Source organism: Bactrocera oleae, chromosome 2 (assembly GCF_042242935.1).
Source record: "Bactrocera oleae isolate idBacOlea1 chromosome 2, idBacOlea1, whole genome shotgun sequence".
Classification (NCBI taxonomy): Eukaryota; Metazoa; Arthropoda; class Insecta; order Diptera; family Tephritidae; genus Bactrocera; species Bactrocera oleae.
Genome location: NC_091536.1, coordinates 57,795,404 through 57,867,492, shown reverse-complemented (window position 1 = coordinate 57,867,492; position 72,089 = coordinate 57,795,404). Strand labels below are relative to the sequence as shown.

Here is a 72,089-nt window from a genome sequence, read left to right as displayed (position 1 = left end):
TCGGTTTTTGTTAGGCATATTTCTGTGGGTCCTTTCTTTATCAACAATGTATACATATCAAAGATATTGGCAGCTCGACGCTGACGTTCTGCATCAGGAGAAAGTTCACGACGTCTTCTTATATTCCTCCTGATTTGCCTCTCGCTTTCTGACTGACGATTTGCGGGATCCGATCTATGCAATTGTACTCTTTCCAATGTTGATTCTTGCTCCTTTGCAAGTTGTTGCCTGATTTGCTAGCGGGTCACTCTTCTTTGAGAAGAATTTAAAATTTGCTCACTACGTCTTCTTATTGGATCTTCTCGACGACTTCTCCTTAATGCTGCATCAGGCAACAAGATTCTCTTATTATTGGATTCTGGCGCCGAACAAACGTTCCATTGTGTCGCGCTCCTGCTCCGTGGTTCTAAATTCAGGATTCATTCGTCTGTTTTAGTGTTCCGTTCGTGCTCCGCAGGAAATAATAATATAATTAAAATAATGCTTATTATTTAAATAGGATTTTTTTCGTTGTTGAAAATTGTTTGCCTCATTGCAAGTTCAAGTTGAATATTTTAGAACCCGACTTTACATCTGTAAACTATTTTGCCCTTCTTGGTATCATTAAGCAATTTTCGAAAGAATATTAATGGGTTAACTACTACAGTATATGGTATAGGTTTTTTTTACCTAGGTTATACTTTCTACCTGCTCTTTGAACTATGTTTATTTCCTACCTACTCTTCTACCTAGGTTTTGTTTTGTACCTACCCAGCAGTTAATTAAGGTTTTAAAACTGGATAGTTATGTTTACATAGTTAGTCCTCTATTATTATTAATAAATAAGAATATATCTTGAAAAATTAGTGATTTATTTATTTTATGGGTAATTAAAAAGTATTTTTCTTCCTTACCCTTATGTATATATTCTTAACATAATTTTCTACTTACCTCCATACAAAAATTTATTTAGATCGGTCAGTTTATATGACAAACTATATACTATAGTGTCCCATCTGAGCAATTTTTTCGGAAATTGCATTATTACCTTAGACAATAACCCATGCCAAATTTTGTAAACATACCTCGTCAAATGAAAAAGTTTTCCATGCTGGCTAAATGAGCCTACGTCGTCCCGAAAACTTACACCAACACACCTCACACATCACTGACACGCAACATTCACCACATCACCTCTCGCAACATTCACCACCTCACCTCACGCAACATACACCTCACACAACGACCCTACCACCCAGGATACACAACACACCGGGCGATCACCCCACCAACCATCAACAAAACCACGGACACTAGAATCGGCTTGGCTCTTCTTCGTTTTGAACTCGCAGCGAAAGCACCGTCATCCGTGGATTCGTCACATCAGCGGATCTGATCCGAACCAGTTAAATTGCTATCAAAGGCATTTATATACATTTGTTTTCCTCTTCTCTGCGCTGCGTCGCAAGTGATTGTGGTATTTAGGGAGTGTATAAAACCCATACTTTCAATTACAAAATAAAATTACAATTGTATTAAAGGCGAAAGGTGGTGAGTGTTTTTCTTTGAAAACTTTGGAAAGAATTATATATGGTCCTTCGAGCCCTAGTGGACGGCACTATGGGTGTTTAAAAAACATTTATAAAAAAAAAAACCTTAAGTGATATACATATACATATAGAAATACAGTGCAGTTACCAAAAAGAAGTTACAGTAATGTAACAGTACGTGCAGTTAAGAAAAAAAAAAAAGGAAAAAAATGCTTTAGTTTAAAACAAAGTGCGGTTACAAACGAAAAATACATATGTACATATATAAGTGCAGTGCAGTGCATATAGCCACATTACTGGAATACTGTTAAACAATAAAAAAAAAAAATTAATTACAAAGTATAATTACTCATATGTACATATAAGTGCAAAATAAGTGCAGTGCAGTGCATATACACTAGAATGCTGGTAAACAATATAAAAAAAAAAAAAAAAAAAAAAGTTCAATAAATATTAAAAACACATAAAACAATAAAAATAACAAAACGGGCGCGAAGCTTAATACAAAACATAAATCAAAAAAGCGGGCGCGATACAAAATACATATAACCCAACAGCGGGCGCGATACAAAAAAAAACATATAATCCAACAGCTGGGACAACTACACCTTATAACGTCCACTTATATCTCCCACAACCCCTGCAGGAAATCAGAGTGAGTTGTATCGCTTCCTCTAAATGAGTATATTTACATGTATATATGTATGGCAAATTACGTTTTTTTTCCATATAAAAAACGAAATTAATATTTAAATATAACGGACACCAAACTGTCTCAATTTACGGTTTAATTTACGGAAAGAGCCGAAAACAGTTTGGTACATATTATATATATATCTCTACATATATATACATATATATATAGATATATATACGGGTATCGAAAATAGCCATATTACATAGGGTGATTTCCTTGTATGCTTACATTTGTGTATTAAAAACACACTTTACGTTTCCAACAACACACCAAAATATTCAAGTATTCACTTGCAAACTTTTCCAGCAATACCCCTTACGCTTAACAAAGCAATAAGCAGGATTGCGTCAAACCAAGTAAGCTAAGGCAAATTCAGAACCTAACCGAAAACATAAAAAAAAAACAAGCAGAAATTTACATACATACATATATGCAATTTAGTTACAAAATATATACATACGTACATACAATATAGCACATATTCATATGCACATATACATTTTTACATATATATACTTAATCTAACAACAACCATATACATATATATATTAAAATACATTTTATATAATTGCCAAGAGCAATACATACCTATATGTACATACATAAATTCAATTTTATCTTTTAACATACGTGTACAAGATCATAATTTGATACATATATATATACATTTTACGAGAATACCTGCGGTCTATTATTCTCCTTTTCGCGGTCTTTTCATATATACACGCGCATTTACATACATACCGGCACAGGTTTACAAACATACGTACTTCGCTTCAAAGTCCACATTGGCAAATATTCCGCAATACCCCTTGTTCTTTGTTAAACAAAAACAAGTAGGATTGCGCAAAACATAATATAATACATATGTACAAAGCGCATTGATCTCTAAGACGAGCTCTCAATTGCGCATAACGACAAGTACATATGTATCAGCTGATCCGCTTATAGGTATACCCTATAGGAATTGCGGACGAATAATACATACACATCAAATTAAAAATAAAATCATTCGCGTTTTATAATAATCAATTAAATAAATAAATAAAAAAAATTATTGCGAGTGAATACGAACGGTACAAACTAAATACGCGAAATTTTGCTTACTTAATCAAATTAAAAACTCTTACTCTCTTAAAAGAGTTCAGTTATTCATACGAGTTAATACGAAGATTAAAAACGTCTTTGATTCACTTGGTTTATTCATAAAAAAAAAAATATATATATAAGAAAACAAAAAAAAAAACTTCTTTTCTTAAAAGATAGATAGAAGAAAATATTTATTACACTGAAAATATTTTAATTTATTTCGGCATACCTTTTTAAATGAGCTCAGACTCAAAAGAATCAAAAATATCTCAATTGTTAAAAGTACCAAAGATGATTTCAGATGGTAAAAGTCCATGTACACCTGCAGAAGCTACACGCTCGAAGCAAGGTGCTACAAAGCAAAAGAGGGGTAAAGACATTTTTTACAATAAATTCATTGCTGAGAGTGACAGTCTAATACGATACTGCACTCGATTTTCATCTTCGCCGATTCAAGAAAATTCTGAATCGGTATTAGAAATTAAAAAAGACAATCTTGACAATTTTTGGAAACGTCTCCAAGCTGCATATGACGCAATTGTAGAATCTGACGATTTAGATCTACCAGAAAATTTCAAATCTTCGGCTTACGCCAAATACGAAAACTGCTTAGACCAATTCGAAGAAACTAAAGCAATGATTTTCGATCAACTTAAGCTAATAAAAGCAATTGCACCTACTCCACATCAGCGAGTAGAGCTGCCACAAGTACAAAGTCATGAGGCAAGTTCAGGCATCCATCTCAAGGTGCCCACATGTGATACAGAAATATTTCATGGTGGTTATGAACAATGGCCGTCCTTCCGGGACATGTTTACAGCCGTTTACATAAACCACCCAAAATTAACAAACGCACAAAAATTGTATCACCTCCGAAACAAAACAAAAGGTCAAGCAGGCGTCATAGTCAAACAGTTCGCACTAAATGACGATAATTTCAATCTGGCTTGGGAAGCTCTTAAATCAAGATTCGAAAACGAAAGAATATTGGTCGATAAACAAATATCGATATTAATGAACTTGCCAAAAATTCAAAGGGAAACTAGTGAAGAATTTATCAAACTTCAATCCACTGTTTCAAATTGTTTGTCGGTTTTATCGACACAAAATATTCCCACAGACAGCTGGGATCCAATACTGGTAAACATATGCACTGCCGCATTACCAGAAAAATCATTACTTCTATGGGAACAATCGCTCTCATCACGAAGAAAATGCCCCACGTGGCAACAAATGAAAGATTTCCTAACTACCCAATATGAAATCGCAGAAAGGGTAGATAAAAAAATGGTCAGAACGAAACCCGTTCAACATGACCTAAATAGAAGCTTCCACAGACCCCAAGCCAGTACCAACAACAACTTAAATAGAAGCTTCTTCAAAAATCAAACGTTCACATCCGAACAGTACAAGCAAACGTCATGCGAACTATGTACAGGGGGGCATAAGCTCAAATCTTGCGAGAGATTCAAAAAGATGAATATTTTCGATCGAAACAATTTTATAAAAACGAAAAGACTTTGTACAAATTGCCTATCACATGCACATACACTTAAAGAGTGCGAAAGCAAATTTAATTGCGTTTATTGTCATAAACGCCATCATTCAATGCTGCATTACAGCACATTTTCCAGCTCACCCCCAAACAACGCAAATACAAAAAGAGCCACGGGTTTAGTTGCAACAGCAAATCCCGAAGTGCGAAATCCCGATAATTGCCAAGAAGCACCATGCTGCTCAAAGGCATTAAAAACCCAAACGCTACACAGCAAAAATCAAAGTAGAGTACTACTACCAACAGCAGTCGTCTCCATCGAATATCGAGGAGAGCTGTTTAAACTTAGAGCCTTAATAGACCAAGGATCACAACGATCTTTCATAGCGTCTATGGCTCAAAATAGGCTACAACTGCCAACAAGACTAGCCAATTTTGAAATTACAGTAATGGGCGGAAGAGTAGTTCAAAACTCTAATAAAATCTGCCCCATTACCTTAATTTCCCCCCAAGCGGATAAGCACATACAAGCAGAAGCTATAGTCTTACCGCAACTTACAAATATGCTTCCAAGCTATCACATAAATAGCAAGCATTGGCAAAAGGTTTCACACCTAAAGCTAGCAGATCCCAACTGCAACACTCCCGCTCAAATAGACCTTCTATTAGGCAGCGATCTCATACCACAGATAATACTCGAAGGTATTGAGAAAATTTCAAATACACTTCTGGCACAAAACACTATTTTTGGGTGGATCCTAAGTGGACTAGTTTCGGAACCAGTTACCACCATGACCACTCAGGTTGAGGAAATCTCAAACGAATACCTCAATTCACAATTAAAAAAATTTTGGGAGTTAGAAGAACTCCCCCCATATCAATCACAACCCCTGAAGATCAGTATTGTGAAGACTTTTACAAAGCCACAACTACTAGATCAGATAATGGTCGGTACGTCGTACGACTACCACTAAAAAAACAATTTCTTAACACACTCGCCTTAGGTCACTCTCGCACCGCTGCAATACAGCAGTTTTTAAGTATGGAAAAGAACTTACTTAAAAAAGGTGAGCTTAAGCCAGAATACGATGGCGTGTTAGAAGAATACCTCCATTTAGACCACATGGAGGAAGTAAGCCCATGCGAAAAAATCATAAATGGCAAATATTACTCATTTTACTTGCCTCATCACGCAGTAGTAAAGCCAGACAAAAAAACAACTAAAGTAAGAGTTGTTTTTAATGCATCAAGATTTAGGGGGGAATTCCCTAAATGATATTCTATTTACGGGACCCACGCTCCAACCAGATTTAATGCTACTAATTTTAAATTGGCGTATATTCAAATACGTATTTAACGGAGACGTCGAAAAAATGTATAGGCAAATAGTCGTACATAAAGACGATCAAGATTTTCAGCGAATTATTTTCCGAAAATCTCCCAATAGTCCACTCCGCGACTATAAATTAAAAACAGTTACCTTTGGCGTCAACTGTGCTCCATATCTAGCCATTCGCACACTGCACGAATTGGCAGAAAACACCAAGTCAGAATTTCCTCTGGCAACCCAGGTGTTAAAAACACAAACATATGTAGACGATATCTTGTCTGGAAGTCACAGTCTTCCACAAGCATACGAGTCACTATCACAAGTGATACAAGCCCTAAATACCGCAGGGTTTCCGTTGAAAAAGATAACGGCGAACCACCCTAATATTCTAAAAAATATACCACATGAAAATTTGTTAGATACTAATTTCCTTAAATTCGAAAAGGAAAGTACAACAAAAACTCTGGGTGAATAAATCAGACACTTGCACAAACCACCGTAAATAAAAATGTCCGAGTAACGAGTACAAACTTTAAATTATTTATTAATATATTAAAATATTAAATTGACGCTACAAATGTTCGTGCCGAAAACTGGAGGCGGTGAAGATCCAAAACTACGTTCGCGAAACGAGTTTGGGTTTGCGAAAAGTATGGTATGCGCGCAGGATCGCTATTACTTCGAATGTGTTGAATTGATGATCCAATTCCTCTTTTTGTTGATTGTGTGGGGAGTCATCGTGTATGGTGGTAACTTCTGTGGTGACTTCGTGTGCAGTGTGGTCGTGTATGTTGTGAGTGCGAGTTGTGTTCCAAGGTGGGGTGTGTTGTATTAGGGTGTGACATTATTTACCCTGATGAAGCGGTGTAGTTGGAAGGGGAGTTTATAGTCATTTAAACATCCTGGGCCCCCTAGGCGAATATTTTGCCTAGTAGTACAGATATGCTGTGAATGTCCCAGGTATCACGGCGTACTGCAGTTGGAGTAGCCGAGGGCGCGGTATGCATGATAATGCAGTAGTGGTAGATCCATATTTACCTGTACGTGTAGGATGGAATCTTGATTTTGAAATGGGTATTATGTTTTTTGATTTGGAAGTTAGTGCGTTAAGCAAGCAACGTTGTTTTGCATTTATTCGATTTGTTTGTTTAAAACTTCTTTACCATCGGTTTATTACGGTTAGCGACTCCACGCCTGGCTCAGATATGGCCAGAATGGGTGCTCCTTTGAAACCTTTGAAGAGGGATCTTGCGAGAGTGAGATTTAAGATTTTCGCCCACTTTTTAAAGTGAGGTTTACAACTTTTACAAGTGTTTCCCATAAACTACCCGTTTGATTGGCGCTTAGATATTTGGGATAAGTGCGACCTTTTCTTTGTGTAAATCTAGGTGCGTCACTGTTTCACATTGGGAGTATGGTGCTCCCTTAACTTGATTTTTGAATTATTTATAATTATGAAAATTGAGGCAACTATGAGCCACTATAGTAAGATAGGTGTCGATATTTCGACTTTCAACTATACTGCGAACGATATTATGTATGGGCGTGGGCGATTGCGGCCAAGAATCGGGAGATTCGAATATCGTTTAGATTATTTGAGAATTGTGATTAGGATTTTCGCTTGTATCATAATTGGCGAAAGCCATCCTGCGGGGTCGAAATTATTATTGCGAATAATGCGGATATTGACTCAGTACGATATGAAAACTAGTCAGATATTGCATTCTAGTGGATCCCCTGTATTTTTATATTGTTGGAAATTATTTTCTTTTGGTATATTTAGTTATATATTTGGATGATTTAGTTGTTTTATAAATATTTGTGTTGTTAACACTAGGGGTGTCAGAAGAAGCTCTGACTTGGTTTCTTGTGCCAATTTGTGGAGTGTTGGAAAGTTGTGGCTTTAGTGGTAGTACGACGTACCGGCCATTATTTGATCTAGTAGTTGTGGCTTTGTAAAAGTCTTCACAATACTGATCTTCAGGGGTTGTAATTGATATGAGGTGGCATTTTTCTAACTCCCAAAATTTTTTCAATTGTGAATTGAGGTATTCGTTTGAGATTTCCTCAACTTGAGTGGTCATGGTGGTAACTGGTTCCGAAACTAGTCCATTTAGGATCCACCCAAAAATAGTGTTTTGTGCCAGAAGTGTATTTGAAATTTTCTCAATACCTTCGAGTATTATCTGTGGTATGAGATCGCTGCCTAATAGAAGGTCTATTTGAGCGGGAGTGTTGCAGTTGGGATCTGCTAGCTTTAGGTGTGAAACCTTTTGCCAATGCTTGCTATTTATGTGATAGCTTGGAAGCATATTTGTAAGTTGCGGTAAGACTATAGCTTCTGCTTGTATGTGCTTATCCGCTTGGGGGGAAATTAAGGTAATGGGGCAGATTTTATTAGAGTTTTGAACTACTCTTCCGCCCATTCCTGTAATTTCAAAGTTGGCTTGTTTTGTTGGCAGTTGTAGCCTATTTTGAGCCCTAGACGCTATGAAAGATCGTTGTGATCCTTGGTCTATTAAGGCCCTAAGTTTAAACAATTCTCCTCGGTGTTCGATGGAGATAACTGCTGTGGGTAGTAATACCCTATTTTGTATTTCGCTGTGTAGCGTTTGAGTTTTTTGTGCCTTTGAGCAACATGGTGTCTTTTGGCAATTTTTGGGATTTCGGTTTTTGGGAGTTGTTGTTACCACTAAACCTGTGGTTCTTTTTGTATAAGCGCTTCTTTGGGGTGATATGGGAAATTTGCTGTAATGAAGCATTGAGTGGTGTCTTTTGTGACAATATAGGCAATTGAATTTGCTTTTGCAATTTTTATATGTATGCGCATGTGACAAGCAATTTGTACATAATTTTTTTGATCTCACGAAATAGTTTCTTTCTATAATTTTTAATTTTTTGAATTTCTCGCACGATTGTAGTTTATGCCCTCTCGTGCATAGTTCGCATGACGTATGATTATTTTGTTCGGATGTGAACAATTGAGATTTGTAAAAGCTTCTGTTTAATTTATTTTTGCTACTAGCTTGGGGTCTATTGAAGCTTCTTTTTTGGTCGTGTTGTACATTTTTTGTTTTAATTAGCTTTTTGTCTACCCTTTCAGCGATTTCGTACTGGGTAGTAAGAAAGTCTTTAATTTGTTGCCACGTGGGGCATTTCTTTCGTGATGAGAGCGATTGCTCCCATAAAAGTAACGATTTTTTTGGTAATGCGGCGGTGCATATGTTTACCAGTATAGGGTCCCAGCTGTCTGTGGGAATATTTTGTGTCGATAAAACCGACAAACAGTTTGAAACAGTGGATTGTAGTCTTATAAACTCTTCACTGATTTCCTTTTGAATTTTTGGCAAGTTTATTAGTGTCGTTACTTGGTTATCGACCAATACTCTTTCATTTTCATATCTTGCTTTTAGAGCTTCTCAAGCCAAATTGAAATTGTCGTCATTAAGTGCGAACTGTTTGACTATTATGCCTGCTTGACCTTTTGTTTTGTATCGGAGGTGATACAATTTTTGCGCTTTTGATAATTTTGGATGGTTGATGTATACGGCAGTGAACATGTCCCGAAAGGACGGCCATTCTTCATAACCTCCATAAAATATTTCTGTGTCACATGCGGGCACCTCGAGATGGATGCCTGAACTTGCCTCTTGATTTTGTACTCGTGGCAGCTCTACTCGCTGATGTGGAGTAGGTGCAATTGCTTTTATTAGCTTTAGTTGATCGGAGATCATAGCTTTTGTAGCTTCGTACTGGTCTAAGCAGTTTTCGTATAGTGCGTAAGCCGATGATTTAAAATCGTGTGGTAGATCTGAATTGTCATAATCTACTATGGCGTCATGAGCCGTTTGGACACGAGTCCAAAAATTGTCAATATTTTGTTTTTTTATTTCCAATAACGATTCAGAGATGTCTTGAATCGGTGAAGATGAAAATCGAGTGCAGTATCGTGTTAATCTGTCACTCTCGGAAATGAATTTGGCAACACAAATATTTTTGCCTTTTATGTGCTTTGTGGTAACCTGTCTTGCGCGTATAGCTTCTACAGGTGTAATTTGATTTTTATCGTCATTAACCATTTTTGTTTTGTTATTTATTACTATATGTGTCAAAGTTAATTAAAATTTTCTCAGTGTAAACTGATTTAAATGCAGCAATAAATGATAATTAATACCGAATACTATTTTACGTATATACGATTTTTTTTCGGACTAGATAAATATTTACTTGCGAAATTATTTTTTAATTTGTATTTTATTTTAAATATATATTTGTGAGCGTAATTTAAATTTTCTTAATTTAGTTATTAAGAATGGCACTTTTAATTTAAGAATACTTATTATGTCCTTATGTTGATGTATTTAGGTACACCATAATACACGGACTTGTATGTATATATTTATGTGCTTGTGAAATTGAGAGCTCGTTGAAGAGATCAATGTGCTTTTAGTTTTTTATGTACGCAATCCTGCTTGTTTGTTACAAGGGGTATTGCGGGATGTATGCCAATGTGGACTTAGAAAATATGTACAACTACAATTGTATATGTTTTAATGTATTAAGTACAAATTTATTTATTTATTTTTTATTTCTGATAGTGTTAATTTTACTACAACGTTTATTATTTTATTTTATTTTTTGTAATTTTACAACTTTTTATATAATTTTCTAAATTTTCATAGTGTAATTGACCCAATGTATGTAAGGTATATAAGCATAGGCATAGATTCTATGCCGTATGTATAAATATGGTAAATATGTATTATTTTCGCGGTACGAATAAAGCGAAAACAGAGAATTGATAATGCGCAGGTAGTTTACCGTCTTGGCTATAGGTAAATATTTTATTGCAGTTTCTAAATTTCAGTTGTGAATATATCTGAAATGTATATAAGTACATATATGGTATATATTGCGCTTGGCAATTATATGTATAAAGAATATATGTACGGATTATGAATAAGTACATATATTTTTGCAGTAAAGTATGCATATATGTTTGTATGTTTACTTGTATTTATATATTTTTTTGTTGTTGAATTTTGTGTGGTTAAATATACGAAGGTAAGCGTATATTAACAAAAAATTATTATTTATTGTTATTAATGTTTCAGAATATGTATGTGGATACATATACATATAATATAAAAGTTTATATAAAGATAAACTGTATCCTTTCAATAAACATATGTGCAAAAATAAATAAAAGTGAAATGAATACGCTCACTTTGATTCTGTAGGGTATTTTGTGGAGCGCTTATGTATATATATATGCTGCTTTATGCCTTCTGCGTTTTGTTCCAGTGTCTGTCCTCTTCGGCATCCAGCTGGCTAGCTCCTTATGCGTGTTAAATTGTTGTTTTTATGATCGCGTCCGATTATTTTAGTTTCGCGACCTCCTTAAGTTGTTATTGTTCATTAAAATCGCTTTATAATTGTTTGTATTTTGTTTTTGATGCACACACTTTGTGCCGTTTCACATTGGGACGCAAAAGAGTCTCATACCAGTTTATTGTGGGTGAGGGGACGACGAGGAAAGACGAAGGGACCGTGCCACTCGTGTTCGGGTGGCACGCTTTGTGTTCTTGTTCGTAACAGCTCGCTGCTACCCTTTTCATCATTCCTTTTCACTTTCAAATTCTTTGAATGGTTGCAAGAGCGCTCGGTTTCAAATGAATTCGATCGCAAATTTGAGTTCTGTTATCTATTTTTTTATGTAATATGCAAATACGTATGCATAGAATAATAGAAATATTATGACAAATTGTAAATAAGGAGAAAATTAAGATATAGATTATGGAGTAAAGAAATTATGAATTTTTAATACGGAGTAAAGAAATTATGAGTTTTTAATACTTAAAGATTAGGAAATTCCTATTATAAATTTGGCCTTGAAAATATTAGTAGCGGATATTCAATACATTCTTGTGGATTAGGGAATTCCCGTCTTTAGTATTTCTTTGAAACTATTTAACTTGTATTATGCATATTGTTCTACCATATTCATGGTAATTCATTGCAAGCAAAATGTGTGACCATCATCTCAACATACAAACGAAATACGCAGCACGCAGTGTTGCGCAGTCGAACCGCACAAATATTTACGAACATTTTGTGAAAAGGAATGCAGAAAAACTAGACTCGAGTTGCTGGACTCTTTTTGACCGTGTGAATGCCCAGAGCGACACCAAAAGAAAATTTGAAAAACATCAGACTCTTTTGCATCCCAATGTGAAACGGCACTTTCATGTATATATGTTTGAGGGATCGCGCCCGTTTAAGTTGTTTTTATTTATGTTTTGTGTTTAGGTGCTTTTAGGTTTCGCGCCCGATCTGTGTTTTAGTTGTTTTTTGTTTTTTGCTTATATATATTTTGTTTTTCACATGCACTTTGGTTTTGTCTCTTCACCCTTTTTTAACTATGTATGTATATTTGTCAATATGTAACTATTATTTTGCACCGCTTTTTTGTATTATTTTTGTTATATATATGCTTGTTTACTTATCTGTATGTATGTTGTTTGTACCACTATATATAATATTATATAGTTTTGGGTCACCGAACTTTATAACCGCACTGTTTATACATATATGTGGATTTTTTTTTTTTTTTAATCCATAGTGCCGCTCACTATGGCTCGAAGGACCTTGAATAAATCAGACACTTGCACAAACCACCGTAAATAAAAATGTCCGAGTAACGAGTACAAACTTTAAATTATTTATTAATATATTAAAATATTAAATTGATGCTACAAATGTTCGTGCCGAAAACTGGAGGCGGTGAAGATCCAAAACTACGTTCGCGAAACGAGTTTGGGTTTGCGAAAAGTATGGTATGCGCGCAGGATCGCTATTACTTCGAATGTGTTGAATTGATGATCCAATTCCTCTTTTTGTTGATTGTGTGGGGAGTCATCGTGTATGGTGGTAACTTCTGTGGTGACTTCGTGTGCAGTGTGGTCGTGTATGTTGTGAGTGCGAGTTGTGTTCCAAGGTGTGGTGTGTTGTATTAGGGTGTGACATTATTTACCCTGATGAAGCGGTGTAGTTGGAAGGGGAGTTTATAGTCATTTAAACACTGGGGATCCAATGGAATGCAATATCTGACCCGTTTTCATACACTACAGAGTCAATATCTGCATTATCCGCCATAACAAAGCGGCAAATTCTATCCTCGGTGGCGAAACTTTTCGACCCCGCAGGATGGCTTTCGCCAGTTATGATACAAGCCAAAATTCTAATACAAGAATTATGGTTAGATGGAACCGGCTGGGACGAACAAGTAAAACCACTGCGTTTAGAAAAGTGGTCCCAGTTTGCGAGCAATCTAAATGATATCTCACAGATACAAATCCCACGTTGGGTAAATTATGCCCCAGAGCACAAAGTCGAACTACACGGCTTCTGTGACGCCTCTGAAAAGGCATATTGCGCAACTATATATGTTCGCACACAAAGCGACAATGCGACCACATGCCACTTACTAGTAGCAAAAGCAAAAGTGGCTTCTTTAAAAACAATAAGTCTACCACGACTTGAATTATGTGGAGCGCTACTACTAGCCAAACTCGTGTCCATCGTACAAACGCATTTAAACATGGCACAATACAAACTATATCTGTGGTCCGATTCTGAAATCGTACTCGCCTGGTTAGAAAAACCACCACATGCATGGAAGACGTATATTTCCAATCGAACGTCTCAAATCCTTGACCTAGTAGGATCAGCCACTTGGCGACATGTAGCCAGTGCTGACAATCCTGCTGATCTAGGTACAAGAGGATGCAAACCCCTGCATCTTGCCACCACCACCCTCTGGTGGAATGGCCCCCGATGGTTAACAGAATCTCCCGATTCTTGGTCACAATCGCCCATGCGCAATATAATTGCCCCAGAAAGTCGAAAAATCGACTCCTTTCATGCAACATCGGATGATACTGATATCCTTGAGCGATTCTCATCCTACCCCCGAGCCCTCAGAGTAGTTGCATACATGATCAAATTTATAGAGCAGCTCAAAACTAAAGTTAACGGAACACCTCCAATATACCCCCAATGCGATACATTAACGCACCTACACTTACAAAAAGCAAAAGGCGCTCTTATCGCATCTACTCAAACTCGCTACTTCAGCCGAGAAATATCATTGCTAAAAGATTCGAAGCCAATCGATAAAAAGAGCTCACTTTTAGTACTAAATCCATTTCTGGACACAAAGGGTTTGCTTCGTGCGAATGGTCGGCTTGTAAACTCCAGCCTGACATACAACGAACGACATCCTATAATCATACCAGAAAAAGCACGGCTTGCCACATTATATCTGCATTATGTCCACATACTGATGCTACACGCCGAGCACCACCTCATGCAACAAATAGTCCGCCAAGAGTTTTATATTCCCCGTCTTAAGCCTCAAATAAAGAAGTGCATTTACATGTGCAAAGTTTGCACAACGTACAAGCAAAAAATGCGAACGCAGATAATGGCAGCACTTCCACCTGAACGCAGCAACTTTGCTCTGCCCTTCACAACAACAGGTGTCGATTTTGCTGGGCCTTTCCAGATAAAGGCTTCAATGTTAAGATCTCCCACTTTAATGAAAGGCTATGTGGCAGTTTTTGTTTGTTTTACGACAAAAGCTGTTCACCTTGAGCTATGTACAAATCTGACGACAGAGGCTTTTCTCGCGGCATTCGCTCGCTTCGTCGGACGGCGTGGTTTTCCTTCAAAAATTATGAGTGACAACGGCAAAACGTTTATTGGAGCCAAAAGAGCAGTTTGTTTGAGAAACAGTTTGTGGACTTTATCCAACAAGTCTCACCTGAGCTTGTACAGAAGTACGCACCCCAAGGCATTAATTGGCAGTTTATGCCCCCAAGCGCTCCTCATATGGGTGGTTTATGGGAATCAGCTGTAAAAAGCTTCAAATCCCACTTCAAAAAAGTAGCTGGAAACTACAAGTTTAATTATGAAGAATTCTCGACCTTATTAGTTCGAATTGAAGCCGTACTCAATTCACGGCCAATCACAATCCTCTCGCAAGATCCCTCCGATTTCACCGCCCTAACTCCTGGGCATTTTCTCAAAGGAGCACCCATTCTGGCCATACCTGAGCCAGACGTGGAGTCGCTATCCTTATTAAACCGATGGGAAAGAATCAAAATTCTCCATCACAATTTTAGTCGCCGCTGGAAAGAAGATTATCTAAAGGACCTCCACAAGAGGTACCGCTGGAAAGCTCCAGAAAAGGCGCCGAAGCTTGGAGATTGCGTGCTAGTACACGATGATTGTCTCCCCCCTACTGAATGGCGGCTTGGCCGCATAGAAAACCTTCACCATGGTTCCGATGGTCACATCCGAGTAGTCGATCTCCGTACGCAAACCGGAACATTAACGAGACCGCTCGTAAAACTATGCTTTTTACTCACCGCCGATAATACCGAACAAACGTAAATAATAACCCGATAAGAACCAAAAACCGCTAAAATTAATAAATCAAAAAAAAAAAACCTAAATCCGGTAAAAGGTCGATCGACAAAACGACCCATTTATGCCACTTAACGTGGCCCAAATTTCCAACTCAATCATGCGACAATCTTATAATCTAAATAACTTTTTCCGTCTGCTAGGCTAATATTCGCCTAGGGGGGCCGGGATGGCTAAATGAGCCTACGTCGTCCCGAAAACTTACACCAACACAACTCACACATCACTGACACGCAACATTCACCACATCACCTCTCGCAACATTCACCACCTCACCTCACGCAACATACACCTCACACAACGACCCTACCACCCAGGATACACAACACACCGGGCGATCACCCCACCAACCATCAACAAAACCACGGACACTAGAATCGGCTTGGCTCTTCTTCGTTTTGAACTCGCAGCGAAAGCACCGTCATCCGTGGATTCGTCACATCAGCGGATCTGATCCGAACCAGTTAAATTGCTATCAAAGGCATTTATATACATTTTTTTTCCTCTTCTCTGCGCTGCGTCGCAAGTGATTGTGGTATTTAGGGAGTGTATAAAACCCATACTTTCAATTACAAAATAAAATTACAATTGTATTAAAGGCGAAAGGTGGTGAGTGTTTTTCTTTGAAAACTTTGGAAATAATTATATACATGCAATCACTTGATACCGATCGTTCAGTTTGTGTGGCAGCTATATACTATAGTGATCCCATCTGAACAAATTCTACGGACATTGCATTATTGCCTTAGATAATAATCCATGCCAAATTTCGTGCAGATATTACGTCAAATCAAAAAGTTTCCAATACAAGTACTTGATTCCGATTGTTCAGTTTGTGTGGCAGCTATATGCTATAGTGTTCCGATATCGGCCGTTCCGACAAATGAGCAGCTTCTTAGTGAGAAAGGGAGAGGTGCAAAATTTCAGATCGATAGCTTAAAAACTAAGGGACTAGTTGGTATATATGCAGCCAGACGGACAGAGAGACGGACATGGCTAAATCAACTCAGCTCATCATGCTGATCATTTATGTATATATTTTATAGGGTTTCCTATGGCTCCTAATGCAAGCACATAAAAACAAAATATCGATAATCGAATGTACACAGGCCTCGAAAAATCAAAACATTTCCCTTGAATACACCTCGTATTGTGTTGTTTTTTGCTTTAAAATTTATTTGATGCAAATATCCAGCTGTGCGCCCTGGATGCTTTACCATGAAGTTATGCATAATATATTTTAGCAATAAAGTTACGATAACCACTATAAATTCTGGCATAACATGGCTGAGATTTCGCTTCCTTATAGTGTAGCTATTTTAACTATTGTAACGTCATAAACAGAGCTAAAAATCATCACACTAAACTACGAAACGCTGTTTCTGATGTACACACAGTGAGTGAATTTCTGTTAAAGTTTATATTATTATACTCTCGCACAACAATGCTCGGAATAATGTGAGGATGAACATATATGTATCTAGCAGTTTTAGCTATAACTAACAATCGTTAGGAGAATAACACTAATGATCACATACAAAATGTAGTATAGAACGTCATTTGGAATGCCCTAGATTATCTTTATTTTATAAACAAATAAAGCATTAATAAAAGAATGAAAAAACTTTAAGTTATATTTTCAGGCATTGGTTATGGTACAAAAAATTAACACCCGCCATGAATTGGTTTCTTTTTCATATACCAAATTAAATTATAAAGGTTCATCCATTTCGAGGTTGTCTACTTAAAAAAAAGCACCTTTAGACTTTACATATCCGCACAGGCTCGAAAACGTCGGATCTTCTTGCAACTTTTTAAGAACCCATAGAGCGAAGCGATGTCACTGGGGAAGGTCGCGCGGCTTTTGTTCTTGGCACAATCTGTATTTTGTACGCTTTCAATTTAAGATCTCGACGTAAAATGCGCCAAGTCGTTCCATAAGTCAGTCCGAGATGCTGCGAATGGCGCCGTATTGACTTTCCACGGTCTTTGTGTACACTTTCATCTACGGCCGATATATTCTTCACTGCGTGCTATTCGGTCGCATATTATTGATGGTGTTGCGAATAGTACGCTCGAAACACATTCTTTACAGAACGTGAATTTTTGTAATAAAGTTGAACGCTTTTTAAACGGTGTTCAGGCGTAAGTCTTTCCATGATGTAATGATAAACAATACTGAAGAAAAATAACATGACAGCTTGACGTGACTCAAGCACAATCTGTTAAAAAAGGGCTATTGAAAAAAGCACTCTACTTGAATCACCCGTTATATAGAATGGGAAAATAGCCGTGCTTCTGATTGATATTCCCCTTCGAAAAACCTGGAACCTGGCCTTTTGTTATTATAGTATGCAAGGGTTATATTTAACAGTACTAATTTTTTAACGGTAGATATATGTACATTGCCTGTAAGGTTTTTTGCGTTCTAGTACCATCCATTTCAAGTTATAATTATTATAATATTATATATAAAAATTAATAACATTTCCAGGTTACTACTTTGTTACTTACTACGTTCAATAATCTGATATATTAATTGTAGGAATTATGTATATGTAGGATAGGCGTTCTTATAATTGCTGCTCATTGATCAATTATATTCTAAATGTTTTTAATGACACCATAAAAATTAGTACTAACAAGGTTTCTTAGCTCGCAGTTTCTGAAATAGAGTAACGGACGGTCACACCAATATCTAATCTCATTCTTTCTGAAGACATTTGAACAAATTCTAGACGCCTATATTAGAGTCAAGCTTCTATGAGATAATATTTCAAAAGGCCAGCACGCCTATACGAAGGTTAGATATACAGAAACTGCACTTCATTCACTAACCGTAAATATAGAAAGGGATCTATAAATGAAATGCTCTGTCGGAGCGGATACAGCGACTAGCTTTTCTCTGCATAACGGGAGCGCTAAGAACCACTACATGCATAAGAAAGGCTACTCAACCTGCCTGGAGCGAAGGTCACGCTAAAAGAGGGTGAATAGCGCGGGATCATGTAACTCGCCAGCGGAACTTACAGCATCTCTAAAGCGGCTAAGATAGCCAGCAACGCAGGAAACAACATAAAGAAAAATATACGTCGATAACCAGGTGGCAATTAAGGCAAACATCTCATTACGTCAGAGAATATCCTTAAAAGTAGGGAGGCAGTGGATGTAGTGGCTGCCGGAAATCGGTGATGGAATAACTCAAGGACATGCAGTAGATCGCCAAGATCATGAGCATAAGTTACAACGAAACATGCAGAAAGTGCAGTGAAGTAGGCGTAAGAGCGACGATAGAACACCTCCGACACCGTTTTACTTATAAATAAGTTTCTATTTAATAATTCTCTGTATCCAGTTTTTTACAGTATTCCTATATTCACTTGCCATTACTAGTAGTTATCTTGCCATGTCCATGTCCACACAAACATGTAATCTCGGATCATATAATTATACCTAATTTCTCTGTATTTTCATCAGTATTTATCATCAATTGAGTTGTAAAAGTATTTAGCTTTATTGGTACAGTGTTTGTAAATTTATACAACAGTTGAGTAAAATTACATCTATTGCAAAATGAATTATAAATAATGTGAAGTATTTCGTGTTAAAAGTTTATTTTGAACTTGTACCTTTGAGTGAAGGTAAGTGGAGTTTGGTGTGCCAGCAATTGTTTTCATGTATGAGTATTAAAGTTAAATACATAAGTTTAACTTCTTTCCGGTTTTTAAGTCTCGTATAAAGAATTTAAAATAACTTTAGAATATATGATTAACAAGTGGCATTTGATAAACTTCTTCATATGGAAATGCATTAGATATGGTAGTAACCCCACATACGTATGTACTATATCGAAATAAAATACATAAACTTATATTGGACAAAGGACGGTAACGTGATCAAGGTAGATTGTGGATGTGAAGATCATCAAGAGACTCTTTCAGAATATTTGACGATAAACACGAAAATAAGGAAGAATGAAAATAATATTAACCTTGCAACCCCTGAAAATTTATTTTAATAAATATTAGCCTACTTAAATGGCAAATGCATTTTCCTTTATCACCCTTTTTTCTCGTTGTCATATGTGTTTGATGAACAGACAAATAAATGCAAATGTTCAACGGTGTTAGCTCTGAGTTTCGTTGGTTTATGTCATATTGTTATATCTACTAAAATAAACACAAATATTGGTTAGTACTCCACCTGATAATCAAATCCTGTCTGCGTTGGACAAAATATTAGTGAGGCTAAAAAGCGATTGATATTAACTTATAACTTATAACTTTTTTCCTTTTTTCGAATAATTGTAAGATTTTGAACTTCTGAGTTTCTCATTTATTAGTGTACAATAGAGTATTGAAGAGACATACTGACATTGCTCTGATATATTTTTATTGCAATAGTAAATTGACTTCTTACAAAACTTCACTTTTCCTACAAATACAATTCAGTAAATTATTAACAGATGGCTGAACTTTTTATACCCTCGCTTGTTGCAACAGAGGGTATGATAGTTTTGTTCACCGTTCTTTGTATCATATACAATGTATATAATATATAAATTTTTTATATATATAAAATATATATATGTGTATATATATATATTTATATAAATTATGTATATATATCTATAATGATCAGGATGATGGGATGAGTGGAAATCCGATTGACTGTCTGTCTGTTCGTCCGTGCAGGCAATAACTTGGTAGTGGTGGTGGCAGCTGGTATTGCAAATGGGCGGACTACGGACGGACGGAGACTATTGATAAAAAACCTATAATGTGACTTAACTACCACATAAAGGTTGAAAACTGTTGTTTGTTACAACGAAACACATTAGGCAGTGGCATCTTTGGTTTGAAATTTGAAAGTGGTCATGGTCCCGCCCTCTAATTAGTTTAATGTGCATATCTCACAAGCCCCAGTCATCCGAGTTTTCTAAAAAAATAAACGGATAAAATCAGATGATAACCGCGCTCACTCTCCATATAACGATTATGTTTGAAGCTACTAATAGCGCGATCACTCAATAAGTTTCACTGAGGCATTAGATTCCACACATATTAGAACCCAGTAACAAAATGGAACCATGGGCAAGGCACTGTCCCCTCTTTGTGGAAATTCAATATTTTAGGAACTACTTGACCAATATTAAACAAATTTTGTCTGAAACTTAACTTCGACATTCTCATGGTACAATGTGGAAACAGGCCAGGTGCACAATTTTAAATTCTATATGATTCTTTTTCTTTACAGTACACTTATATAAATCGAGAGCCAATAATTTCAACCAAATAAAACTGTGCACAAAAAGTGCACTTAGGGTATGTCACCCAACGTCCACAAATAGTCGAAATCGGATATTAACTAATAACAACTTATTCGGTATCTGAAGACTTGAAACCAGATACCGGATAAGTTAATCACAGCACCTAGGGCTGACTTTGAACCCAAAATATCTGTGAGGTATCTCAATGAAAGTCAGAGAGCATACTTTTCTGTAAAAATCATGCCCTTTTGCTAAAATGGGATGAAATCAGGTCAAAACTTTTGCTAGCCTAAATATGTATGTATAACTGATATATAATAAAATCTTCGAACTTCAGGTTGAGTTTGTACTGTACATATCAATCAATATGTGAGTAATTTTCACGAAACTCAGAAAACTTCTCTTTCTCGATATATATAATTTATTTATATTATATGTATTTTCAAACATCCAGTTGACATTATGTTTTATATTTGTATTGGTCAATATTTTGGGTATCGTATTGAAAATCAGTTTCAGGGTTGCAAGTTTTTTAATTCAAATATTTTGGACCAAAAATTAGATTTTGAACTTTTAATCCCAACAAAATGAAAATTTATTTTTAACCCAAGATTTTGGGGATTAAATTTTAATTTTTTAATTTGAATGTGTAGAGCACTGGTCGGGCGCTAGAGTATTGAAGATTATTGATCTGTGCGACCTCTAGTTACAGTCTACACCTAATTTAATGATTTTTCACTTTCCAACTGACTTTAAACCGTTTATGTTGGTATGTGATATTTCAAAGTTATGAAATGTTTTTGCATTTTGAAACATAATGTGATGTTAACAGTGGTGGATACACTTGCGCTCGGGGAAAGGGAAAGAAAAATTCGACAGTTATTTTCATATATTTCTCGATTACATTTATTAAGCACATGTTCTCGAGGTAAAAGACGTACAATTGAAGCAGTTAATTTAAATAGTTGCCCTACGAAGCTACTATATATGCATGTAATTACTACCTTTTAGGTAGAAAATAAGCGAGATTCAATGGAGATTTACACAATACGAAAAGCGCGTAATACTGTCGTAAGACTTTCAGCCCTTAAATTTTCTAAGTTTTTTAAAAAATTCATTAAGGGTTTCATCTTCTGTTTAATGTATATTTTTTTGAATGTTCAAGGAAGCAACAACCTAACTTACCGGTAATACATCAAGTGCTTTTGGATATTTCAACCATTGATTCGTTTTGTTCACGTTCTGTCTTCATGAAATTCAATGGAAATTGAAAATTGAATCGTGCACTTATATCCACCGCTTTTAATTTAAGCAGTTTACAATTTATTTTGCAAATTGAATACTAAAAACCACCGCCAAATATATGATTGTAGTGAATATAAACTGGATAACTTATTGACAACTGGATAACTTATGCAAATTGATTTCTATTGTTCTTTTCCAACTACTCTATGGATTAAATTTTTGGAACCCTCTGTTGGTTTTATAGCACGATCAAACAAGCATTATCCTGTAGAAAGTTTCTGGACACCAATTGTAAAAGTTTTTCATTATAAAATAAATGAATAATATTGATATAAATCAATTTCCAGTTGTTCTGACTGAGGGAATAACTATTCATAAAAGTCAGGGTGCCACATACAATATAATAAAGTTGTAGTTCATACTCGACCCCAGAATGCCTAGAGCTTCGATACAAAAATTTCATGATAAAAAATTTTATTCCTCCTAACGAATTTTCTGAATCGGATCCTGTATTTAGGGAGCTGATGGAATTGAACATAACTACAAGCAACCGCAAAAAAAATATATCCAAGACCTGGTATTGCTAACTCTATAGAATCAATAGTTATAAAGAAAATGTATTCAGGCCGCAAGGTTTGAGAAGCAGTTTTTTTTAGATGTTTCAATATTAATATTCGGGTTCTATACAAATATTCTGCTTTTTCTATCAGACATTTAATTGCAAAATTTCAGGAAGTCCTTACATCTGACTTGTGCAATTAAAATGTCCTAATTGTTGGAGATTGCAACATTTGTCTAGATTGCACAGGTACTATGTATAATTTTAAACTTTCTCCAAGTAAAAAACTTTAGTTCCTGCTTGGTGTAGAATATTCAACTACACCTGCGGGTTCACAGATTGGTTGGGCATTTTCAAATATGGATCCTTCCCATGGTAATGCGGTTACTTATAAGACAGTTCATGGCTATCATGATAGTATTTGTGTCTCAATTTCGAGCTACAGTTTTCAGACTTAGTGCAACATTTCTTTCTCTTTATGAAACATACTAACATAAGAATGGCTTAGCAATTCTGACAGCAATTTTTATTAAAAATGTACTAAAATAAAATATATTAATATGTCAATACTCTAATTAAGAAAATTTAAATTATACCTATTATTTGTAATTATATAAAGCATTATTGTGAAAATATAAGATAGAAATTAAGACAAATGAAATGTAATTTGATTAAATGTTGTTTAGTAAATATATACCTAAGAATAAGAATCTCTATAAATTAATATAAATATGTAATTTTTAAAGTTGTTAATCTTTTTTTATTTTTAAGCTAACCTTATATTATATTATAATATAAATATCATTTGAAATTAATCCATGTGCAAGTTTCATACTCGAGCGACCAATACAATAACAATATTTTTGTATAGTGAGAATTTTCCGACTTTTAAAATCACGATAGAGAACAAACATTTTACGTTAGTGATATATAATATAGAAAACTAATTACATAGTAATTGTATCTATAATATATTTATTACGTAATTCTATAAGATCAGTATTGAAAAAATACCGACCACAATAAGCTTTTTTGACAGTTCATAATTTTTTTTGTAATATTCATAACATTCTTACCATTATTTACTATCATATTTTGTGCTTTTTATGTCAAAATAAACTGGTTGATATTTGTAAAAATGTTCACTTAACGGAAGTCTAAAACTTGTTTTTTGAAAAATTCAAAATTCTTCCACATTAAAACAAGAGCCCAAACTCGTCAACAGACTTTTTATGCATTTTATGGGAAGAACCCCAAGACCACATTTATATGATAGGTTACAAATATGTTGTGTTTAGAAAATATTGTTTGCAGTACCAAAATTTGTGCATAGCTGAACAAAGCCACCAACTGAGTCTCATGTTCCTTTTGCATCTGAAGAGCAGCCAATATTTATTTGAGTTATAAGTAAACTCATCTTGCTCAGCGGCGCGCCTGTAACAGTTTATGAACTTTTAAAGTGCGCACATTGTTCATGCCTCATTTAAAAGCCGTAAAACGCAAAATAGCTTAGCTCATAAATACCTTCTTCATACATAGATACTTATATGTAGAAAATGGCTTAGCTGGAAGTAACAAGTTTTAATGATATAGGCACACGGTATGTGGTCGTAGCCTGCCACTTTGTCACACAGTTGGCTGGAATGATTACACACGTAAAAACGACAACTTTCCAAGTAACTAAAATGCTGTTAAGTAAGGTCAAACTTCAGTAGAACATAGATACATACATATAAACAAAATATCTTTTTATTTAACATGTTTACATGCGTGTAATATATTACTGCTTGTTAATGTATGCATATATTTAGGTATAAATAAATCAGGAGCTCAGACTGTATTGATAAAGTTTTTTCATTCCCTCGGTTGGTCACAGCTTTATAAACTGTAATTTTCTGCGATATGGATTTATATTACGGACTGAAATGTTATGTGAATCCGAAACATTGATTTGGGGAATTGTTACTGTTAACGAATTTTATTCTAGATCAGTTTAATACTTATAGAAGGTGAACTAACACAAGCATATATGTATTTTTTAATTAACATATAAAAATACAATATAAGAATGTACACTTCAAATGCTTAACATAAGAAGTCACCTGTATTCTGTTTTTGCATATTTTTTTAGTATAACCCCTTAAGAATATGTCCCTAAAAATATTTTTTGAAATTTCAATTATTTTACAGCTCATTTTGTGATGTGCCGACAAAATCGACTGGCAGCTCTCTGACTCCGACTACCAGAAGCTCTGTCTCAAGGTCTTTTGTATTCGATCTGTACCATTGAAATTGCGAATTTTATTGCGGTATGTCTATTTAATGAAGGGTTTTTACAAGTTTTAAAGATGCAGTTTGAAATGGGAATAACTATTGGGCCGAAGCCCCACGCGTTAGTGACCAAGTCAGAATCAGTAGGTCCGAGGTACGAGCTGCTGAGGCTTCCAAGGAAGCTAGAACTGCAAAATCATCTGCAATGGCTTCACTAAACATAACATTTGAAGTGAAAGAAGGTGCTTTGTATGAAACCGAGATTGCAGATTAAAAACAAGTGAGTATGACACGCCGCTAAACGGTTCCTTTGACGCGCGGCTTGTCCTTAAACTTTAAATTCGTTTTTCTCTGAACTACTTTGTTAGAAACGGTATGCATGATATCTCAAGTTCTACTAAATCGATTTACTTGAAATTTTATGCAGAGCTTCTTTATACATTATACTATCGCACTATTTTTTCTAAAATCCTCTCGTGGTGCTATAACTACACCCTTTCTCTTTAAGGCTCACTCCACAATTTATATTTCAGGTTACTGGGAGTCCTGATAATTTGCACATCAGGACACGCCATTTTTCCATCACTCCCCACTTTGCCGACCTGGAATTTTTTTAAGTTTTTTTTTTTTTTTTTTTAATAAAAGTAAATGATTTGTACTCTTTAAATATATTATAATGTATAATAAAAATATATTTTTTTTATCGGGTCCATAAAACCTTTCTTCATTACTGATGAATAGAGAGCGGTATGATCGATGATAACCAACTTTTTATGGCCGCAATTAGAAGAAATGGGATACGATTTAATTTAGGGGAAAAAGTACTCTAAAATTGGGTTCATCCAATTTGTTAGTGCAAAGAAGTCGTGGAGTCGTTGACATTTTATCCTGAAAAGAATTGTTGTTGTTTATTATGAAAATTCACGATCTGTAAAGAATTTGTTTCTTGCGATTCGCTCTACTTATGGTCAACATAATCGGCCTACTGAGCGTACTATTCGCAACACTATTACCCATCTTGAGATCTAGCATTCATTACTGGATAATATTCGGCCGAATAGACCACGTCCAGCACGCAGGGAATTAAATGCGTACAAAACACAGCTTGTGCAAGAACTGAAGCCGCTCGACCTTCCCAAGCGACATCATTTCGCTCTATGGGCTCTTGAAAAGTTCCAAGAAGATTCATCGTTTTCGAGCCAAATTTTGTCAGCGATGAGTCCCATTTCTGGTTCAATGGATATGTAAACAAGCAAATTACTTCATTTCAGACAAAGAACAATCTGAAGAGATTCAAGAGCAGCCATTTCATTCAGAAAAAACAACGCTTTGGTGTAGTTTGTAGGCCGGTGGAATGATCGGTCCATATTTCTTCAAAAATGATGCCGGTGAGAACGTAACTATCAATTGCGACCGTCATACCAACTAGTTGATGCCTGAAATTTGGTTTCAATAAGATGGCGCCACTCCCACATATCGCATCAATTAATGGATTTATTGAGACTTCGGTGAGCAGATAATTTCACGCTTTGGGCCGGTCGATTGGCCACCAAGTGTGATATCACACCGTTAGACTTTTTGCTGTGGGGATATGTGAAGTCTAAAATATATGCGCACAATCCCGCTTTGATTCCGGCCTCGGAGAAAAACATCACGCGTGTCATTCTTTAGTTACCAGTCGGCATGCTCGAACGAGTCATTGAAAATTGGATTCAACTGATGGAATATCTGAGACGTAGCCGCGGCAAACATTTGTAAGAGATAATCTTCAAAAAAAAATACCAAAGAATGTTCTTTCAAACGATAACAAACATTCTCCATTAAATTTGAATGTTCTCTATTTTTATTTTTAAAAAAGTAGGGAACCTCGAAATGGATCACCCTAGTCAGTAAAGTCAGCCGGATGTACAAAAAACGTAATATTAGTTATACCTATATGGCTACGACAAGTTTTCCCCGTTTTTATCCGTTTTAAGCACAATGATACATTGTTATTTGTAAAACACGTTTTTTCGCTTTCACTAAGATAGCTCGCATATTGGCCGACATATGCGGTATAATGTAAACGGGAAGCTCGAAAATCTTTGTATTAAATATATGGCAGCTAAAAAAAAGAATTCATCTGATTTAACAAATTTTTGACATACAGCCATACAGTTATCAGGAAAGGATCTGCCAAATTTTAATAACATATCTCACAAAATGACCGTTATTTTCGATAAAATGATCGCTATAGGAACTGGGGTTCACATATTCGGTATTTGACAGCTCGAACAGCTGTAGTGCGATTTTGAAAATTTTTGGTCATATAGTAAAAGAATCAGATGGAATAAAAATTGTGTTTTATGGTATGTAGGCGCGGTTTTTGCCCGATTTTGCCTGTTTTCATAATGTGATATAGGAATATCAAGGCCAAATTTGATTGAAATTGGAGAAGTACGTCCCGAGATATGGGTTTTTACCTAAAGGTGGGCAGTGCCACGCCTCTGATCCGGCTCCTGTTGAGCCTTGTTGTTCTATCCCGGGTGGAAATTTTAATGTTTGTGACGTATTTAGTTTTTGATTTATCGCATTTTAAGTAATTTTTACCGAAACCGTTATCCGGAATTTTCGCGTGGTTATAATCCGATTTCATAAATTTTAACACTAGTAATCTAAATCGTTCACACTCTACTCCTTAATTATGGCACTTTATAAATTTTCGTTGAATGGCGTTTTGTGGGCGTGGCAGTGGTCGGATTATGCACATTCACAATACCGAACTTCTTGCGGTGCCAAGAAATTTTTATTAATCATCATTTCTTAATTTTTACTCAAGTTACAGCTTGTTCGGACAGACCGACGGACAGACTGTCACCCAGATGACAGCTCTTCTCGTCATCTGATCAAAAACCGTTAGATGAACAAATTTAAATAAGTACTTGAGTAAATAATAATCCACACTGCATATGACTTTTGACTGTATTAAGTACTCATCTCTGTATCTATATGGATGTATATAAGTACATGTGTACGCAATGTGTCTAATTTGTATTACTCCGGCAAAAGTAGCCCGCAATATATGGGCATTTGAGCAACACTGTCATACAGTAAATATATGTATATAATGAGAAATACATGAAGAAATTACGTAGAAGCACATATTGCTGAATTTTTGTTTACGAAAGTACGAACACAACATATCCAAAAAATATAGCTATATAAAAAAGAAAGAGAGAAAGGGATTGTTGTTTTAAGAGAACTCCTAAACCGATGAGTTTAACGAATGAGCTGAAATTGAGTATTTTAACACAATCAGAGTTACAAAGTGAGTGAGTCGATATGCATTCCACATCTGCTGAGAAGATTGCTTTGGCCCAGAAAATTTAATGACGATATACTTATATATATGTAGTAATATTAGATGATTTTCAAAATCACTTAAAAATCAGCACCCTTTATGCAATATTTAAAATAATAAAACTTAATTTGTATTAAACTGTGTGCATTGCGAGAATGCTCAAGAGGATGCAAATACATGAATGTTTGTAGATATCTAGTGAAGAGAGTAATAGAAAGTACTATCAACTAAGCAAACCACTTTCATTTTCCTACACCAATACCAGCACATTTTCATGAATATTGTTACTTATTTCTTAAGTAAATTTTCTACTACTATTTTCCTTTAGAAGTAGATTTAGTATGTTGACCCCGACAGAGGCAATATTTTCACATTCGCGACGGTGTGCCAAAGTCAAAAACGATTCGATGGCGACGATTCAGTACGTCGGGATACCTTTAGCGTTGCGATCGTAAAGAAGGTGGTTAGTGAAAAAGCTATCCGCTAATAGACGTAGACGTAGACGTAAACATTGTATTAAGCAAAAGAAAGAGTTTGTGTTTCTACCATGAAAAATACCATAACTATTAAACGCATGTGTTAAAAATAATAGAATATTTTTGCACACTCGTGAACGGAAAGAATTGATAGAGTAATTAAATCATCTTTAAAGAACAATGATTTGAAAAAAGCGAAAATAAATAACCCCTAAATTGAACCGAAAAGTTATTTGGGGAAAGTAAGTTTGTATATTTTTTGTGGCAAATAAATTTGTCTATTGACGCTGGAAAATTAAATTACTAATGCTGAAGAAGTTAGTTGTTGTTTATAAACTGATGGCGCTGTTACTTTTCAAGCAGAAGTGTTTGTATTTAGCACAAAGTGTATATATTAAACACAAATTAGGAAAAGATTTAAATGAATAATTAATAAAACTATTATAATCTATATATAAAGATATATACAAAACAAAAAACAATAAAAAATATATAAATTTTAAGTAATTTGAATGCATATTAAAAAAATGCTAAACATTTTTATGCAAACATAAAAACAACTCGCAACCAACTAACCAAGCAGTTGACCAGTGAGTAAGTGAATAATTCTAATCTTAAAATTTAAAAAATTAAAACTATCTCAGTACCTACATAAAGAATAAAATTGGTTTTCTTTTACTAAAATCAAAAGGCAAAAGTGATAAAATACTCAACATTTACCACATAGAAAAGTCTAAGAATTAACATCTTCATTTCAGCTTACGATTGACAAGGTGAAGCGCTATGCAGTGAAACTCTCAGAAGCTTAAGTCAAATATTCAACAGTCGGTAAGTTTTCTTGCTATATAAATATCATAGAGTGCTGTTGTATTATTTTGAGCCAAAAAAATTTTTTTTTGATTAAAAAATAAGAAATAAATTCGAGATGTTAGCATGTGAAAACTGCTTATATTTACAATTAGCGAATTCAAAATTTATGCACAACAGCAAGGAGGAAAGTTGAACTTCTTGTTGTCGTCAAGTAGCAATCAGCCAGTAAATAAAGCGAACAAATTTTATTCTTAACCCCTTTCTTACACAATTTTCATAACGTATGCGGAATGTTTTTTATCGCGACTTCAATTGTTGTTTGTTAAAGTTTTGCCTTCTGACGTGTTTAATAATTTTCGCACATACCAATACCAGAGAATGTAGATTTATACACATAAAATAATATAAGAATATATAAATCTACGTTCTTTGGCAAATTAAAAACTGAGCGAATTAAAAATAATTAAAAGTTTGTTTTACTCATATTTAAAATGTTCATACGTTATATGTTATGTGCGTTAAATACTGAACAGTTTTACCACATATGTATCTTACAAAAGAAATGTACAATACATACAAGGTGCGTTCCAAAGTAAACAGTAAAAAAGTATTAAAGTAAACTCTAGTGGCGCCATCTATGTATATGTCGACTAGTGCGTTAGAATCTGCTATCCTTTATCGACTTCCAATTAAAATTTCATGACATTTCATGTATTGGAAGTGAAGTTGATGAAACAAGTTTATGGCGATGATTGCCCATCCCGTAGCAGAGTGCACGAGTGGTTTCAACGTTTTCAAAGTGGTCGTGAGGACATAAATGAGAAATGAGCCGAAACCCAAAAAATCGCGCCTGGAGAAGTCAAAAGTGAAGACAATGCTGATGATGATTGAGTTTTTATGATTCCAAGGGTATTGTCCACAAAGAATTTGTTCCACCCGACCAAAACGTTAATGCGGTATTCTACCTTGGAGTTTTGAAGCGTTTGGTAGCACGTATTCGTCGCATTCGGCCCGAATATCGCGAAGATGGAAGTAGGCGTTTGTTGCACGATAATGCGCCGTCTCATCGATCGACGCTTGTGTCCGATTATTTGACCAAAAATCATATTTTAACAAAAAGCAAAAAGCTGTATTAAAGCAGAAGGAGACTATTTTGAATAAAATTAATTGATTTTGCCGATAAACCATTTGTTCTGTCTTTTTTTTTAAAGTCCTGTTTACTTTGGAACGCACCTTGTATATGCAAACTAATATACCCGAATGAATAAGTTTAAATCGTTGGTGAAAGCAACTCAAAGAGAGTATTCAGTAATATGAATACTAAGTAAAAACTCAACAAACAAAAATAATACAGTAACTCAAAAAATATTTTAAGTATTGATTTTAATATGTAATATAATATATTATTTTGAAATGTGACTAGGTGTTACCCTTAAAGTTGGTAACGCGATAACAAAGGCGCTCATATCTCCGAAAATATTACCTAAACAATTTCAAAGTTTTAGAAAATATATTTGTTTATGCACATATATATTTGAAGAAAAAGTGAATTTTTTCAAAATTCTAACTAGGCCTCTTAGAAAGTTGCCACTAACAAAATCAAAAATATTTCGTAATGACATTAATCGTAATTTGTGCTGCTTTTAGCAATTTTCTTGCAATTTATATATATAAATAAATAATGAGAGATTTCCAAAACCAGAAGTGTATATTTCCTAAAGCTCTATTAAAAAACATTTAATAATAAACACTAAAACTGAAAATTCAGCGGGTTTGGAAAATATTTACGCATGCATTCAAAATAAATGAATAAACATAATTTAACGTATTTGCTAATCGATTGTGGTATGCCTGTGGTTACACGAAGGCAACGCACTTGATATAAATAGAAAAATAAGTTTCAAAAGCATTTTTCGAAATTTTGGAGAAATTTGAAATCAAATATTCATCTTTCCTATGGTTAATTTGCTTTTCAAAAACTACCGTTTAAAATAATATTTCTACATATAGACAACAGTTCTGTTTGATGAGGTTTCGATACAAATATTTCAATATATTTTTAATTTCTATACTCTCGCAACCTGTTGCTACAGAGTAAAATAGTTTTGTTCACCTAACGGTTGTTTGTATCACCTAAAATTAATCGAGTTAAATTAATCGAGTTATATAAATGATCAGGATGAAGAGACGAGTTGAAACGGGTGACTGTCTGGCCGTCGTCCGTCCGTCCGTCCTTGCAAGCTCTAACTTGAGTAAAAATTGAGATATCTTTATGAAACTTGATATACCTGTTTCTTGGTACCGGTAAGACGATTGGTGTTTCAGATGCGCGTTAATCTAAAAGAAATAAATTGCCATAACTAAGCTCCACAATAAGATACAAGACTCTTATTTGGTATACAGGATTACATTAGGGAGGGACATCTGCAGTTTAAAATATTTTTTAAAAGTGGGCGTGGTTCCGCCCCCTAATAGGTTTAATGTGCATATCACCTACACCGCTAAAGCTATAGTGAAAAAATTCACTGAAAACAAATGTTTTTAGCACCACTATCGGCAGCGTGAAAATGGGTGAAATCGGGTGACAACCCCGCCCACTCCTAATATAACGGTATTGTTAAAAAGTACTAAAAGCGCGATAAATCAAGCACGAAACGCGCCAGAGACATTCAATTTTAACACAGGGATCGCATGAGCTGACTTTAAAGGAGCCGCGTTCAAAATTAGACAATGGGCGTGGCACCGCCCATATTTAGGTGAAAACCCATATCTTGCGATCTGCTAAACCTTTTGACTAAAAAAGTCGAACCAAAACTGTTCAAGCCAATAAGTACTGAATATGTGGACCCCAGTGCGTATAGTTGACTTTTTACCGAAAAGTCAGTCAACGTGTAAGATATATAATTGAAATTCATATAATAACATAAATAAATGAAACTCTTGATAATAGTATGGCTTTGTGTCAAAAATTGGTGAATCGGATCAATACTTCCTTTAATATACAATAAAATTTTGCCAACACGTGAAGTCATTTCCCGGGCTTTGATTCTTGCAAGCTGCGAGAGTATAAAATGTTCGGTTACACCCGAACTTAGAACTTCCTTACTTGATTTTGTTTTTCTTACTTGATGTATCTTAGTGTGCCCAGTCACTAAGCTCTGCAGGAGCTTTTCTATTGACCGAATGCCCACAACTCAATTTTCCAAGTACACTTGTGTACACACTATGTTAATGTGTTTGCCACTCGGCCCTTGTTTATTTGTATTACACTCTTATATTTAGTTCATATCATTTTCGTAACTTAAACTATATCCGATATATCTCTAATTACACTCTTGCAACATGTTGCTACAGAGTATAATAGTTTTGTTGACCTAATGTGCAAGCTGTAATTTAGTAAAAATGGAGCTATCGTAAAGAAACTTGATACACGGGCTCCTCGGCAAAATAGAAAAGAGCAGTTCATAGATGTTCATTATCGGACTACTGCCACGCTCACAAAACGCCATTAAACGAAAACCTGCAACCACTTCTACTTCCTATGTAACACTATTTTAAATTATATAATAATATAATATAATATTTTTATATCTTGAACAGGGTACATTAAGTTTGCCACGATGTTTTTAACACCAAGAAGGAAACGTCTAGACCTTTTAAAATATATACATAAAGATCAGCATGATGAGCTGAGTTGATTTAGCCATGTGCGTCTCTCTGTCTGTCCGTCTGTTCGTCTGTCTGTATATATACAAACTAGTTCCGCAGTTTTTATGCTATCGATCTGAAATTTCGCACCTATCCTTTTCTAACAAAAAAGCTGCTCATTTGTCGGAACGGCCGATATCGGACCACTATAGCATTTAGCTGCCATACAAACTGAACAATCGGAATCAAGTGCTTGTATGGAAAACTCTTTCATTTGACGAGGTATCTTCACGAAATTTGGCATGTATTATTATTTAAAGCATTAATCTAATATCTCAAGAAATTGTATAGATCGGATGACTATAGCATTTAGCTGCCATACAAACTGAACAATCGGAATCAAGTGCTTGTATGGAAAATGTATGGCACGAGCTTAAGGCAACAAATTATTCTCCACAGAAGTTAGTCAGATCAGATCACTATATGATATAGCTGCCATAAAAATTGAACGTTCGGAATCAAGTTCTTGTTAGGGGCATTGTATTTGTGAAAGGTATTATAGCTTCGGCGCAACCGAAGTTAACGTTTTTTTTTGTTTTATGTATATGAAGATTCAATTTTAAAGACTTGTCTTGTAGTAGCCATAGCGGGATTTGTGTTGTAGGCAACTGTAGGCTTAGTTGTTTATGCAGTGATGCACAGCGACGAATTGTGGATGGAACTTTATAAATGCACTTTGATTTGATTGCATCTGTGAAACATTTATTTAACGTAGGTTCGGAGTCGTGTAGACTTTTGGAATTACTTTTGCATTAGTTTCAAACAATCTATTCTCTAGTGATGGTAATCCTGCTTTAGGGAGAACACATCTAGTCGGTGAAGTGGTTAAGCTACGGCGGATAGCAGCGTGATAGGGGGCTTGAATGTTTTTATGCTCTCGCAACATGTTGCTACAGAGTATAATAGTTTTTTCACCTAACGCTTGTTTGTATCACCTAAAACTAATCGAGTTAGATATAGGGTTATATTGTATACATATTAATGATCAGGATGAATAGCAGAGTTGAAATCCGGGTGACTGTCTGGCCGTCCGTCTGTCCGTCCGTGCAAGCTCTAACTTGAGTAAAAATAGAGATATCTTTATGAAACTTGGTACACATGTTTCTTGGTACCGTAGGACGATTGGTATTGAAGATGGGCGTAATCGGACCACTGCCACGCCCACAAAACGCCATTAATCAAAAACAAATAAATTGGCATAACTAATTTATCATCACCAGAAACGCTCCACAATAAGATACAATACTGTTATTTGGTATACAGGATCACATTAAAAAGGGGCATCGGCAGATAAAATTTTTAAAAATTGGGCGTGGTCCCGCCCATAATAGGTTTAATGTGCAAGTCACCTAAACCGCTAAAGCTATAATAACAAAATTCATGGAATTTTTAGCACCTCAATAGACAGTATGAAAATGGGTGAAGTGGGCGGGGTCACTCCCCATATAAAGGTACTTTTAACAAGTAAGGAAGGGCTAAGTTCGGATGTAACCGATTATTTTATACTCTCGCAAAGTCAAATGGTATACTCGTTTGAGATTTCATTGTGGATTGACTGATTTTTTCCGTAGAAGGTCAATTATAGACACTGGGGTCTGCATATTTAGTACTTAGGGGCTTGAACAGTTTGGGTTCTATTTAGACAATTTTTGGTCAAAAGGTGGCATACTTTAAACGCAAAGTTTTACCCCGATATAATCATTGTTGCTTGATATGCATAGTGGAAACTGAAAGAATCAGCTGGAATTGAAAATGGTGTTATATGGGAAATAGGCGTGGCTGTAGTCCGATTTCGCCCATTTTTGCACTATAACATAGAAATATGAAAAGAACGTTTTGCACCGAATTTGGTTTAAATCGGTTAAGCAGGTCCCAAGATATAATTTTGAACGCGGTTCCTATAAAGTCATGTTATACCATCTCCGTGATAAATTTTAATGTCTCTAGTGCTTGTTTAATCGCGCTTTTAGTATTTTTTAACAGTACCTTTATATGGGGAGTGGGCGGGCTTGTCACCCGATTTCACCCATTTTCACACTGTCGATAGAGGTGCCAAAAACATTTGTTATCGGTGAATTTTGTTATTATAGCTTCAGTGGTATAGGTGATATGCAACAAAACTATTATACTCTGTAACAACAGGTTGCGAGAGTATAAAAAAAGTTTGCCTATTTATAAATAAGTGTATTCGGCTGTGATGTTGAGTTATTTTAAGAATATTTCAAATATATAGAGATTGGTTGCCCTGCGTTGCAAGATATTCAGTGCACTCGTTTCTACGGAAAAAATCCAAATTTCGCGGATATCCTACCGTGCGGTCTGCTGAAGCGAACGGTAGAAGCGGTGGTGACTGTTCCTTCACATTGCGCTCTCATAAGATAGATCGTATTAGCTGATTCGGTCTACGGTTTTGCGTCGGTGACTGTTTGTGCCATTAGCCATGTCCGTTTGTCTGTATATACGATCGGAATCAAGTGCTTGTATGAAAAGCTTTTTCATTTGACAAGAGATACCTTCACGAAACTTAGCTTGGAATATTGTCTAAGGAAATGGTACAATATCTGAAGAAATTGTTCAGATCGGATCACTATAGCATATTACTGCAATACAAACTGAACGATCGGAATCCACTGTTTGTTAGAAATATGTATTTTGTAACAAGTGAAGGATTTTATTTACTCCAGCGCACCATTAAAGAAAGTGAAGAAACCACGAGTGGCTAAATAATAAATATGGTTAAAAATGCTAAAAAACGTCCTTCCGCACACTAAAAAGTTAAACTAAAAAGTGAAAAATAAATATAGTTTAAACAAGTAAGGAAGTTCTAAGTTCGGGAGTAACCGAACATTTTATCTCTCGCAACTTGCAAGGACCAAAGCCCGGGAAATGACTTGAGGTGTTGGCAAAATTTTATATTAAAGGAAGTATTGAACCGATTCAACTCATTTTTGACACAAAAACATACTATTATCAAGAGTTTCATTCATTTATTTTATTATATAAATTTCAATTATATATCTTACACGTTGACTGATATTTTCGGTAAAAAGTCAACTATACGCACTGGGGTCCACATATTCAGTACCTAGGGGTCGAACAGTTTTGATTCGGTTTAGACAATTTTTGGTCACAAGGTGGCTCACACTAAGCGTATTATTCACGCAAAGTTTTACCCCGATACAATCATTGTTATATCGTGGAATTAAAAATGGTGTTATATGGGAAATAGGCGGTTTTTAATTCGATTTTGCCCATTTTCGCACTATAATATCGCAATATGAGGAGAATGTTATGTACCAAAATCTAAATCAGTTAAGCATATCCCTAGATGTGGGTTTCACCTAAATGTGGGCGGTGCTCACTGTCTAATTTTGAACGCGGTTCTTATAAAGTCATCTCATACCATCCCAGAGATAATATTTACTATCTCTGGCGTGTTTAGTACTTGATTTATCGCGCTTTTAGTATTTTTTAACAGTAGCGTTATATGGGGAGTGGGCGGAGTGGCCACCCGATTTGAGATATGCACATTAAACCTGTTAGGAGGCGGGACCCTAAGTGGAAGTAACTACGGCTACAAGGTCTGACCGGAGATTTTAATCTGGTAGCACGGGAAGCAGAAAGCCCTTGGATCTCGGTCCAATCTGCTCATTGGGTTTAGCCTTTTGGAAAGATTCGTGGTGACGTTGTTTTAAACCTAAATGCGGGAAGAACTGAAAAATTCAGTTCAATGTGGAGTCGTATTGTGACCATGGCAGCCGGTCATTGCAGAGGTTTTAGATCGGCCTCGAATCCGACCAAGGTGGTGTCTCTTCCACCTTACCAATTGGAACCAATCAATGCTTGCAAAAAGCTTGCATTGTTTGGGACGCTGATCAACGCATTTTATTGATCCGCTGTGCTATTGAGCACCCTCAGCTTAGGCCGTACAGGCAGGAGCTCACGAAAAAACACAACTACTGGTTGTCATTGTCATCATTCAAGTCATTGAATCATTTTCGCCCTTAATGAGTACTCAGTTTAGTAATAGGTATATTGTAATACTTGTATATATGTTCTTAAAATATGTTTATTCCATTGTCTGTGAATTATACATAATACTATGAAATGCACAGATTTGGTTTGATAACCGAAAAAAATGGTTCTGTGAAATATCTCAAATTACAATCGCCAATTGAATACTAATTGCTATAGAGTAAAATTACTTTCTTTGTGTTATTCAGGCTCTATTATCATTGAGTGATGTCCAAGTGTGCTTGAAAATTTATTTAATTTCTGTATTAATAATACGTTGACTATCACAATTCCTGCTGTGGCATATAATATCAATAAGTCTGTTTGCGTTGTTACTAAGCTTATCATGACTATGATTATTACGTAATAAAAGGGAAAATAATATACCGAACTAGGGATTCATAAGTCATTTTGCGGTTTATTCCATTTTAGCAGATGTGGCTATATGAATTTTTTTTTTTGTACCCATATACAATATTTTAACATACTTGTATAATTAGATTCTTTACTGTTTTTGAGGCTGAATTAGCGTGCACCTCTAACCACTACTATACATACATATACGGACTGTCTTGTCGCCTGAAATTTGTGTATCCGCTGTTACCATTTGTTTTGTAAATTTGTGTGACACTTTATACTTATCCACACTAACAGCTCCTAAGGTACTTTACACACTTAGAGATGTCACTTGAAGGGATAAACTAGAATATATTATTTAATTGACTATAGTTGTTGTCACACTTAATGATATTTGCTCACCATATGCATGTTCCATTCATAATGGATATAAACACACCCATTTGATTAGTACTGCAAAATGGTATGATAGACGTGAGTTATCAGTAATGCATAGTCGACTAATAGCACTAATGGTGATGTCACCATACACCTAAAATATAATTAAAATATAATACTTAGTTTATAAACTTAAGCGAGTGAATACTCGAAGGCGTCAGCTCCAATTTGACCCTGTCGTCCAAATATATTTGGATAGTAAATATTTCTTAACCCCGCAAGAAGGCGTCTTATATCCCTTGTTTTGGGTCACCTTAACCAATGAGTTAATACTTCTACTCGACATAGAGAACTTCAACTGTCCTTTGTTCAGAGATGAATCCTAATCGCCTATCCTGGCTCATAGAAATTACCCTTCTCATCACCGCCAACTGGGCGTAGGGTCATGGTCATAGGTCCTAATTGTCAATCCAGAGATAACAGAAATCTGTCTTTTCACAAGAAGTACAACAATTAGACAATTCAATCTTACCTCTTTAAGAGGTAGAACTATTGCGCTCTCGAGCTCTGTCAAATATCTCGGAGTTATTCTAGATAAAAAACTGAGCTAGGGGCAACACATTGTGGGCAGGGCTTCCGAAGCCCTTCAAAAATGGAACTCCTGTAGAGGAGCCATTACCCTAAAGTGGGGTTTACGACCCCACATGGTCTATTAGCTCTACACAATTGTCATCCATCCCATACTAACATACGATGCGGTGGTGTGGTGGATGGCATTATCGAAAAAGTGCTGCATTAGTACCCTGGACCTGCTTGCTGGGGATTACGAGCACAATAAAAACTACATCAATTTTGGAGGATATCCTCGATGTCTGACTAATATATATTCAAGTGAAGTATGGTGCAATGCTTACGGCCAACCGGCTCATAATTTTAGCCATTGGAGCCAGACTCGCCATCACTACGGGCATGGTAACATCCTCGACCTTATTAATGAACTCAAGCTAAATTGGGTATGCGAAGAAAGAATGTAAGAAAAGGAGATCCATGAGGAATTAAATACAACGTTTTCATTCCCCAGTAGAGAAGAATGGAATAGTGGTTCTGTCTGTCGATCAACAAAAGTAAAATCTACATATTCACCGACGAATCAAAGGACAGTATGCCACAAAGTTTCTTTAGGGTAGGGTTGATGGTGGACTCACTAAAAAGCTTCTACTTATAGGCAAAAGGAAACTTAATAATAATATAGGGATCATCATAGGGCACCTACCCTCACAAAATTGGAAAAGTGGATTCGGCTTATTGCAGAGCATGCAGGGAGGATGATAAGACGCTGGAACATTATATTTGCGAATGCCCAGCCTTCAGGCGAATTAGACAGAGGATTGTATGTTTAATTAACTTTAGAGAGATTGGGCAGCAGGGGTGAATTTTACCAAATCCACTGAGTTGCCAGCCTAATGATGGCCTAAGTGCAACCACCTGTGGTCTGGCGCTCTCGCGCCTTCCTTCTTAACCAACCTTACAACTTAATACTTTTTAAAGACTAAGCTCTGGTGTTGTTTTAGAACCAGGATTATTAAAGCTCCAATGCAGTAGAATACTAAAAGATAAGATCTGCATTATAGCTTGTATACCATACGTATAATGTGGTCTCCGACGTTTGCTTCTGGATGTTACAAACTTCGTGGTGAACTTAATATAACCAACTCAGCGTAAAACAATATAAAGTGTCTGTAAAATTAGCTTCAAACAAAAGCAGCCACACCAAAATAATTTTTTGGTTTTTCGGGGGAGGTTGAGAAAAATGTCTTCCGCAACGTCATTGTGTCGTCACAGCAATGGTATGTGCCACTTGCAGGTCACTAAACAACTCTCCGTTAATCCGTAGTACGTTTTCTGTATAATTTTTCACGTTCTTCCAGTTTTCCTCGTTTTCAAGCATGACAGGTATGATGTTATCCGCATTCAGAGGGCCGACCAAAGTGTGGAGCCTATTTCACTGCGTTTGCCAGCGTGTGGATTTGAAAAATGCGTGTTCAGCGTCGCCCTCGATCGCGTCGTTGTATATACAGGACGGCTCTTCGACTTTTCCCATTTTATACAGATACTTCCTAAAGTATCCATGCCCGGATAGCATCTGAGTAGTGTAAAAATCCACCCCATCATATTTCTTTTATGTTTCGGATTAGCCTGGCCGTCCATCTGCCATGGCGTCCTTGCCCCCAGCGAGCTTGCCATCTTCAACTTCTAATGAGTCGATGGGTGTGTTTCCGCTTATTACATATACAGCTTCGCCCGAGACTGTACGATATGCCGATGCTACCCTTAGAGCAGCTGTGCAATACACTTTTTTGAGGGATTTGCGTCGATTATTTTTCCTCAATGTGTCTGCCCATAACTCTGCTCCGTAGAGCAAGACATTTAGTGTCGTCGGCAACAAAAGTTTCCGTTTTTCCTGTGTCGGTCCTCCGATATTAGACATCAGCCTGCTCAATTGACTAGTTATTATGGACGCTTTTTCCGCAGCGTGTTGAATTTGTGCTCAGTAGGTAAGCCTATAATCTATTCTTACCCCCAAGTAGTTGACAAACTTTTTCTTCGCAGCCTGGTCTAAATGTTGTTGCTGCTCCCGTGTTGAGTATCATAACGCCGAGCCTGGTGGCCATGTCAAGTATACGTTTACCTCTGGAGTCAGTATTTCGCATTCCCCAATCAATAGCTTTTGAGTTAAAATCTCCTGCTATTATAAAGTCTCCTCCAATATCTCGGGCTGTGTCTTCTATGCTGTCTAATTTGGCTTGGAAGTCCTGAATATTGTCGCTAGGGGTTAAGTAGCAGCTTATTATGGTGCAGAGATCGCATTTGGTCCAGACGAAGCCGTTCGCGATTCCTCTACCTGGAGTGGCTATCTTGCTATTGGGAGGAAGCCAGGTCGCGACAGTGCCACTGCCGTCTTCTATCCATATTCCAATCTGTTTCTTTTTGTACTGCTCGCTTATAATGACAACGTTCGTCCTACAACGCTCCGTTGTCATTTGAGTCAGTAGTGCGTCCGCAGTTTTACTTCTGTGCACGTTGGCTTGGAGAAATTTCATTTGTCTACGAAGTCTTTAAATATTAATTTGAGCCTAGTAGGTGATCCGTTCGGCTAAGTTTTGGCCACTGTGCGTATGCAGCAGGTTGGAAGCTTGTTCCACTCTTTAAACCTCTGCTCCGGTTGGGCGCATTTTATACATATACCTTGCCCTATTCTGTCTGGTCCTTTGCAATCCCAGGCCAGGTGTCCTAGTCCGAAGCAACGAAAACATCTTTTAATAGTCTCCTTTAGTCGTAGTCTACAGCTGATCTATCCTCTGCCTTAGCAATGTATCTGCTTTAGCACTTGCCAATGTAATGTATGCTCTGACCTGCTCTCTACTGTTAGGTGGAAATATGTTTATTTTCGGGCCAGTCACTGGTTCTCTAAGAGCGCTCTATATTGCTTCGATCACTTCTTCCTGTGTCGTTAGAGAATCGAGGTCTCTAATCTCCACTGTGGCCTTTGGTTTAAGGTCGGCTACTGATGCGCTCTCTTTTAATGTACTCTTTGAAGAAACGAAGAAAGTCGGGCTTGCCACCTGGCCCTTTCAACTATAGGCTGCGGTTTCTTCGCTGACATCATCCAGTTCCTTCGGTACCTTTTAATGACATCGAAAAGCTCTTCCAGCTGAGCTACTCCGTGTTTTACGTCGAGACTGACGTTCTTCTGTTTAGCCATTGCCTGCTTCATTTTTTGAACGATGGCTCTGCACTTTTCGTGGGACTCTTCTTCTGCCAGTCGCATTTTGTGCACGAACTCCTGTCTCGAGGACTTTTGTGCGGTATAAGTTATTTTTACCGATGTTGGAGTGTTGTGTTCCGTCGTTGGTCTTTCCAAGATTGCTGATGAAATCGTCATTGTAGACGCGGTCGGTACCAGGTTTTCTTGGCGGATATTCGCGCTCTTTTGTGTCACTGTTGTTAGTTGTGACAGTGGCGATCGCAGAACCTTGTTTCTTCTACGAAAAGTATTGTTGTATTCATCGCCTCTGTTGTTCTGTTCCTCTTGTTGTGATTTCCCTTCGCTATTGTCGTTTTTGTTGTTTTGATTATGAGTGTTCATGTTCAATTGGGTCTCCGCTTCAAGCCGCAATCGCCGCACGTTGTACAGTCGCCCTGCCAAAAGGCCCGTGGTTGTCTACACTTGCAGTAGGTCACGCGAGGTTTGACACAAGTTTTCATGAGAGATTGTGCTCAGAGCCAGCCAGACGCTAATCAGAAGTTCCTGTAGTGAACCTGTACGACCAATTTAATGTTAACGTGCTTTGAACGTACTTGAAGACGACTTAGATATTAGCCTACCAGCCATTTCAGCAAGGTGTCACCCTTGCTTACTCAAGTAATAGAATATCACTCTCACCAGCCCGAAAGCAATTTTTGTCCTATCAGTTTTTCTAGTATACCTTAAGCAGGATCTTACTGGTCTCGATCCTGGTGGGCGCGAGTTCTTTCCGTGCGGTTGTCAAATGCATACAGTTAAGGATTTTTGTGTTTTTTGATGTGGGGTCCCGCGTCGCTCTGTCTCCTCCCTCTCATGGGTAGGTATTCCCTCGAGGCAGCCCCTTAGAGGCTGTGGATGCTGTGGATACCAAGGCGGCATCTATTCGCCTCGTCACCGGAGATTCGTAGGACGTTTTTGTTCTCCTAAGCCGGACCCTCCTCTCCTGTCGCTCTTAGTCAAGGGCTGCTTATTGGATATTCACAGATGACCTAAGATCTTAGGTCGTCTACAGTTCGCCAAGCTGTAGCCCTTGGTGGCCTGAGCGCAGCCCGACACCAAAGCCTTCATGTTCATGTTAATGAGTGTATAATCAAATTAAATGATCTGAGTTAAATCAAGTGATCTGAGTTAATTTATTTGTTGAATGTCAAAACTCCTTCGATCTGCAATAACTAGTAAATAAAAGACTAAACACGCCAGAGACAATAAATTTTATCTCTGGGATGGTATAAGATGACTTTATTATAAGAATTGCGTTCAAAATTAGACAGTAGGAGTTGCACTTTTAGGGGAAAACCCCATATATTGGGATCTGCTTAGCCGATATTTAAACCATATTCGGCACATAACATTCTTCTCATATTTCTATGTTCAGGTTTACATAAGAAGTTCATGAAATACAATAAAAACTACTTCAACTGGTTACCGTATACTGATTTTGTATAGATGTAATCTTACGCACCCATTTCAACCTTTCTAAAGTTTGTATCCAGTTTGATGTACATATTAGCTTTATAAATCTAATTCTTACAAGCCCACGGTAAAATTGCTTTTAATTATCCAAAAATGTTTCACCCATATTCGAAATGCACTGACGGTTTCGTCGGTTGACAAAAAAATATTGCCCATACGTTGACTGTTGTTAAATAATTTGTTTTTTTTAATTTAAATTTAGTAACGTTAAGTAATTTATTAACTGATTTGCTCACCGAAGCTTAACCACAACGAAAACAATAATATAAATACAAACATAAATAGCCATTGCAATACGAGGTGTGGCTATTAAATAACGAGACTGCGCGCGCCGACGGCCTTCAGGACAGGGTAGGCTGGAACCTAATGCACCGTTGTACAGCTGGAAGGGTCAACTATTTCAGTATGAGAACACATGTTTGGCGGTAAAGTAGTTTTTTTTCTGTAGCGGTTTAAAATAAATTTTTTTGTTCCTATTGTGATAACTGAATGGGTTCCAGAGGGTCAGACGGTGAACCAACAATACTATTTGAGAGTTCTGGCAACACAGCGCGAACGAGTTTGTAAGAAACGGCCGACGTTGTGGAAAAACAAGTCGTGAATTCTGCACCAGGACAACGTACCTGCGTACAACGCACTTTCTGTTAAGCGTTATCTGGCCGCTAGGTGTACTCCAGTGCTGAAAAACCCTCCTTACTACCCTGATCTAGCACCCTGTGACTTCTACCTGTTTCCGAAAATCAAGTCCGCACTAAAGGGAAGCCGATTCGAGTCGATGGAAGAGATGAAAAGGAAAACGGCGGAGCTTCTGAAAGGCCTAACAAAAAACGACTTCGAACACTGCTTTAAGCAGTGGAAAAAAATAATGGAGCGGTGTGTGGCGAGGGTAGGGGAGTATATTGAGGGGGAAAGTTTGATTGTATAATAATTTTTTTAATTAAACCATTTTTTGTAAGCAGTCTCGTTATTTAATAGCCACACCTCGTATTGCTTGATTGCATAGACGACTACCAACGACTAATTAGTTTGTCGACCACTAAAGCAGGTCATAAAATGATATATGTGCCTTCCGGAGTTAAGAGTTTACAGTAGGCTGAAATTTGCTCATATTGTTAGTATTTTTATACTCTTGCAACATGTTCCTTGAGAGTATAATAGTTTTGTTCACTTGTCACGTCTGTGCAAGCGATAACTTGAGTAAAAATATATATGCCTTGATGAAACTTGGTGCACGCATTTCTTTGCACCCAAAGGGGGTATTGCAGATGAGCGGAATCGGACCGTTACCACGCCCACTGAATGCAATTAAAGCACCGTCACTAAGCTTCACAATAAGATGCAAGACTGTTATTTGTTAATACAGAGCGCATTAGAAAATGGGATCTGTGGTTTCAAAAATTTTGAAAGGTGGGCCTGGTCGTGATTTCTAATAGGTCTAATATTCATATCTCCCAAACCACTTCAGCTAAAATAACCAAAACCAAGAATCACGACAATTATTTACTACACACCCTTTGGAAAGTCCAAAAATTTGTGAAATCGGATTATAAACACGTCCATCCCATATAACGGTTATGTTTAAAATTACGAAAAGTGAAAGCACTCAATAAATAAACGCGTTACAGACACTAAATTTTGCATCCGAGAATATGCAGAAAAGCTTTATAGAAGCCGACATCACAATTGGACACTGGTCGAGTCAATACGGCTTATTTTAGGAGCGCCATACGCTGGATTGTTAAACGGTTTCGCCGTCACACTTATAAAGCTATGCCTCGTCATCAGTAATGATGAGTTTAATGAATGTAGGGTAGTCAGTTTTTTTTATTTCAAAAATATTCCGGTATTTTGGTACGATTCTAGCATTCACCCGCTTCATATTAAAAACCTTTTCCGAAATGTGTTGAGTCGATTCATGAGAGATGTTGAGATTCTCTGCTATCTCTGTGATACCAACACTATGATTTTCACGTACTATTTCTGTATATTATTCGAAGTTATCGTCATTCACAGATGTGGATGGAAAACTCGAATAAGGCAAGTTTTCGATGACTCCACGATCTCAACTGAATGCTTTGTGCCACTCAATTTCTTGTGTTCGTGATTAAGTAGACTCATCAAAACACCTCCGAACAATTTTCAATGGTTGCGAAGCTGTAATTCCATTGCAAACACAAAAAGCAAATTCGTTGCACCAATCTAATCAATTTATCGATTCAGTTTGCTTATGCAGTTTACATGGGCTAGTCCGTCTCAAATTTTATTTTGAGTGTATATCTTTTGTAACAATATCTCCAAATCTTTTTTCACCATTTGAAAGCAGTGTAGCTGCCAGCAACAGCTAAATAGTTAATATAATAACCACCTTTTTCCTTCAATATTTTTTATTTACCTACACACTCGCAATTTCAGCATTATCAGAAATATCCCTATGTGAGGTGATGAGAAAAAACGTTTATAAGACCGAGTTTATTAGTTTAGGTAGATGAATAAAACAATTTATGAAATATAATATTATATATCAGAACTTTTTCCAACCAATCACTAATAAACCAAATATATTATTTTGTGCATGAGGAAATAGTGGAAAATTTTTCAAATATAGACTATGATAAAACGTTTAATGCTATTGAGACTGCATAAACACAGTCTACGTATGTAAACATTATTCAACTCAACACTTATGTTTATATTCAAGTATCTGATATGTGAATGCATATATTATATATTAAAAATTTATATATTCATACCTATTATTGCATACAAAAGTTTTGCCTTTCTCTTCGTGCTAAGATATAGATGAGTATACGCCATGACCTAGCTATTGTCTTAACGAGTGAGCAAGCGATTAGTGTCTTGCCATAGCCACAATGAAAGTATGACGGAACATTTGAGTTGGCAATGATTCAGTTGCCAAAGAAAGCTGGTCAACCGCTATTCAAATGAAAATAAAATATTCTATCAGCAGAAACTCCAAACTAAATCCGTACAAAATTAAGAATCTTTTGTGGCTTATCAGCGGTTTCCATCTTATTTGAATCACCAATTATTATCATTAACCAAAGAGACCAAAGGAGAGATTGATTATGTGTTCTCGGATAAAATTAGGAATTACTCAATTTATTGCAAGATCCACATAACACTGTCGATATATACTTACATAGTATATATGTTTCCACGGATTCTTTGCCTCGCTTATTTAGAATCACAAAATTTATGAGAAATGGCGTTATGCAATTTAAAGTGTGTTTATTTAAGATTTCTATTAGCAAATTTGTACACAATTTTAAAGCAACGCAGCTAAAATTTTTTGTTTACAAACTCATATTTTGATTTCCATTATATTGCACGTACGAATGTGTATGCATGTATACAAATAGGCCAAAGTAGTGTTCTAAGGTTCTCAATAATACTTTTATTTAGAATCGTACTTTATGTCGGCATCTGTGACTTCCTTCCAACCACGTTTCATATAATGTTCAAATAATTATATAATATGTATCAGTAATAACATATAACAACATTATTTTCGAAAAACAACAAAGACCTTGTGGCTAAGTGATGAGCAGTCATATTATAAAATACCAGGCATCTTAGTATTGCTTTAACATTCAATGTTAGAAATAAATTTGTATTAAATAAATTTGTTTGACAATATTATTAATTTACTTAAGTAAATCTTTAATATTGTCTTTATTTAAAATTTTTGCAAATCAATTCAACATTATTCGACGAAATTGTGAATGGATTACGGTCCTATTTGGCAACTTAGTAATTTATATTATGGGCCATAAGTTTTCATACTATATTTTACTTGCACCAAGAATTACCAGAAATTACAAAATGTGAAATATAAAAGTTGCCCCATACTTTCAAAAAGTCAACTGTAAATTTTTATTTCAATAGGAAGTTTTAGTAAGGCAAGTGCAAAAAAGGCGGAGATCCGAGATATGTAGTCACATTCTGTAAGAATACACGTGTAGAAAAAAACGCAAGTAAACCAATTGGCTGAGAAGTGAACAAATGAATGCTAGAAAGGCATAGAAATACTAAATTACAAAGTTGCTGCTTTTACAACTTTGTAGCCAAAAAATACGTAGATATTTGTATATATATTGAACGTATACATATGTACAAGTATATATAATATTATCCATGTCACATAATAAACTTAGCAATCTTTTCATATTATGCTTTCAGCGCAAAACTTGAAAATCAACAAGCGTCCAAAGAGCGTAAAGGATTTTGTATAATTTCATAAGCCACATACAATTCTCAAAAGTATGAGTGCACGTGCATTTCGGTAAAAGGTGAAGTAGACAAAAATATCCGATAACAAGATATAAATACACCCGAAAACTGAAAGGTACAAAGCAACAACAAACCTAACAAACAGCAATATGTGTATAACAAACCGTAATATGTGTAATGTGCAATAAAAAGGCAAAAAACAATTTATTAAAGTGAAATTCACCACAAGAACTCACCCATTTAATAAGCAGAAAGACTAATGCCATGTACTGACACATACTGAAATTTCTACGATACTAAAATAGGCGACTCACATATACTAACGACGACAGTGAGTGACTTTGGAAGCATAGAGCCCTACAAGGTCGTCAATTTTAATGAATTCGAAGGCAGTGGTGGTGGGGTTAGTGGAGTCGGGTTGGATAATTATTGCCAACATATCCGCACAACATCGGTCATTTATCATCGGTGCAATTATTAACTGCTACTACAAGTATATGGCATTAATACCTGTAGTATGAATATTTACAGTGGAATTAACGATACAAAGACGTAAGTACAAAAGATAATAAAACCAGATTACAATTTTTTAGTTTCTAAAATTAGGGATCGGGTAACAATATATAACATAATAGTACTATTTAAATCAATATCTTATATTGACTTACGAGTGTATTATCATGAAAAGTTGATAAACCTGTCATTTATCGTTTTCCTCTTTTGGTTTTATCGAAATGTCTAGGGGACCAGCTCTTCAGTTTCATAGTGAAATACAAAAAAAGAAAGGTATTTTCTGTATAGTGTGGCGATGTGTTCATTAACTCGAACAATAATAATATCCAGCGTCGAATCATCCCCTTAATACAAATCATTACAGTATATTAGACGTCTCACCAGTCTTCGACTAATGCAGGAAACAGTCACCGACGTTCTGCCGTTCCGTACTTACCGCCCATATTAAACTAAATTTATTAAAAGTTATGCCCGTAGTGGCAACGTAGACAACAATCGGCTGTTTTCTTTTTCATTTCGCCAATGTTGTAATTGCTCAATTTCTATACATGATTTTGCACACATTTAGCTTTTCAGTTATACCTTTTTTTAATGTAAAAGATCAAAACTAAAATCAAACTATTGAAAACAGTCTACCTACCTATAAATAATAGTATTCGATTGTGATTTTGAGTTAGTTTAAAAATATTTCCAATATATTCAAGTTTATTTTTTAACTACTAGAAAATATCGAGACTGGCAACCCTACCTTGTAAGAGAGCAATCAGCTGCTCGTGAGGGCAATCACCCAACTCGTGAGAGCTATCACCTTACTCGTTTCAACGGGAAAAATCCAATTTTTGCGATTATCCCACCATACGGTCGGCAGAAGCCAACGGTAGAAGCGATGGTGAGTGTACATTAACATTGCGCTCTCATAAGATAGTTTGTATCAGCTGATTCGGCCTACAGTTTTGTTTCAGTAACTGTTTCCAGCATGATACTCCGCATGAACGGACGTCATCGGTGATAAGTTCGAATACTCAATCGTTCTCACGTTTCCGTTATCACATTTACATTCTCTATAAGTGTGTTAATCTTAAAAAACAAAAAATAAACAACCACAACAGAAACTTTCAAAATCATGGCACCGGGGCCGCACGACCGAAGAGATACATGTTTTCGTTGCAAAGTGAAAGCCCGAAAAACAAAAAAGCGAGACTATACTAAAAAACTCTAGTCGAATTCCCAGATTTACCCAAAGTGCAAAGACAAAACTCAAAATAAATAACCCTTTCCGCCAAAAAAGCGGTAAAACCCATAACAGTTAGTAAGGAAATAATCTTCATATCTAGGCTAAGCGATGGAAGTCTCGTCATGCTTGTCAAAAGCAAAGAGGTAGCCGAAAAATTCTTGAAATCCAAACAGTTACCTGGAATCTGCAAAATCACATGTAACTACATGAATCCCTAAATAATATCAAAGTATAATAATCAACACATTTGTTTTTCTTTTGACCTGTACACACTCTACGGTGAAGGTACGAGAATACATTCCAAACCCAATGCGTTGCAAAAATTATCAACTGTTAGGCCATACGATAAAACACTGTAAGAACCCGCCACCTCTTCCGACTCCGTTAACGAAACCAAAATGCAAACCAGCAAAGACATCACAAACACAAACAGCACAAAATAATTATAGATCAACCACACTAAAAAAACCAACAAACGCTTCCACTCTATCCTCGATTCATTTCTTCAGACTCAATAACCTAACTAATGAAAACAAAAACCAAAACGAAAACAACTAAATTGAAACTACAACAAGCATTCAAAACCTTCTTTCGTCAAAATACCTGTGTTCCACCAGCGACGGTATCTCTCACGAAATATACACAAAGAATTTGAGCTCTTAGTCAAGTTTCTCCGATTTTCTATTTCTAATTATGGACAAGATCTGTTTCTTTTCTTTCTCTCTGTTTAATGACAATTAAAATATTGCAATGGAATATGAAAGGATACATTAACAATCACCAAGAACTTATTTTGCTAATTAAAGAAAAAAACCCAGATGTTATTTACATACAGGAAACCACATACCATACATATCAATATCAATACCAATACCAATATTATCATTCCAAAATCATATATTGGTTATTTAAACAAGTAAGGAAGGGCTAAGTTCGGATGTAACCGAACATTTTATACTCTCGCAAAGTCAAATGGTATACTCGTTTGAGATTTCTTTGTGGATTGGCTGATATTTTCGGTAGAAGATCAACTATAGGCACTGGGGTCCACATATTTAGTACTTAGGGGCTTGAACAGTTTTGGTTGGATTTAGACAATTTTTGGTCACAAGGTGGCATACGTTAAACGTATTATTCACGCAAAGTTTTACCCCGATATAAGCATTGTTGCTTGATATGCATAGTGGAAAGTGAAAGAATCAGCTGGAATGAAAATGGTGTTATATGGGAAATAGGCGTGGTTGTAGTCCGATTTCGCCCATTTTCGCACTATAACATAGAAATATGAAAATAACGTTATGTACCGAATTCTGTTGAAATTGGTTAAGCATATCTCAAGATATGGGTTTTCACCTAAAAGTGGGCTGTGCCATGCCCACTGTATAATTTTCATACCATCCCAAAAATAAAATTTAATGTCTCTGGCGTGTTTAGTGCTTGATTTATCGCGCTTTTAGTAGTTTTTAACAGTACCGTTATATGGGGAGTGGGCGGAGTTGCCACCCGATTTCAACTATTTTCACACTGTATGTAGAGGTTCTAAAAACATTTTCTTCCAGTAAATTTTGTTATTACAGTTTTAGCGGCTTAGGAAATATGTACATTAAACCTATTAGGGGCGGGACCACGCCCACTTTAAAAAAAAATTTTAACTGCAGATGCCCCTCCCTAATGTGATCCTGTGTACCAAATAACAGTCTTATATCTTATTGCTTAGCTTAGTTATGGCAATTTATTTGTTTTTGATTAATGGCGTTTTGTGGGCGTGGCAGTGGTCCGATTACGCCCATCTGCAATACCAACCGTCTCACGGTACCAAGAAACATGTCGACCAAGTTTCATAAAGATATCTCAATTTTTACTCAAGTTAGAGCTTGCACGGACGGACAGACAGTCACCCGGATTTCAACTCGGCTCTTCATCCTGATAATTTATATATATATAACCCTATATCTAACTCGTTTAGTTTTAGGTGATACAAACAAGCGTTAAGTGAAAAAACTATTATACTCTATAGCAACATGTTGCGAGATCATAAAAACATTCAAGCCCCCTATCACGCTGCTATCCGCCGTAGCTTAACCACTTCACCGACTAGATGTGTTCTCCCTAAAGCAGGATTACCATCACTAGAGAATAGATTGTTTGAAACTAATGCAAAAGTAATTCCAAAAGTCTACACGACTCCGAACCTACGTTAAATAAATGTTTCACAGATGCAATCAATCCAAAGCGCACTTATAAAGTTCCATCCACAATTCGTCGCTGTGCATCACTGCATAAACAACTAAACCTACAGTTGCCTACATTAATAACACAAATCCCGCTATGGCTACTACAAGACAAGTCTTTAAACTTGAATCTTCATATACATAAAAAAAAGTAACACTAATATTAATGTATACCACAAACTATTCTTGGAAGAAAGTTATAAGCTAAGCTCATAGAACTAGTTATTTACCAATTCAATTAAATGGCCTAGGCGTCATATACCCAAGAAAAATGCCAAAACGAAAATGGTCAATTTACATACGCCTACAAATCAGACACACGAAGCTTACACGCGAATATCTGATCACCAACAAAACTCCACAAAGATGCAAATGCGGTAACACATCTTAGACCACTGTCCCAACTTGGCGAGAATCAGAGCAAGCTACTTCAACCAAAGCAACCCTACAGATTGTAAAAAACAGAATAACTCTAAAAATATTAATTTAATTTACTTATTCTTAGAACAACTTAGATTAGACAACCAATTGTAATAATATTAAACTTATTCATAAGATAGGCGTCAAAGACCGCTGCAGCTAGCACCTCATACTATGTTAGATATACTAATGTATCTAATACATAATAATAATAATATAATATTAGACGTCTCAAGGTATCTTACATTTCTTGAATAGCTGTTTCGTTAGCCTTTCTATTCACGGCGACATCAACGAAGTTTCTTTTTTTTCTCTATTAAAGTAACGGATATTTCAGGTGCTTCGTTGCTTATTATACTGTACTAATCTGGTTGGTCTACGCTATGCTAATGCTTGAGAAACACGTTTTCCGTGCTCTTCTGCCCACTGCTTAATATCTGTTTAAACATATGGCAATAACAATAACAAATATGCAAATTGCTGGACAGCCAAAGCTACATGATGCAGTGAAGTAAAAGCCGATGAATATTGTAAAGAATACCACATAAGAATGAAACAATGATATTTGACTAAAAATGTTTATTTACATCATTAAGAAAACTCAGCGGAAATTTTAAATTATTCCAAAACATATTCTATTATTGGCTATTTTGCCATTCATGCATGTTCTGTCGTCATTTCAATTTCCAATGGAAATAAAGAATTGTCAAGGATGCCACAGTGCAAATTTTAAACACAATTTAGCCTGAAGTAAATTAGAAATTACTAATAACGTAGTGGAGAATTAAATTCAAAGTAAAGTAGTAAAATCTACTAGGACTAAATACAAATGTTTAAAGTGCTGGGTGCAGAAGTGAGGTGAAATGCAAACACAATTATTTTTGAAACCCCTCTCGCATGGTACATGGTTGTAGCTATGCTACGGACATACATATATACTTCGACACGATAAAATTAGCTTTCGTGCACTACGCTTGAGTCCTCATACTTGTTTGTAACATGTGTAGACGTGGAAGTGGCTGGTCTTGTTTCCCGTAGCGACACATTAGACACGCCTTGCTAAGCTTAATTGCAACATTTTGACTCGCTCACAGCTGCCTCGCATGTAAGCCTTTGAGCTCTTAATATTAGATATTACACTATAATCGCCAAAAACTCTGAATTTAAAATTATTTTTGTATTCTGATAAGCATATTAATATTTAAATAAATGAGGACCTTCTCTAACTAGTTCAAAAACTTCAATCAACAATCGCTGGGTCATCGAGCTGAAATAAGATTATGTAGAGAAAAAATATTTCTCCAAAAGTTCGTTCGTTTTGTATGCTGAGTACTTATTGGATCATCCTCGCGAACACGAACAGCAACTCTTGATAGATATAAGTTCCGAAAAAGGTGGCACTAATCGCTGCTAAATCTTTAATAAATTGCTGTTTTTATCTGCTGATGAACATTTATAACAAGTATAATTTTATGAGCTAAACATTTGTTAAAAATATTACCGCGGGATTCCTCATAATTTTTGATTCGTTAAGTTCTCGATAAATACGAAAATTAAAATATGGGGGTAGATAAACTAATGAGAGCACTGTATAATCGAGTTATTATTAAAATTAAAAGTGGAAAGAAAACAGTCCTATATAAATTATAATTTCGAAATTTCTAAATAATTAAGCAAACACTTTGAAATATTAAAGGTATAGAAATATATAAAAAATTATTCATGGTTGGAATTTGCTGTAAACGACAGAATGGTTTAATAATATCCCTATATCTCATATAAATACTAAATGTAAGATTTTCAAACTTCCCCTTGGCTTTATACCGTTTATATCGGTCAATATGTAAGACATCTTAACAAAATAAACTGAAGGGATAATATTGGACATACTATAGTTTAATGCCGTAAATATGTGATATTATTCTACGAATTAACCAAACCCTTTAGTATATGAGGGTTGTGTGATTTTGAGGGTATAATGATTTTCGTTATTCCAACAAACCCCATGCTGAATATGTCGATTACTGTATGAGTTATATATTTATAAAATCAACTAAGTGAAACTATTTCTCCGGATCTGATCCTTGGAAGATGCAAGAGTGTGAAATAATTGGTTACATCCGAACTTAGCTGTTGCTAACTGGTTTTATTTTAGATATTTATGACAACACCAATATTGGTGACGAATTATCCAAATTTATTTAAATTGAAAAAAGTATATGTAATAGTAGTAAAAGATATATTAAATCATTTAATAGATCTTCAAAAGCCATACTAGTCTTATGTTGAAAAATCATATGGTAAGTGCATTTTTTTTATTTAAACAATAATTAATCGTATCGTTTTTCTAATTAGCACCCTGTTGTTTCTATTAATCATTTTCTGTTTGGTTGGCATGACATCTGCCAAACATATTCAATTACCTTACAGTCATTGAACAAACAACATCATATTTTTTCATTGTGTAAAAAATGGCACATTTTGTACCAAGGCATTTGTATTAGAGGCATATGGTGATCATGCTCTGTCAGAAGCAACATGCAAAAGATGGTTTAATGGGTTCAGAGATAATGATTTGGTGTGAGAAATGAAGAATGTGAAAGACCACCAAAAAAATTGTAAACGCCGAACTACAAGAAATATTGGATGAAGGTGATACTTTGAGTAAAAAGCAAATAGCATCCATGTTAAATGATGCACAACAAACAATTTCGGATCGTCTGAAAGCAATGGAAAAGATCCAAAAGTGTGGAAAATGACAAACATTTCCTTGGGCATGGTATCCACAAATCGCCAGAAAGGTGGTCAAAATGAGCAAAAGGCAATGATCAGTACTTTAAATAAATGTTCTCTACTTCCTCATTCAAAATAAGTATTTCACTTTCACAAAAAACACTTATTTCATACCGATACACCTTAAATATACAGGGCGGCTCACGAATCGTGCTACAAAAACAAAACCGTATTACATTTTTTTCTGTATAAGTAATCGATTTACTTTTTTTTTATTTGGCAGGATATTATTTAATTTTTTTTTAAATTAATGCTTGATATACCGAACAGAAGGTTTGAATAATACAGCAGCAGCATGTTTTGCAGTTCGTCATTTCCGTCCAAAGGGTTGGTAAACATGTTTGCCGAATCTGAAAGTATCGCAAGAAGACCGTACCATCGAGATCCGTATGTTCGTGTTCAAAAAACAATCGCGGCTGGAGCATCGTCAATTCAGGCAAATACAAGAGTTTCGACTCGCAACTTATCGCCGGAGTTAGCAGACGGTAATTGCAATGGATAATTCATGATAACTTAAACCTAATTCTGTAAAAAGTTCAAATAACAAGCCGTTTAAACCCTCTAGGTTTGCCTATTCGCCTGGAATTTTGCCAAAAAATTATTAAAATGGCCGAAGAAGACAATAACTTGATCAATTGCCTGTTTACAAGTATGTCTGATGTGGCCCATTTTGATCTGAACAGAAATGTAAGCCGCCAAAATACCGTATATGGAGGAAATCCAGAATTAATCCACGAGACGGAATTCACCCAGAACGAGGCACTGTGTGGTGCGCAGTTTCATCAAGGTGTATTGTCGGGCCTTACTAATGCAGCAAGATTAAGCGACTGCACACATATCCAGACCGGTTATTGCGGAGCTCCAACGAAAATTTGAAAACAAGTTAATATTATATCAAGAAACATCACATGCCGCTGGACCCAAGCGCACTTGGCCTTACTGCACCAGACTTTTTTATGGAGTTATGTCAAGCAAGAGGTGTACAAAACAAAACCCAGTAATCTGACTGAATTGAAGCAGTCCATTTAATCGATAATTGAGGCAATCCCGACTTCAGCCATGCGTGGCTGAGTATGGAGGTCATTTATGGTCCATAACTTTTAAATAAAATTAATTGTAACTTGAGTAAAAACTAAGATATCTTAATAAAACTTGGCACGCGTGTTTCTTGGCAAAAAGTGAAGACGAGCTCGTAGATGGGCGCAATTAGACTACTGCCAAGCCTACAAAAAGACATTAATCGAAAACTTATAAAGTGCCATAATTTAGCTCTTAATAAAGATATAAAACTTTAATTTGGCACAGAGTATCGCAATAGCAAATGGCACCTGTGGGTTAAAAATTTGGAAAATGGGCGAGCCCCGCCCTCTAATAGGTTTAATGTTCATATTTTTTAAACAACTAAAGCTATAATAACCAAATACAATAACAAATGTTTAAGACTAATACTATAAGAAACCGACAGTGCAAAAACGGATAAAATCGGAAACCTATATAACGGTTTTGTTAAAAACTACTAAAATCGCGATAAATCGATGACTAAATGCGCCACAAACATTTAATTTTGTACTCAGGATGATAAAAGAGTTTTTTATAGGAGCCGTTGCTTGAATTGGACGATGGGCATGGCACCGCCCACAACTAGGTAAAATTACTTATCTTGGACCAAATTTGGTACATAACTTTGTCCTGTTAACCCTATGTAACATTGTGAAAATGGGCGCATTCGGACTACATCCCCGCCTACTTCAAATATAGATCAATTTTAAATTCCATATGATTCTTTCACTTTTCAGTACACAAATCAAGCAATAATGAATATATTTGCATTATTTCCGGACAATAGCTCGGCCCCCCGTGCGTATGACTGACTTTTCGCCGAAAGTATCGTACAATGTGTGAGAAATATTATTGAAATTAAGAGAGAATCCCTTCCTGATAAAATATGTCTGGAAGTTAAAAATGGGTTGAATTGGGTCAATATTTCCCTTAGGCCCATATGCCTTATAGAATGATTTTCGAACTTTCGTATGATTATACCCCATATATTGGCCAATATGTGAGTTATCTTAATTTAATTGACGGTGCCTTAAATGGATAAAATCGGGTGGAAACCCATATAACTGATACCTCAGGATTTTGAAATATCCTACTGACTATATTCCATATATATGTTTATATTTATACATTTCTAACAGTGCTTGAAAATAAGTTCTCAATTATACCTGAGCAATCTTACAAATTAATACAATCAGCCCTTGCATTTCTTCCTATATCCTATAATCCTATTTAATGATTTCAAACTATACAGTTAGGTTGGGCAATACGTGTGATATTTTGATAAAATTAAATGAACATGATTTCTTAAGAGTTATAACACAATGATATAAACCTCATATCCCTAATATAATTAATTTCGATCCTTTGTTGACGTTTTCCACATAAACTCAACATATTAAATTAAATTTGGGCTTATATCACATATGTATATCTTATTTGAGGATAATTTTATTATAATTTTCGCTGATAGGAAGTGAAATATAGTAATAAAACTAAGTAAGTCTGTGACATATAATATAACTTAATAAAGTACCAAATTTGATTATTATTCATTCACAATTTCGTCGAACAATAAAATTGATCCCTTTCGCTAAATTATATCCCCTGAACTGGGTATATTATATTAAGTTTGCCACGAAGTTTGTAACATCTAGAAGGAAATGTCGGAGACCGTATAAAACATAAATGATCAGCATGATGAGCAGGGTTGATTTAGCCATGTCCATCTGCCCATTTGTCTATATATTGTATATATATGCGAACTAGTCCCTCAGTTTTTTAGATATCGATCTTAAATTAAGGATATAACCGTTTTTCACCAAAAAGCTGCTCATTTTTCGGAATGGGCGATATCGGACCAATATAGCTTATAGCTGCCATACAAACTGACGATCACAATCAAGTGCTTCTAAGGGCCCTTTTTTTGTGAAGGGATCGGTGCTACCGAAGTTAACGTTTTTTCTTGTTATATGTTACTTTTGCAACATGTTGCTACAGAGTAAAATAGTTTTGTTCACATAACAGTTGTTTGTATCACCTAAAATTATAAGAAATATATATTAAGTTATATATATACCTATAACTGATCAGGATGACGAGACGAGGTGAAATCCGAGTGACTGATTGTTTGTCCGTCAATTTGTCCATCTGTGCAAGCGATAATTTGCGTAAAAATTAAGATACCTTAATAAAATTTGATGCACGTGTTTCTTGGCAGAAAAGCGAGAACGAGTTAATCGATGGTCGTAATCGGAGCACTGACAGTGCAAATATTATAATATACCTATAACCCCATGCTCTCCCCATATAACAGTTTTCTTAAAAGCTACTAAAACTTATCAATAACTAAATACGTCAGTGACAATAAATTTAGGCCCAAACCCATATCTCGGGATCTACTCAACCGATTTCAACCAAAATCGGCAGGTAATATTATTCCTACATTACAATGGGAAAATGCGCTACATCGGACGAAAACCACGCCTACTTCCCATATAACACAATTTTAAATTTCATCTGAATCTTTCTCTTTCTTGTATACAAATAAAGAACAAACCATTCAATGTATCCGGATGAAGCTTTGCACAAATAGTGCATTTGAGGTGTGCCACCTTATGACTCAAAATTGTCCAAATCGGGCTACAACTGTTCAAGCACCCAGCTACCGAATATGTGGACCCCAGTTCCTATTGCGTACTTTTTATCGAAAATGTTGGTCAATCTGTAAAATACATTATTGAAATTCGGAAAAAGTATTTTCCTGATAATATTATGCTTGTATGTCAAAAATGGATTAAACCGGTTTGATACTTCTTTTAGCATCTATATGCCTAATATAAATATTTTCGAACTTCCGGCTGACTTTATACTGCAAATATCGGCCAATAGTTATGTGTGTTATCTTAATAAAATGAATGAGTGCGTTTTTCTAAAAATGGTTCATGTTTGTGCCTTAAAGAGATAAAATCGAGAGAAAACGTCCCCTTACCCCTATATAACGGATATTCAGGATTTGAAAGGACCGGCTGACTTTATCCATATATATTGATAATGGTTGGTGAGGTACCTCACTGAAACTCACAAAGCATCTTTTTCTGTTAATACTTGTAGTATGTCGCAAAACCAAAAATAGATAACATCAAGTCAATACTACCTCTTCCTTACTTGGTTTTATTTCACTGAACTAACAAAATAGTGCTTTAAGAAGTCAAAATTTCATACTCGTATAATTTACAAACGTAAGCATAAGTGTTTCTTTAGAAGTTGTATAAAATTAAAAAATGTTTGATTGACATTATCTGTGCAATTTGAGCAGGCGTCAAAAATGGACAACAGTAATAAGAAAATACACCTTATTACAGTTCTCGATAAGACGAACACATGTGAATAGTGTTTATAGTTGCGATACGGTAACAGCCAACCACGCGAAATTTTGGTTTCGTTGATTCCGTTCCCATAATTTGCATGTCAAAGATGCACTTCGATCTGGAAAGCCAACTGTAAAAAATATCGGTAAAATAATGAAAGTCATCGAGTTCACCCATCTTGTAAGCATTGTTTCGATTGCCCAATAGCTAAACATTGCATAAAAAATAGAAACATTTGAATAAGGCTGACTGGATACAAAAATAAGCTGCTAATGTGTTCAATCAAGACAATGCTACGCCACACACATCAATAATGACTCGCAAAAAACTTATATATATATCCGGAGATAGCATCAAGTCATTACACCTAATTCTGTTTTTATAAGAACATTGATCATATGCAAAAATAGGTGATTGGTTCCTTATCTTTAAAGAGTATTTAAAATTGTGAAAAATAAGGATTTTTTAAGAACAAATATTAATGTTTATTTTATTAAATCACATATACAAGTATAATATAATGTGTAATTATACAAACATAGTTATTAAAAAAGAAATTTCACTTTTAGAAAATTTGCCTATAATATATGTTATTACCAAGTACTTCTGATTGCATTGATATATCACAAAAGATTAACACATTTCAATTTTCTTTGTATGCACAAATAAGAATTCCTCTAAATTTGTAATATGAACATATTTCGCAAAAGTTAAATCTGACAAATAAAATATGAGAACAAAAAAGTTTAATCAAGCTAAATGGAATAAGATCGTGTAAAAAAATATATATATTTTTTTTTTAACCAGAACCGTGCAAAGCAAACGCAACGGTACAGATTTGACCTAAATCAGATCATTCTAACTATGCTAAATAAAACCTTTAATTGATTGCAAAAATAATGAATTTCTTTTTAATGGTCCTAGTACAATCACGGTTAATCAACATTCATACGCCTCAACACACTAAACGCTATTTATGCCAAAGTGTGAAAGAAAGAATTCAATGGGGTTAATTTCAGCGCCAATATAATATTGTTAATTTTTATTTTGCTATTTTAAATTTTCTAACCAGCCCGCTTTTTCCTTCCTCTATTGCAGCGAGGATGATGTTTAATTCATCCTGCCATGGTGGCGCCAAGTTCCGTGGTTTATTTTATTCGGTGGCATGGTTTTGGTGGCAATAGGAGGTAATTTATCAGTGATTTGCATTGTTATGACAACGAAAAGAATGCGAGCCATAACCTATTATTCCATGGTTGCGTTTTGTTGGATATAGATAATTAATGCAAACAGTAAATTTCATGTACTATCTGAATTGAATATAGCTAATTATATGGATGTCTATGGGTACGGGAACGTATACACACATGTCAAAAATTAACAGAAAATTTACATACAAACTGGAGAGAAGTTGTTTGCGAATTTTATTTGGTTACAAAGGTACTTGGTACCTTTTCTGCTGCACGCAATGCAGTAGTTTTCAAATGATTGAAAAACGTTTACGGCCTTCACAAAACTACCTTTCGGTCTATGATATTGTAGCACAACAAAATTTAAGTACGTGTGAACTTCTTTATTACACTATGTGTAGAAGTGAAGAAGAAAAAATTAAATCTCATAAACAGTTCGGTATACCCTGTTTGAGTTCGTGTTAAACGAAAAGTGGTATAAAATTGTCGAAAAATATGTTCTGCTAGAGATTAAATGTGTGATTTCCAGCGAACTTTTGCACGCTTTCTGTTAGGTATGTCGAAAGCAAATTCTGGTGCTTATAAATAAGTTTTTACATACGTACGCGTATGACATTGCAGAAAACGTCTCTACGTAGTATGTATGGGCATATCTCAACCGTAATGGACATAGATTTACGTATTCCGTTCATACGGTTAGAGAAAGGTATTAAGAGTTCTCCATCCCTATTGTTTAAATGAGTTAAGTCTCCCCCTACATGTACACAACACACAAGTTGGCAAAAATTTAGGTACTTTAATAAAACACTCCTGAGAACACCCAAAGGTTTTTACTTTTACTCACATCTTAGGGCACATCACACGATGATATACCACACACACAATTAACAAAAGGATTAAATAACCGCTTCTTCAACACATTCGACTATATATTGCCGACACGTCAACTTCTACTTCGCTACGACAACGATCTCCAGCGCTACGATTATCTTTTTTCGACACCATTCCGCAACCTCACATCAGCAGATAGCTATCCAGCTCAGCGTGTTTTTTTCCATTTTTCGCGATCACTCGACATACTTTGATTTAGCCTTCCATATAGCTTAGGCCTAATTATTTTAAACTAATATTGTAATAATATACTTCTATTAAGAGTAAAGTTGATGTATTTAAAGTTAATTTCTTTATTGCTATATTCAGTGCAGTGGTATGTGACATATTAGCATTCATTTAAAGTGATTTGAACACCTATTATGGATTAGTGCTGCCACAATTCAGAAATAATTTATGTGCTGGTTACTGATATATTCTTAACAATGATTATGAAATTAATCTCATGAAAATCAAATAAGTAGTGTCTGGTTACAGTTCGTTTAACCATAATTAAAGGCTGGCAATGGAAAATATTGGGAATACTATAAAACAATCAATCTGGATTAGTTGAATTCTCCCGAATAATGTATTTATATATGGATAGAGGCAAGGCTATTTTCCAAATATTTAAGCTTCTACTTAAGCTTAACGTTTATTACATTCTTAATTATAGAGTTGGCGGTGTTACAGTATTTTCGAACGTAAAGCTTTATTGGTGGTTGGTGTGGTTATAACCCAATTCCACCTGCTTAAAACACTCATAGTTCAAAATACATTGAGTAATTTAAATTTCATCGCTTAGCCTTTACCAGTAATTTGTCTGCGATTGCATGTCTTTTACAATTTTCCCGCTATTTTAGTGCAAAAATGTCAAGGTTTTTCGCTATTACTTGTACATACCTTTTGTGTAAATATAACACCGCAATTGAGTTTGAAGGTATATCGTTACGTAAATTTATTTATCGCAAAAAATAATAATCAACCCTCCTATATATGTAGTACCAACAGTTATAGAAGGGCGGTAAAAATGAGAACGGAAAGTATGACATACATGAGAAAGTTACGTAAATGTAAATAACTTACATGTCATGTAAGATGTATCCGTGTATTATATGCGACTTTTCATCTCCATAATATTGTTTGCAAAAATTACCCCCGAAAACACTCCGATATATTGATTTACGTTCCCTAATGAATTACTCGAAAATTCCATTTGGTTGGTGGTTTCTTTTTGAGATACCCTAATTAATTTAATATACCGCATTCTCTTCGCAGTGAATCTTTCTATAGCGGATGCTATGGTATCCAGTCAGTGTCAATTATATTTACATGCTGGGAAACGATTGACCTTTCGGTGAACTAACATATATTGCAAAACATCGCAATTTATAGCAACGCTGAGCATAAGCGCTTCGGTGTTTACACTCATGGCAATATCCATCGGCTGGTGAGTTAATAAGCTACAGCGAGGGACTGCAATAGTAACGATAAAGTGTGACGCAAAAAAAATAAGATATTTTAACACTCAATTAAATATATACGTATGCAGACATGCAAGGTAAACACACTCTGTGCCAACATTTTGCTGCTCAAAGTCCTCATTTTACATAGCTATCACTCCCTCTCTCGTGTTCTCTAACACTCACTTGCCATTAAGAAGCCGCTGCCTTTAAGAAGCCGTTGGAACCGCGAATGAGTAAGCGGTGCAATCTGGGCACTTCTGCGTTCATTTGGATATCCTAAATTACGATTTCATGGCCCTTGCTTGCACTTTGCTCTTCTTCACAACCGGCGAAGTCGAACTGAAGGATTGTACCCTAATTGTGTGCTACACTGAATGGCCTAAAGGTCATACGAATCATTCGCAACAGAAAAATGTTTAAGTATGTGTTGCGTTATATGTAAATATATGTAAAGCAAGGCATATTCAGAGCTATTTGTGTAAATGTTGGAACACGTGTCCGTGGTACTTAACTTAGTACTAAAACATGAGAAAATTCCATACTTTCAATTTGTTTGAATACTTATATTTTTAGCTCCGTAGTTAATTTAGATATACATATGAAGACGGTCCGCTAAGTACTAAGGCCAAATGCGCTTATTATCACAAAGAAATTTACTATATATATATATATATAGAGATAAAACATGCCTGAAGATTTTATTATTCATAACTCAAAAGGAACAAGAATATATACTGGCATATGTTCTTCATTACTGCCAACTGGTTTTTTGTCACAAAAAATAACGCGCTTCAATAAAAGTAGTACCAAATGTGATTTTATTGTCTTCCTGTATAATTGTCTACCAGTATGCTGTTTTCCCTCAAAAACACAATCCTCTTTCGAGTGCATATGTAAATAGCCAACCAATCATTCAAACCAACCAATTAAATTTTGCATTAGCTGTTTACCTAACTTTACACTTCGGCAAAATCGCAAATCCCAAAGCAATAAGCCTGGTCATAATATCGTTTTTATGATTCTCACGCATATACTACCCATCATTTCGACTTATTCATGAGTTGGCATTGAACTTTGGAGCTGAAAGAGACGCATACGCCTAGACTAGTGGAGAATATTCGGAGTAAGCGGAGGGTAAGTACAAGTCCCTAAACATGGTAAATAGTCCTCAGTCTCGGTGGTACTTTTTTCAATGTGTATGAAAATAGTGTCAAACAAGTAAGGAAGAATAAGTTCGGATGTAACCGAACATTTTATACTCTCGCAATGTCAAATGGTATACTCGTACCTTGTTCTATGTTGACCGATATTTTCGGTAAAAAGTCAATTATAGGCACTGGCGTTCACATATTCACTACCTAGGGACTTGAATAGTTTTGGTTCGATTTAGACAATTTTTGGTCACAAAAGTGAAAAATTAAATCGAATTTAAAATGGTGTTATATGTGTGGTTGCAATCCGATTTTGCTCATTTTCGCAGTATAACATAGAAATATGAGAAGAATATTATGTACCGAATTTGGTTGAAATCGCTTAAACAGATCCCAAGATCTGGGTTTTCACCTAAAAGTAGACGGTGCCACGCCCATTATCTAATTTTGAACGTGGTTCCTATAAAGTCATCTTATATCATCCCAGAGATAAATTTTAATGTCTCTGGCGTGTTTAACGCTTGTTTTATCGTCGCTTTTAGTATTTTTTAACAGTACCGTTATATGGGGAGTGGGCGTCACCCGATTTCACCCATTTTCACACTGTAGAGGTGATAAAAACATTTGTTATCGGTGAATTTTGTTTTATAGCTTCAGTGGTATAGGAGATATGCACTCATCAACTTATTAGGAGGCGGGACCACGCCCACTTTAACAAAAAAATTTCAACTGCAGATGCTCCTCCCTAATGTGATCCTGTATACCAATAAGAGTCTTGTATCTTGTTGTGGAGCTTAGTTATGGCATTTAATTTGTTTTTGATTAATGACGTTTTGTAGGCGTGGCAGTGGTCCAATTACGCCCATCTGCAATACCAACCGTCTGACGGTACCAAGAAACATGTGTACCAAGTTTCAGAAAGATATCTAAATTTTTACTCAAGTTACAGCTTGCACAGACGGACGGACAGTCACCCGGATTTCTACTCCTCTCTTTATCCTGATCATTTATTTATACATAACCCTTTATCTAACTCGATTAGTTTTAGGTGATACAAACAACCGTTAGGTGAACAAAACTGTCTGTAGCAACAAGTTGCTACAAAATCGGAGAGTTATGTAGAATGATGCTCTAAACACAAAGACGACGGCATGACACGACCACACGACAGCGAAATTTTCTGGTCGGCAAAAGTCGTCTTGAAGCTTCTAGAACAGTTTGAAGACGGCAGCGACATATCATACAGCCGATTACACAATTTCATTGTTGCAGTACTAAAACCTTTCACTTCAATGAAGTTTAAATGTTTTGTTCAAGGAGACATTGTTTTAGATTATCAGTACAAATAATATATCAGTGCTATTTTATGATTGTGTTGGCAAAATAACATTTGATTTTTTAGAGCTTTGAATAATTTTACATTTCACATATTAGTGGTACAACTGATTTTAATTTAGCGACAGCGACAACTGCAAGTCTTCTACCGTGAGGTCTTGCTGTTGTTGAAATAAATATGAATAAATGAACATGTGTACTATAATTTTTGGTTGCCCTTTCATAGTCCCATCATTTTAAACGGCATCATATCATTCAGGAAATCTATTTAGGCATCTATTGGCTAGCCGTGCGTAACTACATGTATAATCCGATTATGAACTCTGGGTTAGTACATACGTATATTCAAATTTAAAAATGGAAGTCGTGCAGTTAACACGTTTTCATTCAAGGGGTATGTGACTTACACATAAACAACTTTTCTTTCACTTGGCAGTGCAGGATAAATGTGAAACAAAGTCCAATTTATGCAATTTTATACAATATTCACAAACATTTCGTTTAAAATAAAGGCTTGCCGGGTAAAATGTATAATCCTCCGTCTTGTACATGAAGTTTACTAGACTCTAGTAATTGATTTTGCTCATAAAATAAAGTTTTAGAAACTTTGCTTATATGGATGAGAAATTTTTTTAACTGCTACTGCTAATCTATAGTGATGAAAAAAGTTGGGCTTAGATATAAGGAAATTCTTTGGATTTTAGATTTTGTAATTTTCTGTCCGAACAGCTGGCTTTTGTCCTTCTACTGTTTTAAGTTGTCACCAACAGCACACACATAAAATATCAAATAACTAAATAAGTTTTTGACAATACTAAGAGCTCAAGTCGAAGAATTTAGAATAGAGTAAAATTACACATTTAATATTTTATTCTTCGTGCGTTAGAACTTTAAGTAAAACGGCTAGTTTATGGAAAAGTTAAAAACATGCGGAACTGAACTTTGAAAATAAATTGCTTAAGCCTTAGATATGCCCAAACGTCGGGTCGGGCGGAATTCAGGTATTCACAGTTTCGTGTCAAAATTTTGATTGGAGTGGTTCCAAGTATTGTTTCGTTTTCATCGAAAATCTCAAATATGAAAATCTGACAAAAATCAAAGACGGATAAAACAGCAGCATTTTCTATGGTGCGTAATTAGAAAAACTTCTTGATAAGAATTTTATATGATGTCAGGTGGAAATGTAGGAGTGAAGACACAGACTGCTCAATATAAGTTGTTTAGAATGCTTGGCTTTGTGAGGAGTAAACGTCGTTAGCTGTGTATATGGTATAACCACATTGGATAGATAAATTGTTTTTGAATTATTGGTGATTGTATAATAAAGAAATGTTATTATAGGGCAACATTGATGAAATTTATTTAGGAATGAGTGAATAAGCCCAAGCATTCGGAACGCCTACATGGTTTGATTTACAAAACAAAACAGTTATATATATATTTGTGACTGTATGGGCATTCACAAAAGAGTAGTGAGATATCTTCGGAGCATTTTGAGTAAAAGACAATGGAGGAAAACTCTGGTAGACTAATTTCGATAAACATTATATCATCGGAGAGATGAAAATTATTGCATTATGAAAGAAAGTTGCGCCCTTAGACGCTATGTTATGTTTAATGTTTTTGAAACAGTTTTTGTAAGTTCAAAGTAAATATCTTCTGGAGTAAAAATTTCAATGGTTGAGCTATAAACTTCAGACGAATTAGATGAAATTTTTTCCTGCATCTCAAGTGAGCTTTGAATCACTGCTGAGGTCTCCTCTGCGTTGACTGTAAACATTTCAGATGAATCAAGATCTAAATTTTCTGAAATCTTTTCAACCAATTCACTTTCTTCAACTTTGACAGTCTGTTTAACTACTTTTGAATCAATTTTCTGATTTTATTTAAATCACTATTGATTTTTATTGAACAGGTTATACATAGTTTAGTGCCGGGAACGATGGAAGGAAAACTAACCTTGCATAGATTGTAAAGCTCACAAGAGACCACTTGTAATGATTTAATTACTTGCACCTTATGAATTTTATAAGGATCAATGCAAACTCTTTGATTGGAAATATAATGTACACGCGTGTTATGTTTAGCACAAATAAAATTCACAACGGTACCACTTCTGGCGTTTAGAGAAATGCGGTCTTCATCTGAAAAAGATTTGCAGTCAATTAGATCATCTTCAGAGCACATTTCTCTACTAAATATACCGATTGAACACTTTTTTTTCGCCTCCATAACGAATTTTGATTATTATCTCAAAACTTCCGATTCACTAACAGACTCCAGATATTTTATGTTATTGACAACTTTGATCTTTATAATAATAATAATTATAATAATTAAAAGAAATAGGGCCCTCCAGTGAGTTTTCAGACATGGGCACTATCGATAATAGTGATGTTATTCGTAGGAACATAGATGGCAGAGTGTGAAATTTCTGACATTGTTTAAGTTCTAATTTAAAGTTAAACCCATAATATGTTTTGAGATATTTGATATCCCTTTAACATAAGAAAAATATTTTAGAGCTCAAAGTTCGATAATCATGTGGTAGAATAAAAATATTCAACAATAATATTGAAAAAATAGAAAAAAATTATTTCGCCGAAATTCAAAAATGTATATCTTTGAAACGAAAAAGAACACACCTCTGAAAATTTCAGAATTTATTTAGATATGTTAGAGGTATAATTTTGAAAAATTGAAAAATTTTTAATTTTGGTAATTTTCAAAATTTTTTTTTAAACAAAATTTTTATTATACCTCTTAGTGTCCTCTATGCACGCACCAGCGTTGTTTTTATAATATACAATAGTTTCTGAAATATTGAATAAATAAACTCATAAAATCGGAAAAACAGTGAAAATTTCAATTTTGAATAAATCTTAGGAAAATTTTTTTAAAATTTCTTCCTTTGGCAGAACTTCGTTTTATGATGAGACAAAACTCTCTGCCAACATTCATCCAAATCGGTGGGGTCGCGTCCAACTATTTGTCGATTTGACATGGAATGACCCATGTAAGATATGTCGGTATGTGTTTTGGGTAACTGTGCGCAGCAGCGTGTTTCAACCCATCACCAGAATTCTGGTATAGGAATGACATTTATGCACAGCCATAATAACACACCAACGGGTGTCTGTTTTCACTTAAGCTGATGTAGCCAACGGCTCGCTTACCCATTGCAGTTAGGAGGAGTTCGCTGTTGCACACAAAGCAACCCAGAACAGCCGTATGTCAGCATCTTGAATTAATGGCGGAGCCGTCACCTACAGAAGCAAGCTGTTACACTCAGATTTTATACACCAAGATAAGTGACAGAGCACTCAGAGATTTGTACACCAAATTCTCATAACTTGACACACTGCAAAGTGCATGCGCTAGAATTTACATAAAAATAAATGACGATTTTTCTTCAACAGATTCCGTTACGGCTCCAAGCGATTCCTCCATTGATACCCATTTGTTAAAGTCGGTGCGACAATATGAGTTTTCACTTTTATCACATATTTTTCCATTCGTCCACCATATGACATCATCTTAACTCACCCTTCATATGGACATTTCCCAGTCAATTCATGCTTTTGTGTGTCTCTTCCAGATACTAAGCGCTAATTTTTATACACCTGTCCGAGCTCGTCAAAAACCATCGCATAGCTTCACATTATGGTGAATAAATGAATATTTCACCATACCAGTACCATAAAAAAATTTTGGTGAACAATGAGCAGAAGATTTTACATGGTAACAGTCTTTAGCCGGTTATAAATCTTTGTCCGGTTTCGACTGTTTTGCATCGCATACGTTTGAGGTATTCGCTATCACTATCAATAAATCGCACAAATAATTTTTCTCTCCGCTCTCTCGAGTATTTTCATATAATCAGTTCAAAATAAGTAAAGTAGGTAAATTGCTAGCTATCATTAGCGTCAATTGTAATAAACATTCACAATGTTGATTGCCCTTATATATTATTTTATATGTACTCATAAGCGAAATGCTTTACCTGCTTGAAATTGTTTCTTATTATTATTTTAAAAATTTAGCATCATCTGTCATTTATGTCAATTGTCCTTCAACTTTTCCATCTCCGCATGAAAAACTTTCTCTTATCTCCTGCCAAATATCAAATATGTACAGCTTCAGCAAACAAATAAAATACAGACAAAGTTTTATCGCTTTCATTCCTAGTAATCCACGAGTGTGGTGTCTGTGTGGGATATGCCTGTTGCTGACACATTTCACCATAGGATTTACAACATCAACAAAGTCTCTCTAATGTTGAGTCACTACACAATCTTGTCATGTGGATGAGGCTTGTAGCGGCTTGTTTATCTTTTTTTTTAACCGACAAAAACCTTTGTTTGGTCAGTTGAAAAAGAGATGATTACGCTGTTAGCAACTATGGCTGGAGTCGATCTTTTACCACCTCCATCAAACAGTCTTATTCGTAACACTAAAAGTTAAGAAATTAAATAAGATACCCAGGTTTCATATGTGGGGACACCGTTTGTTTTCTTCTTTGGTAGGAGTAAAGATATGTTAACAAAATAGAACATTGGATGACACATTCCGATTCACTGTGTCGGTACTTCGAGACAACTAACTGGGAGAAATTTGTTTAAATGTCTTTTATGAAGTTTAATATACCATACATATATCACAAGCTACTACGTTTTGTGTGAATATAAAGTTATGAATTACTGATTATAAGAGAGAAAACATTACAGCTTAAATTTCTAATTGAAATCACAATGTATCCATAATCTAAAATATATTATTTGCTACTTTCAGGAATACTACGAGATTCGTTATCAATAATTGAAATTCGGATCAAGCGCTCATTAACTGTTTCAAATTTATTACTACCTTGTGACGAACTCTGCGAATTAAATTATCAGATGCAACATCGCATTGAAGCCGATTCTACATGTATATTATTCAAATATTTATAGGTACTGAGATTAGAAAAATTATATTATATAATGGTAAGCTTTAAGGTTTCGTTATATTCCTAATATTACTTTAAAACGTTTTAAAATAAAACTATTTTTATATGAGACCTTTATCATAATACAAGTACAATATGGCATTTATACTAATTTTGTATTGTATTTAATATTTGGTTTAATTTGGTCTTTTACGATTTCAAGGTTTGTATCTGAAAAAAATAACCCGCTCAGATTTTTTGTAAGTTAAGAAAAGTACATTGGATAAATTGTATTCTTAAAATTATTTCATGTTTATACTCACCATAATTTAAAGAAAATGATGTGAAAATATTATAAGTGAATTCACATCGAAATTGGATTAAATCTACAGAGTAGCTATTTTTGTGATCACTGAAATCTCTGGTAATCTGAAAGAATTAATAGCATATCAAATATTTAGGTATTTTAATATAGTTATTAGGTAATAAATAGGAAATTTTATGTCGGTGAAAAGTTTATTCAACTTTTTTTGTAAGATTTTTGCACATGATCAAAACTGTTTAATTTCCATGTCATATCACTCTACTACAATATTAAACTAGCCGTTTGTTATGCATCTTACTTTAATATAAGTAATCTACAAGTGAGTTTCAATTTGCGAAGTAAATCCCTTACCATAACATTATCCAGCTGAGTACAGTCAAGAAACGAGCAACACACAAAAGCGGAACTAAATTACACCATTTGAGTACAAATGCTGTCAAAAATTGACCTTCACCACAAATATGGTCAGAAGATTACTTGATAAGTGAGGAACATTAAGAAATCGTTTATTTTTCTATTTAATCTTCAATAGAATTTTAGAGAGCATAAAAATAGAATTTATGGGAATGATATTCAAACTAGTGACTAAACCTAATGGTGAAACCAAAGGCTTTAAAAAATAATTAGGTGTAATAAAATGAAGTGAATTGATATTTCTGTCATGCATACTGAGGAAGAGTTAGAAAAGAGTGATGGAAAAGATTAGTGGCTAATTTACGCTGCTTAAGATCTTTGAACGAAAAGACTAATTCTGGCATTATTCTAAAAAGAACGATATACTGAAACTGATTAATCAAATTATTATAATTAATTATACAGCTTGACCTAAAGTATATTATTAATTTTTCTGCAAGAATTAAGATCATCATGGTATCTTTTCCGAAGCTTTCATAAAGATTCTAAGGTTATTTGTTCATAATGAGTAATATATATGCGTGGAACGACATTTTTTTGTAATTTAAGCTTAATTCTGAATTTTAAAGGTAAAATATCAGCAATAAAGGTACATTTTTCTTAGTTTTCTGCCTTCCCTCGTTGTTCGTGAAGTTCTCAAACACTTAATCAAAATATCTCAAAACCGACGTAACTGATGGTTAGTCGATAGTTATTTGACTGCAAATAAATTCCACGATTCCCTTTGTTAAATTTACAATGAAGCTTAAGGGGTTGATGATTTCTTTCCGTTCTCTTGTCGATTCCTTATGGTACGTAACGTTTGTATAAAACATGTTTCAGCCAAACTATTAATTTGCAACTTTCCCTTAACTCATCTCCGTTGTCAAACATTTGCCATAAAAAAGTAAACAAATTCAGAGCGATAGGTAAGTAAATTTAGTTTACATTTAGCGAATGCTCTGCCAGCAAAAAGTCATTTAATTGCAACAGCCTCCGACCCAAATTTGCTTGAAACTATAAATACTCTCGTATTTTATTTATATTAGGATACCCACTATCATATACCTTTTTATAACCTCCAATAATGACCACAAAAAATTTGTTTAAGTTGATAACTTTAAATTGGCCAGCAAGAGGACTCTCCACAGCTTCTGGAACACGAAACTTTACTTTAAAAGTGAGTGGGCCGCCTCTAGATGTTAAAATTTTTTTTGTCCAAAAATTTT

The 72,089-nt window shown here is 35.3% G+C and overlaps 1 long non-coding RNA gene and 1 pseudogene across 1 annotated transcript; both read left to right on the top strand.

Annotated features, from left to right (window-relative positions):
• Positions 1 to 29,162: 29,162 nt before the first annotated feature.
• Positions 29,163 to 70,267, top strand: LOC138859046 (uncharacterized). The gene is made up of 3 exons (XR_011398093.1): positions 29,163 to 29,383; positions 29,548 to 29,617; positions 70,007 to 70,267. It is a non-coding gene; the product is annotated as an uncharacterized lncRNA (long non-coding RNA).
• LOC138857162 (tachykinin-like peptides receptor 99D) lies at positions 47,872 to 65,661 on the top strand (annotated as a pseudogene).
• Positions 70,268 to 72,089: the final 1,822 nt, after the last annotated feature.